Source organism: Cheilinus undulatus, linkage group 4 (assembly GCF_018320785.1).
Source record: "Cheilinus undulatus linkage group 4, ASM1832078v1, whole genome shotgun sequence".
NCBI lineage: Eukaryota > Metazoa > Chordata > Actinopteri > Labriformes > Labridae > Cheilinus > Cheilinus undulatus.
This window is the reverse complement of record NC_054868.1, coordinates 53,183,730-53,255,818: the sequence shown is the minus strand read 5'-3', so window position 1 is coordinate 53,255,818 and position 72,089 is coordinate 53,183,730. Positions and strand designations below refer to the sequence as shown.

Here is a 72,089-nt window from a genome sequence, read left to right as displayed (position 1 = left end):
AATTTTCTACAGGTTGTCAGTGACACTCTGCTCTGTATTTTTCTGCAGGTTATCAGTGACACTCTACTCTGTAATTTTCTGCAGGTTGTCGGTGACGCTCTGCTCTGTATTTTTCTGCAGGTTGTCATTGACGCTCTACTCTGTATTTTTCTGCAGGTTGTCATTGACGCTCTACTCTGTATTTTTCTGCAGGTTGTCAGTTACGCTTTCCTGTCCATTGGATCTCACTCTCTTCCCTATGGACACCCAGTTGTGTAAGATGCAGCTGGAGAGCTGTGAGTAAAAAACACATCCATGTTTTGATGGCATAAGGCATTGTGTCTAAAGTGTGTGGTGCACAGTGATGTGGGACGTGTAGGTCTACATTTTACTATTGGGACCGTAAATGGTGCCATGTTACGTGAATAAAGAAGCCTAAAACCCCTTATTCAGTCACCAGCATGCCTTTGCTTTCTTTGTTGAACAAAATTGAAACCTACTAAGGTGCAATGAAAGCGAGACTCCTACAGCAAGGACAGCTGAACTCCACCATGGGATCATTCAATCTCCAACCTAACCTAACCTAACCTAACCTAACTCCACCATGGGATCATTCAAACCCAAACCTAACCTAACCTAACCTAACCTAACCTAACCTAACCTAACCTAACCTAACTCCACCATGGGATCATTCAATCTCCAACCTAACCTAACCTAACCTAACTCCACCATGGGAATCGATCAAACCCAAACCTAACCTAACCTAACCTAACCTAACCTAAACTGACCTAACCTAAACTAAACTAACCTAACCTAACCTAACCTAACCTAACTCCACCATGGGAATCATTCAAAACCAAACCTAACCTAACCTAACCTAACCTAACCTAACCTAACCTAAACTAACCTAACCTAAACTAAACTAACCTAACCTAACCTAACTCCACCATGGGAATCAATCAAACCCAAACCTAACCTAACCTAACTTAACCTAAACTAACCTAACCTAACCTAAACTAACCTAACCTAAACTAACCTAACCTAACCTAACCTAACCTAACCTAAACTAACCTAACCTAAACTAACCTAACCTAAACTAAACTAACCTAACCTAACCTAACTCCACCATGCGATCATTCAAACCCAACCTAACCCTAACCCTACCTTTCATTACATGTGATCATTTAAAGGACTAGCAGGATTGTTAACAGACTGTAAACACTTGAAATACTATGAAACTGCTTTTATTTTACTAACAAAAGGTTGTAAGTCTCAACATGAACTCAACAGCATTATGAAAACTGATGCTTTTTTTAATGTAAAGACACAAGTCAGAAACATCTTTAACTACAGTCACTTGATGATGATGATGATGATGATGATGGATTGAGGGGCATTTAATTCATCACATTTATATAAATCGTTATATTCGGTCACATTTCTTCATCATTTACTGTATATTAATAATCAATGGTGAACATATGTTGTTTTCCAGTCGGATATACCACCAGTGACCTGGTGTTCATGTGGCAGTCAGACCCGGTTCAGATGGACGAGATCGCTCTGCCACAGTTTGACATCAAGCAAGAGGATATCAAATATGGAAACTGCACCAAGTACTACCAGGGGACGGGTCAGTGATAACCCTTTAAATATATATATATATATATATATATATATATATATATATATATATATATTTATACGAAGTGTTGTGAATAACACTGTTGTTAAAGAAAATGTATTTTGGTTTTTTTCAGGTTATTACACATGTGTGGAGGTGATCTTCACACTGCGTCGGCAAGTTGGCTTTTACATGATGGGTGTCTACGCTCCCACGCTGCTCATCGTTGTCCTGTCATGGTTATCATTCTGGATCAATCCAGATGCATCAGCTGCCCGAGTCCCCCTAGGTTAGAATCCCATAAATAACACCATCAATATTCAGTTTTTATCCATATCAATACAACAGTAATATCCAGTTTTATCCATATTAATACGGCAAAATTTTTTGTTTTTTTATCCATATTAATACAGCAGTAATATTCAGTTTTATCCATCTAAAAACAGCAGTAATATTCAGTTTTTATCCATATTAATATAGCAAAATTATTTGTTTTTTTATCCATATTAATACAGCAGTAATGTTCAGTTTATATTCTTATTAATACAGCAGTAAAATTCAGTTTTTATCCATATAAAAACAGCAGTAATATTCAGTTTATATCCATATCAACACATCAGTAATATTCAGTTAATATTCATAATAATCAATCAGAAATATTCAGTTTTTATCCATATTACTACAGCAGCAATACTGAGTTTTTATCTATGTTAATACAGCAGTAATATTCAGTTTTTAACCCATATTTATACATCAGTAAAATTCAGTTTTTATCCATATAGACACATCAGTAATATTCAGGTTTTATCCATATGAAAACATCAGTTAAATTCAGTTTTTATTCATATAAACACATCAGTTATATTCAGTTAATACCCATATTAACGCATCAGTAATATTCAGTTTTTATTCATCTTAATACAGCAGTAATATTCAGTTTATTTCCATTGTAATACAGCAGTAATACTCAGTTTTTATCCATATTAATACAGCAGTAATATTTAGTTTATATCCATATTTACATATCAGTAATATTCAGATTATCCATATTAATACAGCAGTAATATACAGTTTTTATCCATATGACTACAGCAGTAATATTCATATTTTATCCATATTAAAACAGCAGTAATATTCAGCTTTTATCGACATGACTACAGCAATAATATTCGGTTTTTATCCATATAAATACAGCAGTAATACTCAGTTTTTATCCATCTTAATACAGCAGTCATATTCAGTTTATTTCCATTTTAATACAGCAGTAATATTCAGTTTTTTTCCAATTTAAAACGGCAGTAATAATAAGTGACATGCAGTGTTCTCCACACCTCAAACACACATCACTTTCACATACTGTTCTTCACACCTCAAACACGCGTTACTGTGACATTTAGTGTTCCCCACACCTCAAACACACGTCACTGTGACATGCAGTGTTCCCCACACCTCAAACACCCGTCACTGTGACATGCAGTGTTCCCCACACCTTGGTTAATAGACTAAAGGTTTGGCTGCTCTTTGTTCCAGTTCACCAAAATCTGAAGTTAATGCATTGCTCAACTTTTAAGCTGATCTTACTGCCTCTGTTGCAAAAACATAAGGACTTTTATCATTATCTGGCAGAGAACTGAAGATGCCACTGATTGGAAACTTCCAGCAGCTGTGCAAGAATAGCCAACTTTCATCCAGAACCCCGGGTGTGACTGTGAGCCACGGGTTTATCCTCAGAAGTCTCATTTTAAGAAAAACCTTGCGTGTCCTTATAGATACAGACTTTGAAGTAGCAGTGACTTTGTGATTGATGATAAGGATGATGATGATGATCATGATGATGATGATGCACTTACTCAGGATGAATAATCCAACATGAGACTGACATGTTAACTCAGAGAGTCATTTCTGTGATGAGCTGTAGGTCTGAAACTCGCTGCAGTCAGCAGCCGCCGCCTCCTCTGTTTCCTGCACGAATGAAGAAAGTTTAATCTGATTGGCCTCTCTGTCACTCTGAGCATGCCCCTCCCCCATCCCCTCGTTGTCCCCCTGCCCCCCGCCACTGGAACCAGGACAGGAGGGTCACTGCACATCTTCATCTTTATCATCATCTTCATCTACAGTCACAGAGGACGCTGAGTTCCTACACTGACTGTGGGGATGTAGGGACATAATTCCACTACTAATAACTATGATTAATAATCAGAACACTTATTGTTATTGTTAATATCATAAATAATAATAGTAGAAATAATTATGATAATAATATTAATATTGACGTGTTTCTTCAGGTATCCTGTCCGTGCTGTCTCTGTCCAGTGAGAGCATGTCACTGGCGTCAGAGTTACCAAAGGTTTCATACGTGAAGGCCATCGACATCTGGCTCATCGCCTGTCTGCTCTTTGGGTTTTCATCTCTGGTGGAGTATGCTGTTGTTCAGGTCAGACAATAAAACAAACATTTGAGCTGATAGCTGTACCGTTGTATCATATCTGAATAAACCCCTTGGATGCTTGCTGTCCTCTAACCCTTTCAGGTGATCTTAAACAGCCCCAAACTGATTGAGGAGGAAAAGGCCAAGATGGCGACCAAGGAGAAAGCTCTGAAAGAGCAAGAAGGAAAGAAGCCTCAAAATAATAAAAGTAACAACACAGTGAACGGGACAGGAGGAACACCCATACATGTCAACACCCTGCAGGTAACCCTAACCCAAGAAAATGCCATAGTGTGTAACCCTAACCCTAGGGCCCACCCAGCCCTAGGCTCCATCCATCCATCCATCCGTCCATCCATCCATCCATCCATCCATCCATCCATCCATCTGTCCATCCATCCATCCATCCATCCATCTGTCCATCCATCCATCCATCCATCCATCCATCCATTACCCATCTGTCCATCCATCCATCCATCCATCCATCTGTCCATCCATCCATCCATCCATCCATCCATCCATCCATCCATCCATCCATTACCCATCTGTCCATCCATCCATCCATCCATCCATCTATTACCCATCTGTCCATCCATCCATCCATCCATCCATCTGTCCATCCATCCATCCATCCATCCATCCATCCATCCATCCATCCGTCCATTACCCATCTGTTCATCCATCCATCCATCCATTACCCATCTGTCCATCCATCCATCCATCCATCCATCCGTCCGTCCATCCGTCCATATGTCTGTCCGTCTGTCCATCAATCTATCCTTCCTCTATCCATCCATCCGTTCGTCCGTCCATCTGTCCATCTATCTGTCCATCCATCCATCCATCCGTCACCATCAATCCATTCGTCCATCCATCCATCCATCCATCCATCCATCCATCCATCCATCCATCCAGCCTCTTGGAGGTCCCAGTTTGGGAAAGCCAACTGAACCCCATCATCTGCAAAAAGCAGAGATGAAATTCTGGGGTCACCAAAACTGAAAGCATCCCTGCAGCAGTGGAGGTCAACATGCACCAGAAATGTATTTGACTTTGAATACAGACACAAATCACTGATTATATGGGGACTGGAAGAGCCAAATACCTCATATTCCTCTACTGCCTATCTTTACTTTACCTTTACCATTGATGTCCACGAGCAGGATCCCAGGTTATGACCATTAACTGTAGCAAGAACTGGACAAAGCCTGTGTGAATCAGCCGTCTGCTTACAATTGGAGGACTCAAACAGCTCTTAGAGCCAATCCGTGGCGGGCTCCATGTTGAAATCGATGTTTCCACCAAACTTTGGGTCAACCTAACGGCTCGCCCACTAACTCGATTTGTCAGCTAGCTAGCTAGCATTCTGGTTGACGGAGCAACCAAACAAGACATGCCAATCAGTCCACAGTAAGGTTTTTCCTAAATATAATCTAAGCAATTGTGGTACAAACCCCCCTTCCCCCGTACAGTGAGAGCACATGAAGACATTCACTAATGGCACCTAAAGTGGTCAGACAAGTAGAAAAGAACGCTATAAGCTTGCCTTCTTTCACCAGATTTCTATATTTCTACCCATCTATAGTATGGATCAGAGTGATATTTATATGTTTTATATTCGCTGATATTTCTCTCAGTCGTTGCTTGGATGGACCACAGAAACGTTTTTATATTGATGTGGACAGAAAGAGTATTGGGCCCAGCATGCTGCCCTGGGGGACCCCATGCTAGAGGGTGGGGTTAGTAGTGTGCACTGCAGGAGTGTGATGTGATGAATTTTTATTTCTTTAACATGAATTAAATATTTTGAATCTGCTCTTTGTTGTCCTTCTCAGGTGGTTGAAACTCGCTGTAAGAAGGTTTGCACTTCCAAGTCTGACCTTCGCTCCAACGACTTCAGCATTGTGGGATCTTTACCGCGAGACTTTGAACTTTCTAACTTTGACTGCTACGGTAAACCAGTGGAGGTTTCCGGAGCGTTGAAGTCCCAGAACAAAGCCAACAAGAAACCCCCCCCACCCAAACCTGTCATTCCTGCTGCTGCTAAACGCATCGACCTGTACGCTCGAGCGCTGTTCCCGTTCTCCTTCCTGTTCTTCAACGTGGTCTACTGGTCCGTCTACCTGTGAGGAAACACCTGATGGACTTACAGAGCTCATCAAAGAGGGAACAATACCCCCCAAATACCCAAATATTCAAACTTTACCCTGAAAGCAACCCAAATATATGAAACTTTAACCTGTAAATAACAGAAAAATTAAAACTTTACCCTAAATATATCAAAATATTCCAACTTTACCCTGAAAATATCAGAAATATTCAAACTTTATCCTGAAAATAACAAAAAATTCAAACTTTACCCTAAATATATCAATAATATTCAAACTTTACCCTGAAAATAACAAAATATTCAAACTTTATCCTGAACATAACAAAAATAGTCAAACTTTACCCTGAAATACCAAAAATATTCCAAATATACCCTGAAAATAACAGAGAAATTCCAACTTTACCCTGAAAATATCAAAAATATTCAAACTTCAGCCTGATTATATCAAAAATATTCAAACTTCACCCTGATAATATCAAAAATATTCAAACTTCAGCCTGAAAATGTCAAAAATATTCAAATGTAGCCTGATGAAACCAAATCATCAGCATCCGGTTCTTCTCTTTATGCCTGCATGTAATCCTAGTAGCAAACTTTGAGCTTCATGTAATCTTCGCTGCTGTTCCACCAAAAATCTGCGCTGTGCTTTAGAAATGCTCGCTTTGACTGCGGCTAACATTATGGCTAACTATGTCAACTCTAAACCCCCTCAGATACCTCTCATGAAGCCTTAAACTGTTTTTTTTTTTTTTTTTTTTTGGACAGATGAATAAAGATATATTCCTACATGACTCTGTTGATTCATGACTCTTTATTTGTTTTTATCTGTTCCCTAACCTCTAAACCCCTGACCCCAGACCTGACTCTTTAATTATCATCGAAGGTAAAGGATATTTCTGTAGAGCCGTGAGCTCTTGATCTATGTCAAGTTGTCTAGTTCTATATTTTGCAACATGTTCTAACATGATCTATTTAGAGCCACATGTTCTAGATCTATATAGAGCTACCTGTTCTAGATCTACAAAGAGCCATTTACTCTAGATTTGTACACAGCCAAATGTTCTAGATCTGTATAGAGCTACTTTTTCTAGATCTATATAGAGAGCACCATGTTCTAATTCTTTTTAGAGCCACTTGTTTTAGATCTACATGGAGGCACATGTTTAGATCTATTTAGACCCATACGTTCTAGACCTATATAGAAGAACATGTTTTAGCTCTATTTAGAGGCACTTGTTCTAGATCTATATAGGGCAACACACTCTAGAGTTATGTAGAGGCACATGTTCTAGAACTATATAGATCCACATGTTCTAGTTCTATTTAGAGCCGTATATTCTAGATCTATATATGTGACCAAGTTCCTGCAAGTCGGCATTCCGGTGGTTGAGAAAAATGGATACAAAGTCGTTTTCTGATCATTTTCCGTTTTTTTCTCATTTTATGCAAGTCCGACATTTAAACTACTCACTCAATGAACAAAGTAACACAAATGTGATATTTAAAACCATTAATTTTGTGTTTTAAAATGCCCTATGCATGTGGTTGCTGCAAGGATATTGAGGGGAGGGGAAAGCGAAACTGCAGGGTGATAACTGGCCACTCAGTCTGCCATTGTTCCCAGTTTCGCCCATTGAGATGGACAATAACAAACACCGCATGGCTCAAACGCCACCCCCCTCGGCATGTAACCAAAGCTGTTTCTAGTTATCACCTTTAACAACAAGCCTCAAGATGCACCCTGCAGCGAAGAAAAGTAGAGGAGATGATGAAGAAGCAGCAAGAATTATCAATAGACTTCGGACAACTTCAAGATCACTCGACAGGGCAAGTGTGATGATGGTGGATTTGCTTTTGGATATTTTGATGAGGTCACCAGTCCGATTCAGAAGCTTGGTTTGGGTGGACTTTATGTAATTATGGCCCTATTGTTCACGCCCATCACCCGGCCTGCCTGAAGGTAGGAGAAGTCATGAAACTTTGAGCCTGTTTTTCTCAGAACAAACAGGAACTAGAAGTCAACATTCATATGAGCATATCTTTGTAAAATATGCTCAGATTAAGGTGTATGATACAACAGTAGAAAGCTTGGAATCTGCGCTTTCCTAATGTGTAAAAAAAGTCGAAACTCAATAAGAACATGTTTTACCTCTATTGAGGGGAACATGTTCTATAACTATATAGAGCCACATGATCAGGATTTATATAGATACGCATGTTCTAGTTCTATTTAGAGCCATTAGTTCTAGATCCATATATAAGAACATGTTTTAGCTCTATTTAGAGCCACGTGTTCTAGAATTATGGAGAGCCACTTGTTCTAGAACAACATAGAACCACAGGATCAGGATTTATATAGAGCCACATGTTCTAATTCTATTTAGAGGCATTAATCTCGATCTATATATAGCCACATGTTCTAGATCCACACAAAGCCACATGTTCAAGATGTATATAAAGGCACATGTTCTTGATTTATATGAAGTAATATGTTCTAGATCTATACATAGCCAAATGTTCTAGATCTATATATAGCCAAATAATCTAGATCTATAAAAAGCCATATGTTCTAGATCTATATAAAGCAAAATGTTCTAGATCTATATAAAGCCAAATGTTCTAGATCTATATAAAGCCATATGTTCTAGATCTCTATCTAGCCATATCTTCTAGATCTCTATCTAGCCATATGTTCTAGATCTATATATAGCCAAATGTTCTAGATCTATATAAAGTCACATGTTCTAGATCTATATAAAGTAATATGTTCTAGATCTATATATAGCCACATGTTCTAGATCTTTATGAAGTAATATGTTCTAGATCTATAAATAGCCAAATATTTTAGATCTATATATAGCCACATGTTCTAGATATATATAAAGCCACATGCTCTAGATCTATACAAAGTAATATGTTCTAGATCTATATGAAGCTACATGTTCTAGATCTATATGAAGTAATATGTTCTAGATCTATATATAGCCACGTGTTGTAGATCTATATAAACCATATGTTATAGATCCATATATAGCCACATGTTCTAGATCTATATATAGCCACATGTTCTAGATCTATATGAAGTAATTTGTTCTAGATCCATATATAGCAAAATGTTCTAGATCTATATAAACCAAATGTTCTAGATCTATATAAAGCCAAATGTTGTAGATCTATATAAAGCCAAATGTTTTAGATCTATAAAAAGCCATATGTTCTAGATCTATATAAACCAAATGTTCTAGATCTATATGAAGTTATATGTTCTAGATCCATATATAGCCAAATAATCTAGATCTATATATAGCCAAATATTTTAGATCAATGTGAAGTAATATGTTCTAGATCCACACAAAGCCACATGTTCAAAATCTATATAAACCATATGTTCTAGATCTATATGAAGTGATATGTTCGAGATCTATATATAGCCAAATGTTCTAGATCTATATAAAGTCACATGTTCTAGATCTATATATTGCCAAATGTTCTAGATCTATATAAAGCCATACGTTCTAGATCTATATATAGCCAGATGTTTAGATCTATATAAAGCCATAGGTTCTAGATCTATATATAGCCACATGTTGTAGATCTATAAATAGCCAAATATTTTAGATCTATATATAGCCACATGTTCTAGATCTATATAAAGCCACATGCTTTAGATCTACACAAAGTTATATGTTCTAGATCTATATAAAGCCATATTTTCTAGATCTACATATAACGACACATGTTCTAGATCTATATAGAGCAACATGTTCAAGTTCTATTTAGATCCAGATGTTCTAGAATTATGTAGAGCCAGATGCCAGATATAATGCCAGATTTATATGAAGCAGTCTTTTCTAGATCTATGTAAAGCCAAATGTTCTAGGCCAATGTAGAGCCATGGGTTCTAGATCAATACAATATTACATGTTCTAGATCTATACATAGCCACCCGATCAAGATCTATTTAGAGCCCCATGTTCTAGATCGATATAGAAGAACATGTTCTAGCTCTATTTTGAGCCTCATGTTCTAGATCTATATAGAAGAACATGTTCTAGCTCTATTTAGAGCCTCATGTTCTAGATCTATATAGAAGAACATGTTCTAGCTCTATTTAGAGCCTCATGTTCTAGATCTATATAGAAGAACATGTTCTAGCTCTATTTTGAGCCTCATGTTCTAGATCTATAAAAAAGAACATGTTCTAGCTCTATTTTGAGCCTCATGTTCTAGATCTATATAGAAGAACATGTTCTAGCTCTATTTAGAGCCTCATGTTCTAGATCTATATAGAAGAACATGTTCTAGCTCTATTTTGAGCCTCATGTTCTAGATCTATATAGTGCAAGCTGTGTCGCTATTTAGAGCCACATTTTCTAGATATAGAGCCACATGTTGTAGATCTATATAGAGCCCCATGTTCTAGATCCACATACAGCCACTTGTTCTTGATATTCATATAACCACATGGTCTAGATCTATATAGAGCCACTTGTTCTAGATCTACATAGAGCTACTTGTTCTACATCTGCTTAAAGCCACGTGTTCTAGATCTATATACAGAGCCACATGTTCTAGATCTACATAAGGCTACTTGTTCTAGATCTGTGTAGAGCCCCATGCTCTCTCTTGAGTGTCTATGTAAAGGGATGTGACAGGATATCAGCATTGCTTTGACAGTAAACAGTTCTGCTGTTTATGTCACTTCTTCAAACATGAATTGTTTTCATATTAAAGAAACTGCAAAAGACGGGTTAAAAAAATCAATAAACATATTGTTTTCCTTAAACACATTTTCTTTTTTATATCATATTTTTTTTTTTTTTTTGTTTTGTTTTTTGATGATGTGGAGGTCCCTGACAATGACATAAGGTCCCTTAGCTAACATCAACCTCTCACCATGAATCAAACTTTTGAAGCATCTCTTCTCAGGTACTGAATTCAGAAAACTACAGGACATATTTAAATCCTCAAACAGCTGTTTGTTCTGCTGATGTTTTCCTCTGTAAATGTGCTTTGAGCTCTGATATAAAGAAGACTGGCCAACTTTAATAACAGTGGAATAAAAAAAATCCACATTAAACTAGAATGTGGCAATTACAAGAAACGGCAGTGTGATAGCTGACAAGCTGCAGAGTGACCTACTGAGATATTTATTTATGGCAGGTTTGGTCTTTTAATGCTTATTGTGACAGTTTCTTATATTTACTTTTGATTAGAGATGATCTTTTTCAAAATGTATTCTTACTCATTGTTTTAGCAGATCTTATCCCTCAAATGTATATATGGTTCACACGTGCCAGTGTCCCTCGGCACAAGCAAAAGTATTTTAATGAAATGTAAGATTTCAAAACTATAAATGGTGTTTTTTTTAGACAGCATCTTTTACAGTATCTTCCATATACTGTAAGTATGTGGCACTCCCACCTCTTTTTAGTTATGTAATTTGTGATGTCCATTATGCAAATATATGGATGCAGTATGTACTGAATGTCCATGTTTGTGTCCCAGGCCTCAAGCAGATGTGGATTATTTCCATTTAGACAGGAAAACTACTGACTGTGGTTTAACTGAACTAAGATGTTCATGAAGAGGACACCAAGCGCTGATGTCCGTCTGTCTTGGTGCTGCCATCTGCTGGACAAGCACATTAATTACATCTCTGTGCAGCTTATAATAATGTAGATCTTTTCATTCTATAACACATACACCACTTCTTTAGGGAAACTTGATTTCCCAGAGGACTTTAATGATGTGATGAGGTCGTGTGATGTTCGAGGTTCAGGATTGGATGATGATATGATTCAGATCATAAAACACAAGAACTACTACCAATATTGAAACATTTCAGTGCTGTGTTGTTGTTTTAATCTTGATGATTATAGTCTACAGCTCACTGACATCAGAACTCTACTACCTCTGAATATGGTCCACTTTCTTCTCATTATCTCAGTCCTTAAAGAGCTCTTATCAGCTAATTAACTCATATCACCTTCAAAAGCTTCCCAAGCCTTCATTCTCTCACTCTGGTTCAGTTCACACAACCACAGTCATGGAAAAGACTGGACTGGATGGTTGTCACTGACAGCCTATGCACAGAGGGTAAGCCACAGAAGGTCAAAGGTGAAAGGCCAGGCTATTCTCCGAGGCTGTATCAGAGATATTTTAGGAGGGTTAGCCACAGAGGGTCAAAGGTGAAAGGCCAGGCTATTCTCAGAGGTTGAATCAGAGATATTTTAGGAGGGTTAGCCACAGTGGGTCAAAGGTGAAAGGCCAGGCTATTCTCCGAGGCTGTATCAGAGATATTTTAGGAGGGTTAGCCACAGAGGGTCAAAGGTGAAAGGCCAGGCTATTCTCAGAGGTTGAATCAGAGATATTTTAGGAGGGTTAGCCACAGAGGGTCAAAGGTGAAAGGCCAGGCTATTCTCAGAGGTTGAATCAGAGATATTTTAGGAGGGTTAGCCACAGAGGGTCAAAGGTTAAAGGTCAGGCTGTTCTCAGAGGCTGGATTAGAGATACTAAGGAGGGTAAGCCACAGAAGGTCAAAGGTTAAAGGCCAAGCTGTTCTCAGAGGCTGGATCAGAGCAGATTCATAAAAGCTGACTGGAAGAAAAAATGTGGTAAGAAAAGAGACCAACCAACAGGGAAGAGCTCAGCCTTCAGATGACTGTCAGACGAAGCAGATTCAAGATCTAAGGGGGGCTTTAATAATAATAATAATAATAATAATAATAATAACAATGTTTATAATAATAATAATAATAATAATAATAATAATAGTAATAATAACAATAATAACAATGTTTATAATAATAATAATAATAATAATAATAATAATAGTAATAATAACAATAATAACAATGTTTATAATAATAATAATAATAATAATAGTAATAATAACAATAATAACAATGTTTATTATTATTATTATTATTATTATTATTATTATTATTATTGGATATGGTAATTTGTTATATTATTATTTATGATCATGATGATTATTTAGTTTGAATTATTTTAAGGGCTAGTCAAAGACACAAGGGTGACACCTTTAGGGTGAGCCATGTTATTAGCTTATACTGATTATTGATTACTGATCTAAAAAAAATCTCCTTTTTTCACTCCTCCACTCTACACCCCCCCCCCCCCCCTCGTCGATCTCCGCTCGGCTCTCGGCCCTCCTCGGCCTCGCTCGGGTCTCATCGGTATTCCTTGACAATCCTCGGTGCGCGCGCCCGTCCAGCGGCAGCAGCAGTGGCCGTGCACGCGCCTGTAAGGAGAGCGGAAGGATCTGCAGAGCCGGAGCAGTGAGCTGGACCGCCGCCATGAGCCCGCTCGGTGTGATGGCGGGATGATTCGGTAAACCGTGAAGCTGTCCGGACCCGTTCACCATGAAGCTGCTCTTTGTGCTGCTGACGCTCTGCTGCTGGCGCGAGGCGCTCTGCGGCTCCCCGAGCGTGCAGATAGGTAGGAGCACCTTCATCCCGTCCCCGTCAGCATCCGCCTCATCCTCACCGAGACTACCCTGCTACCGTTCATCCGTCCATCCGTTCATTCCTTCATCCCCTCATCCTTCCCTCGGTGTGTCACGGTGATTCTTCACCTCCTCCTCTCTGTCTCTGCGCTGCAGGCCTCCCCCTCCTCCCACTCCTCCTCCTCCTCCTCGGCTCTCTCCGAGGCCTCCTCCTCCTCTCCTCTCCTGCTGCAGTGCTCTAATTATGTCACATTTTCATCTTTTATATTTGTGCATGTGGTGATGCGTTTACCGACAGTGCAGTGTGTGGCGCGTGCACGCGCACACGCACACGCTGTGATAGAGATTTTTACAGGTAAACAGCTGGACAGGTGGACATACCCGGACTTTGAGAGCAGACATTAGGGTGTAGAAATCAAACGAACCCTGGCGTCAAGCAGGACACATTTATGTAAAGAGACGTTGAATATTTACTGATAGGGGTGGGCGATCAGTTCGATTTAAGAAGTCAATATTTATGTAAACAGGGCTGGGATATTTATCAGATTAAAGATCAATATTTATGTAAACAGGGCTGGGATATTTATCAGATTAAAGATCAATATTTATGTAAACAGAGCTGGGATATTTATCGGATTAAAGATCAATATTTATGTAAACAGAGCTGGGATATTTATCGGATTAAAGATCAATATTTATGTGAACAGAGCTGGGATATTTATCGGATTAAAGATCAATATTTATGTGAACAGAGCTGGGATATTTATCAGATTAAAGATCAATATTTATGTGAACAGAGCTGGGATATTTATCGGATTAAAGATCAATATTTATGTGAACAGAGCTGGGATATTTATCGGATTAAAGATCAATATTTATGTAAACAGAGCTGGGATATTTATCGGATTAAAGATCAATATTTATGTGAACAGAGCTGGGATATTTATCGGATTAAAGATCAATATTTATGTAAACAGAGCTGGGATATTTATCGGATTAAAGATCAATATTTATGTGAACAGAACTGGGATATTTATCAGATTAAAGATCAATATTTATGTGAACAGGGCTGGGATATTTATCAGATTAAAGATCAATATTTATCAGAGTAGGGCTGGGATATTTATCAGATTAAAGATCAATATTTATCAGAGTAGGGCTGGGCGATTACCAGATTTAACAGATGAACATTCTTCTATAAAGGGCTGGGCTGTTTATCCTTTTAAATGATCAGTATTTCTCAATTCAGTCTGGTTGGATGATTGATGGTGTTTATTAGAGAAATATTCATGAATATAATTGGACTGGAAGACGAGCAGAGTCTATTGGCTCTGTTTATGATGGTGTATTTTTATTGATACATTCATATTGATGGTGATTGAAAATGTCTGTGGGGCCAATGCTCATTTAATCACTTGTTTTTTTAAAATCAGTTTTTAGACCCACTGTCAGCAGTATGATTATTCATCATGGGAATCAATGGGACGTGAAAATAAGGAACTGTCATCTGATCTTTTGGAATAATTTAAGGAGCATTTCTACTATCAGTGTGAAAACAGTAATGAAGCCAGTTTGATTCATTGAAAACAAACACAGAAGTCCTAAAATCCCCGTCTTGGCCAGCTGGATGAGTTTAATTTATCAAAAACTGCAGACAGTCTCATCTCTGCTAAACTGCTCAAAAACAGTGTCGACATTTCGGTTTGTTGATGTTGTCTAAATGTTCGTTCTCTTGTTTTAAAGTGATCAAATCTCCGTATGTGAGTTCCTTGGATCAATAAGAACAGAAACTTTTGTTCTCAAATGTTCCACTTTTCCAAATGTTGCCCACAAATTTGTACAATTTAGACAGTGTGTAGGAGGCTGCCTGTAGTTTCTGCAGGAAAACAAACCCAAGGCTGACTGTTGCGTGTGGCCTGTAGTGCTGCATGCCCCCTCTCTCCCTGGCTCTCTGGTCTCCCTCCTATCTCTACCTGTGTGGCTGCAGCACACCTGAATGCTGTTAGCAGACCTGAGCGCTGTTAGCACACCTGAGTTCTGTTAGCACACCTGAGCGCTGTTAGCACACCTGGGCCCTGTTAGCACTCAGGGTGGAGGAGTGGAGTATTTAGAATGGCAGGGAGAGGAGCAGAGCAGAGCACAGACACTGAGCCACACACACTCCCAGAGGTGAGTTTGCTTGTTTAACCTTCTCTTATCGTTGATTATTATCTAATTTGTTTTCCAAGTGTTTCTTTTTTCCAGTTAGTTAATCCCACCCATGTCAAGATTGCTGGGTTTTGTTGTTTTAGTTTGGCTGAAGTTTGCCAAACTAAAACAGTTTAAGTGAGTTGATTTTGGGTTAGGTAGTTTTAGTTAGCGGTGGTGACTAGTCTGTTTGGCCTGCGCCTACATCCCTTTTTATTTCATTGATTTCATTTATTAACTGATTGCCTTTATTAAGTTGTTAGATGAAACTTGGAATATAATTTTGAACTTTAACTGTCCCTCTGTGTCCTTTTCTATAGGTTAGTGGTATCTGTTTTTGATTGAGCGTTATTTATCAGTTATTTTACCCAAGAGGCTGTAACACTGACAAAGTGGCTGTGGCTTGTTGATGGCGTGTTGATGAGGTCATGGCTTGCTGATGGCGTGTTGATGATTTGGTCGTGTCTTGTTGATGGCGTGTTGATGATTTGGTCGTGTCTTGTTGATGGCGTGTTGATGATTTGGTCGTGTCTTGTTGATAGCGTGTTGATGATTTGGTCATGTCTTGTTGATGATTTGGTCATGACTTGCTGATGATTTGGTCGTGTCTTGTTGATGACGTGTTGATGATTTGATCGTGGCTTGTTGATGGCGTGTTGTAATTTGATCGTGGCATGTTGATGACATGTTGATGATTTGGTTTTGGCTTGTTGATGGCGTGTAGATGGGTCAGTAGTAGACCTGCTGACCTGTTGTAGATGGGTCAGTAGTAGACCTGCTGACCTGTTGTAGATGGATCAGTAGTAGACCTGCTGACCTGTTGTAGATTTGTCAGTAGTAGACCTGCTGACCTGTTGTAGATTTGTCAGTAGTAGACCTGCTGACCTGTTGTAGATTTGTCAGTAGTAGACCTGCTGACCTGTTGTAGATTTGTCAGTAGTAGACCTGCTGACCTGTTGTAGATGGATCAGTAGGAGACCTGCTGACCTGTTGTAGATTTGTCAGTAGTAGACCTGCTGACCTGTTGTAGATGGGTCAGTAGTAGACCTGCTGACCTGTTGTAGATTTGTCAGTAGTAGACCTGCTGACCTGTTGTAGATGGATCAGTAGTAGACCTGCTGACCTGTTGTAGATGGATCAGTAGTAGACCTGCTGACCTGTTGTAGATGGGTCAGTAGTAGACCTGCTGACCTGTTGTAGATTTGTCAGTAGTAGACCTGCTGACCTGTTGTAGATGGGTCAGTAGTAGACCTGCTGACCTGTTGTAGATGGGTCAGTAGTAGACCTGCTGACCTGTTGTAGATGGGTCAGTAGTAGACCTGCTGACCTGTTGTAGATGGGTCAGTAGTAGACCTGCTGACCTGTTGTAGATTTGTCAGTAGTAGACCTGCTGACCTGTTGTAGATGGATCAGTAGGAGACCTGCTGACCTGTTGTAGATGGGTCAGTAGTAGACCTGCTGACCTGTTGTAGATGGGTCAGTAGTAGACCTGCTGACCTGTTGTAGATGGGTCAGTAGTAGACCTGCTGACCTGTTGTAGATTTGTCAGTAGTAGACCTGCTGACCTGTTGTAGATGGATCAGTAGGAGACCTGCTGACCTGTTGTAGATGGGTCAGTAGTAGACCTGCTGACCTGTTGTAGATGGGTCAGTAGTAGACCTGCTGACCTGTTGTAGATTTGTCAGTAGTAGACCTGCTGACCTGTTGTAGATGGGTCAGTAGTAGACCTGCTGACCTGTTGTAGATTTGTCAGTAGTAGACCTGCTGACCTGTTGTAGATGGATCAGTAGTAGACCTGCTGACCTGTTGTAGATGGGTCAGTAGTAGACCTGCTGACCTGTTGTAGATGGGTCAGTAGTAGACCTGCTGACCTGTTGTAGATGGGTCAGTAGTAGACCTGCTGACCTGTTGTAGATGGGTCAGTAGTAGACCTGCTGACCTGTTGTAGATGGGTCAGTAGTAGACCTGCTGACCTGTTGTAGATGGATCAGTAGTAGACCTGCTGACCTGTTGTAGATGGGTCAGTAGTAGACCTGCTGACCTGTTGTAGATGGGTCAGTAGTAGACCTGCTGACCTGTTGTAGATGGGTCAGTAGTAGACCTGCTGACCTGTTGTAGATTTGTCAGTAGTAGACCTGCTGACCTGTTGTAGATGGGTCAGTAGTAGACCTGCTGACCTGTTGTAGATGGGTCAGTAGTAGACCTGCTGACCTGTTGTAGATGGGTCAGTAGTAGACCTGCTGACCTGTTGTAGATGGGTCAGTAGTAGACCTGCTGACCTGTTGTAGATGGGTCAGTAGTAGACCTGCTGACCTGTTGTAGATGGGTCAGTAGTAGACCTGCTGACCTGTTGTAGATGGGTCAGTAGTAGACCTGCTGACCTGTTCAGATCTACTGAAGTCCAAGTTTTTTCCCTGGTTTTTAGGTAATGTGGGTTCCCACTGAGTCATACATTATTTGTGAGTGGGAGACCTTAGAGCTGTGCAAAGGGCAGAGTGGACCAATGAGAGTGATGAACACATCAGGGGAAGAGTGAAGTCAGCTCACTTTACCTGGCTGGGTTGCCATAGTAACACAACACCTGACCTAGTTCCTTGTTGGTGAGGAGATTTTATTCAAACTAAATAAAATCTCTAGAGATCCTATCGGATACCTAAGTCCCTGTTTATATAGAAATTATACCATGGTCTTGGTGAATCCTCGATTCTAATGGCTCTGATAATTCCATTGGTTTCCATTAACTTCTGATATTTGGACACCATTCGAACTTCACAAGTAGTTCCCCATCAAAACATCATTACACTGTTCCAAATTAATGCGCAGCAGCCTTTAGATAGTAGGAGTAACCATAGCAACCTGAGACGGTCATATTTTCTGAGCAGGGAGTACAGCGCCACCAGCCTACAGACCGGCATCAACCCTCACTTATCTGACATAAATATGACACACTCCAGGTTTAAGACCAGTAACATAAGACGGTCTGATCTTTTATATCCAATGTACATCTTGTTTTCAGACTCACCTTAACTCTGAGAGATGAGTGTCATAAAAACTCACTTCTGTCCTGTTCTAACTGCTATAAACTATTGTCAGAAGATTCAAATAACATGAACAAAAGAACAGAAGACATTTCATAGTAGAGCCAAAGGAAATGCTTCTGATAAACCAGCATAATATCTGATAAATACTGACATGTTATTAGTTATTAGTTTTATTATTTTCATTAGCAAGTGACTATGGTATAAGTGGGTTAATGCCCTTCGAGGTGTCCAATTATCAGGGATTAATGGACTTTGTGGGGGAACTGTCCTCCGCTGGTTTCAGGCCTCTACATCGTCCATTAATCCCTGATAATTGACACCTCATCGGGCTTTAGACCTTACATATAAAGTTCTTCCTCTGCAGTGCAAGTTTTATGAGTTTTATTGAAAAGTTTTACTTAAAGGTGTTCGGAGGAGGTATTATCTGAAAGGATCACTGCTCATCAAAGGTTTTGGGATATATTGGATAATATTAAAGGTTCAGTAAAAATAATGTTTTTTTTAAGGAGGGGCATAAACTGAATAGATTGGTGTTAATAAATGTCTTCAGATGTGGGGTATAATCTAAAAGGAACAGTATTATTTAAAGGTTTGTGGAGGAGGGGTATAATCTGAAAGGATCAGTGTTGATTAGGTTTTTTTTGGAGGAGGGGTTTAATCTGAAAAGATCAGTGCTGTTTGGGGGTTTTTAAAGGAGGGGTATAATCTGACAGGATCGGTGCTGATTAGGGTTTTTTTGAGGAGGGGAATAATCTGAAATCCATACTGCTAATTAGAGGATTTTGGAGGAGGGGTTTAATATGAAAGAATCGGTGCTGATTAGGGGTTTTTGGAGGAGGGGTATAATCTGAAATCATCGCTATTAATTAGAGGATTTTGGAGGAAGGGTATAATCTGAAATAATCGCTGCTAATTAGAGGATTTTGGAGGAAGGGTATAATCTGAAATAATCGCTGCTAATTAGAGGATTTTGGAGGAAGGGTATAATCTGAAATAATCGCTGCTAATTAGAGGATTTTGGAGGAGGGGGTTTAATCTGAAAGGATTGGTGCTGATTAGGGGTTGTTGGAGGAGGGGTATAATCTGAAATCCATGCTGCTAATTAGAGGGTTTTGGAGGAGGGGTTTAATCTGACTGACTCTGCCCCCCACCCCCCACCCCAGCCCCTCCATGAATCCTCCCTACATAGACAGTCACAGAAATACGACACGGAAATCTGACCTCATTCTGCCAACCTCAGCATGGCAGGACGCTCGGACGAACAATTTATTAAATTGATATTGATCGATATTCCCAGTGTGATGGTTTGATCCAGAGTAAATAAAAATCTGATCCACCAGAGCTGACCGCCTGACAGAGTTTCTTTTCCTAAAGTCTCTTTGAGAATCCTGACATTATGAATATGAATATCTGTTCTGTTCTGTGGGTTTTTTATTGTAATAATACGGATGTGTACACCAGTGCATGTCTGTGGTGATTTAATAAAGATGCTTTTAATACCACATGAATCTGTTTTTTTCCCACTGTTCACATGAACACTCATGTTTTTCTTGTTAGATGTTTGAAATTACAGTTCTCACTGATGTAACTTGATCTTATGTGTGAATTTAATATAATACAGAACATAGAAACACTAAACATAAAACTATATCAGAATTTTACTAAAGTGAGTCAGACCTGCTGACTGATCTGAAATCTAATTCAGCTGCTTCTTCTCTGACTAACCTCCACCCCCCATCTCTCTACCCCCCCATAGGTGGGCTGTTCCCTCGGGGGGCCGATCAAGAGTACAGCGCATTCCGAGTTGGGATGGTTCAGTTTGGGATGACCGATTTCAGGCTCACTCCTCACATCGATAATCTGGAGGTTGCCAACAGCTTCGCAGTCACGAACTGCTGTAAGTGTCACTTCCTCTATGGCTCAATGGATTTAATTTTGTGTTCTAACATGATGAAGTGTAATAGTACATTTGGCACAGGTTATATATCTGACAAATAATGAAACATGTTTCTTTAGACCCTTACCTCAGGTTAAAACTCAAGGATATGACATCTGGTGTACTCATGGTTTTACCCAGTTAGACTTCAGCTTTACCCAGTTTTACCCCCAGTTAGTCTCCAAGTTAAGCCCAGTTAGACCCCCCATCATACCCAGTTATATCACCTTTAAACCCAGTTAGACCCCCAGTTAAAACCAGTTAGACTGCCATTGTACCCAGTGTTTCCCAGTTAGACCCCATTATACCCAGTTTTTATCCCCTTAAACCCCTGTAAGGCCTTTGGCTGCAGATGTTGGAGAAGGTTCACAGCTGGTGTTTACTCATCCGTTCTTTGTGGATGTGGGGGGAGTCTGTGCAGACAAGCAGCTGATTGTTTTAATGTTAGCATTGAGGGTTAAAATCAGAGGACAGTTAACGTTGAGCTCCTTGATGATCAGAGATCAACTTTACTGCTGTTAAAGAATCTTTACCTGACTAAAGAGGCGGGGCTTCTCCAGGGTTAACCCTAACCCTCATGGTGACGATAAACAAGACTTCAGGAAATATTAAGAAGCTGAAATAAAGTTTCTGGTTTTTATATGAACCCCTCACCATGGTCCAAAAATCTCTAATAATTATTCATATACAGGATGTTTTACTCTGAAGGGTCACTGTGGCATTAGCCATGTAGGATCAGAGTAGAAACACTGAGACTCTGTGTTTACTCGTCTTCAGCAGAGCATGAAGTAATGTGGCCTTAGGCATGGTGCTCTTTAACTTCACTGTACTGAACGGATGCATGGCGTTCTCAGCTGTTTACTGTTCTGCACCTGATGCACAAGACAGTCAAGTTTCATGAAAATTCGCTGTCAGGGTCTCACTCAGACATCAGGGTCTCACTCAGACATCAGGGTCTAAATCAGACATCAGATTCAGTTTCAGGGTATCACTCAGACATCAGGGTCTTAATCAGACATCAGATTCAGTTTCAGGGTCTCACTCAGACATCAGGGTCTCACTCAGACATCAGGGTCAAATCAGAAATCAGATTCAGTTTCAGGGTCTCAATCAGACATCAGGGTCTCACTCAGACATCAGGGTCTTAATCAGACATCAGATTCAGTTTCAGGGTCTCACTCAGACATCAGGGTCCTAATCAGCCATCAGATTCAGTTTTAGGGTCTCACTCAGACATCAGGGTCTCAATCAGACATCAGGGTCTCACTCAGACATCAGAGTTTCAATCAGACACCAGGGTCTCATTCAGACATCAGAGTTTCAATCAGACATCAGGGTCTCACTCAGACATCAGGGTCTTAATCAGACATCAGATTCAGTTTCAGGGTCTCACTCAGACATCAGGGTCCTAATCAGCCATCAGATTCAGTTTCAGGGTCTCACTCAGACATCAGGGTTTTAATCAGACATCAGATTTAGTTTCAGGGTCTCAATCAGACATCAAAGTCTCAATCAGACATCAGGGTATCACTCAGACATCAGGGTCTCAATCAGACATCAGGGTCTCACTCAGACATCAGGGTCAAATCAGAAATCAGATTCAGTTTCAGGGTCTCACTCAGACATCAGGGTCTCACTCAGACATCAGGGTCTTAATCAGACATCAGATTCAGTTTCAGGGTCTCACTCAGACATCAGGGTCTTAATCAGCCATCAGATTCAGTTTCAGGGTCTCACTCAGACATCAGGGTCTCAATCAGACATCAGGGTCTCAATCAGACATCAGGGTCTCACTCAGACATCAGGGTCAAATCAGAAATCAGATTCAGTTTCAGGGTCTCAATCAGACATCAGGGTCTCACTCAGACATCAGGGTCAAATCAGAAATCAGATTCAGTTTCAGGGTCTCACTCAGACATCAGGGTCTCACTCAGACATCAGGGTTTTAATCAGACATCAGATTTAGTTTCAGGGTCTCAATCAGACATCAAAGTCTCAATCAGACATCAGGGTCTCAGTCAGACATCAGCGTCTAAATCAGACTTTAGGGTCTAAATCAGACATCAGGGTCAAAATCAGACATCAGATCCACTGTCAGGGTCATTTTAAACACATAAATAATGTGATGCTTAACATGGAGATGAAAGAATTAAGCTTTTATTAGCAGAGTGAGGAACAGGGTCATTGAAGTAGGACAGCTAAATATAGCCACAAAGACATCAACGAGTCTATCCTTAAAATAATAATTTAAAACAAACTACATTCTTACAGAAACAAGCAATATCAGACAAAATCATCCAGTCAGTATAATAGTTCAATCACTTTATTAATCTATTCATCTACCACTGACTGTGTTATCCAGCCTACCAATGTCAAAGTCCTGATCCATTTAATAATCACAGACCAACCTGTTTATCCAAGCCAAGACTCTGGAATCTCTATTAAATATCTAATGTTGATGACTACGTCATTAATGATCTCTAATGTCGATGACTATGTCATTAATGATCTCTAATGTTGATGACTATGTCATTAATGATCTCTAATGTCGATGACTACATCGTTAATGATCTCTAATGTCGATGACTGTCATTAATGATCTCTAATGTTGATGACTATGTCGTTAATGATCTCTAATGTTGATGACTATGTCATTAATGATCTCTAATGTCGATGACTAGGTCATTAATGATCTCTAATGTTGATGACTATGTCATTAATGATCTCTAATGTCGATGACTACATCGTTAATGATCTCTAATGTTGATGACTGTCATTAATGATCTCTAATGTTGATGACTATGTCGTTAATGATCTCTAATGTTGATGACTATGTCATTAATGATCTCTAATGTTGATGACTATGTCATTAATGATCTCTAATGTCGATGACTACATCGTTAATGATCTCTAATGTCGATGACTATGTCATTAATGATCTCTAATGTCGATGACTACGTCGTTAATGATCTCTAATGTTGATGACTGTCATTAATGATCTCTAATGTCGATGACTACATCGTTAATGATCTCTAATGTTGATGACTGTCATTAATGATCTCTAATGTTGATGACTATGTCGTTAATGATCTCTAATGTTGATGACTATGTCATTAATGATCTCTAATGTCGATGACTACTTCGTTAATGATCTCTAATGTCGATGACTACATCGTTAATGATCTCTAATGTTGATGACTATGTCATTAATGATCTCTAATGTCGATGACTACATCATTAATGATCTCTAATGTTGATGACTATGTCATTAATGATCTCTTATGTCGATGACTACATCGTTAATGATCTCTAATGTCGATGACTACGTCGTTAATGATCTCTAATGTCGATGACTATGTCATTAATGATCTCTTATGTCGATGACTACGTCGTTAATGATCTTTTGTCGATGACTACGTCGTTAATGATCTCTTATGTCGATGACTACATCGTTAATGATCTCTAATGTTGATGACTATGTTGTTAATGATCTCTAATGTCGATGACTATGTCATTAATGATCTCTAATGTCGATGACTATGTCATTAATGATCTCTAATGTCGATGACTACGTCGTTAATGATCTCTAATGATGATGACTGTCGTTAATGTTCTCTTATGTCGATGACTATGTCGTTAATGATCTCTAATGATGATGACTGTCGTTAATGATCTCTAATGTCGATGACTATATCATTAATGATCTCTAATGTCGATGACTATGTCATTAATGATCTCTAATGTCGATGACTATGTCATTAATGATCTCTAATGTCGATGACTATGTCATTAATGATCTCTAATGTCGATGACTATGTCGTTAATGATCTCTAATGTCGATGACTATGTCATTAATGATCTCTAATGTCGATGACTACGTCGTTAATGATCTCTAATGATGATGACTATGTCGTTAATGATCTCTAATGTTGATGACTATGTCATTAATGATCTCTAATGTCGATGACTATGTCGTTAATGATCTCTAATGTTGATGACTATGTCATTAATGATCTCTAATGTCGATGACTACGTCGTTCATGATCTCTAATGTCGATGACTACATCGTTAATGATCTCTAATGTCATCGGCAGTTCCAGTAGACTGTGGTATGTGCAGTCTGTCAACTGTTTTTTTTAATGTTAACAGGAGGTAAACAATCTGTCCCTTTCCTTCCTCTTCACTGAGCCAGGATTGTTTTTTGTATCTCTTTAACTTGCTGCTTCCTGTTTCTTGTTTAATTTATTTTAAATCAGCAATAGAGTGAATTCCTCTCTCCTGTCTCTCAGTTTGTTCACAGTTCTCCCGAGGAGTCTATGCCATCTTTGGTTTCTATGATAAGAAGTCGGTGAACACCATCACATCCTTTTGTGAGACACTCCACGTGTCCTTCATCACGCCATCTTTCCCAGCTGAAGGAATGAACCAGTTCGTCCTGCAGATGAGGCCGGACATCAAAGGCCCCCTGGTGTCTTTAGTGGAGTACTACAAATGGGAGAAGTTTGCTTATCTGTATGACAGCGATAGAGGTGAGAGCAGACGGAGGGCTAATCGAGGGTCAAAAAAGACAGAATGAACCTTTAATGATGAGATTTAAGGAGTACACTCTCAGCTTTTAGTATGTACTGTGTAGGCTAGCGCATGTAGTATTTGGTAGTCTTTAGTCTGGGTATTTTTATTTCCTCTTTGGCACAACCAGTTTGATTTTACATTTTTTATTTCTGAGTAGATGTTGAAGGTTCTCATGGTTCTCATGGTTCTCTGTTCCAGGCTTGTCCACTCTTCAGGTGATTCTGGATACTGCAGCAGAGAAAAAATGGGTCGTCACAGCAATCAATGTGGGGAACCTGAAAGACGAGAGGAAAGACGAGGCATACCGCTCCCTATTCCAGGTACTTCTGCTGGATTCATACTGTTTGTAACATTTTCGAGGTATGAGGCTAATATTAGTACATAAAGGAGACCCTGGTTCAGATGTTCTTCTCCTGCAGAACATGGTCTAGGTATGAATGTAGTACTAATACATAAATGAGACCCTTACTATAGAGAATATGGAAACATATATAAATATAATCTTAATGCATAGATATATTCCAGGTTCCCATGTTTTTGAAGTTTAGAACCATAATCTATGATATTATTTTAAATTAGAATGGCACAGGAACTCTTTCTCCTTTCCAGGAACCCTATCTCTTTGTAAGGAACCTTTGGTCTCGTTGAAGATTTGTTTTCTGGTAACTTTGGAAAAATTGGATGTTCTGATGTTTAGTGTTTTTTTTTTTTTGTGTCAGGACTTAGAAATCCGTAAGGAACGCCGCATCATCCTGGACTGTGAGCAGGACAAAGTCAAAGACATCATGGAGCAGGTTTGGATCTTTACTCTGAATTTATCCTTTTATTGTTTACATGAACAGATGGATTCAAACTCAGTGGAACGTTTGTATGAAACTGAATATACGCACAGGTTTTTAACTGAAGAGAAAGCCGCACAGAATTTCATTGTACTTGTGTATAATGAAAATAAAAGCTCATTCATTCATTCATTCATTCATCCACATCAATAAGTCCTGTGCCCCCCCCACCACACGAAGGTCTTTTTCCAGTAGCCTATGTCAATCCCTGGACCCCCAGCACCTGACTCCAAAGTCAGTGCTTTTCTGGTTTGTGCTTTCAAAGTAAAAGCCCGGTCTAGTATTTCTGTAGAGAAACTCGGTTCACTTGTACAGAATGCTTTTATTTTGAATAGTTCCCGACAAACTTCCTCAATACGCTAAATCAATAAGCATGTAGGGGGGTTTATTCAGGTAAAACTCGTGAGAAAGGACAGGGCTTTGAGAGCAGGAAAATGCGGCTGACACGCAGCAAACTTGCGCCCTGTGTGAAAGCTACAATGGCAGGAGCCGGAGCTGACACGCGCGACACACGCAAGCAGCAAAACACATTCCCAGTCTGAAACGGGTGCTACAGTGGAAAGTCTGCTTCGGTCTGACTAGACCACATATCAAATGATTTTGGAATCAAGGGCTGTGGAGTCCTCTGGTCCAAAAAGGAAAAGGAACATCCAGAGTGTTGTCAAAGGCCATGAGCTAACATCTGTGATAGTGTGGGGGTGTATTAGTGTTTATGGCATGGGTCAGTAGCACTAATGTTATGGTGTTGGGGTGTATTAGTGCCTGTGGCATGGGTCACTGTTTGCTTCCATCCAGATGTCTCTTTTTAAGACATTACCTAGAAACATTCTGACTGACTTTCAACAGCCTGGCTTCACAATAAAAAATCAGATTGAGACCAGGACTGACCTGCATGCAGCCCAGACCTTTCTCTTATGAAAAACACATTATGAAGCACAAACAATATCAGAAACCCAGTACTGCTGAGAGATTTATGATGAACATGAAAGAATAACAGAAAGATTTCCTCTCCCTAGTCTCTGTGTTACTGACTTCAATCATTGTGTTTCTCTCTCCAGGTGATCACGATTGGTCGACATGTGAAGGGATATCATTACATCATTGCTAACTTGGTGAGTTCCTGTCAGAGTGTATACACTGGCAGGTCTGAGAGTCAACCATGTTTATACCTTGTTATTGAAGGATCTATATAGTAATTGATCTAGTTGATGATAGTTAATAATCATGTTGATGATAGTTATTGATCTTGTTAATGATAGTAATAGATCTTGTTGATGATAGTTAATAATCATGTTGATGATAGTTATTGATCTTGTTAATGATAGTAATAGATCTTGTTGATGATAGTTAATAATCATGTTGATGATAGTTATTGATCTTGTTAATGATAGTAATAGATCTTGTCAATGACAGTTATTGATCTTGTTGATGACAGTTGTTGATCATGTTGATGATAGTTATTGATTTTGTTGATGATAGTTATTGATCTTCTTAATGATAGTTGTTGATCTTGTTGACAGTTGTTGATTTTGTTGATGATAGTTATTGATCTTGATAATGATAGTTATTGATTTTGTTGATGGAAGTTGTTGATCTTGTTGATGGTAGTTGTTGATCTTGTTGATGATAGTTATTGATTTTGTCAATGACAGTTATTGATCTTGTTGATGGTAGTTGTTGATCTTGTTGATGATAGTTATTGATTTTGTTGATGATAGTTATTGATCTTGTTGACGATAGTTATTGATTTTGTTGATGATAGTTATTGATCTTGTTGATGATAGTTATTGATTTTGTTAATGATAGTTATTGATTTTGTTGATGAAAGTTATTGATCTTGTTGATGATAGTAATTGATTTTGTTGATGATAGTTATTGATCTTGTTGACGATAGTTATTGATCTTGTCGATGATAGTTATTGATTTTGTTGATGATAGTTATTGATCTTGTTGATGGTAGTTGTTGATCTTGTTGATGATAGTTATTGATTTTGTTGATGATAGTTATTGATCTTGTCGATGATAGTTATTGATTTTGTTGATGATAGTTATTGATCTTGTTGATGGTAGTTGTTGATCTTGTTGATGATAGTTATTGATCTTGTTGATGGTAGTTGTTGATCTTGTTGATGATAGTTATTGATCTTGCTGATGATAGTTATTAATAGTTATTGATAGTTAGGGTTATTGTTGATTTTTTTTCCCCTTTTGTTTAACTATGTTAAAAATATGTTCTCATTCCATCTTTGTTTTTGATTTTGTTTCAGGGTTTTCTGGATGGGGACCTCTCCAAAATCCAGTACGGAGGGGCAAATGTTTCTGGCTTTCAAATTGTAGATTTTGATGATCCTGTGGTTGCCAAGTTTGACCAGAGATGGGAAGCTCTGGAGGAAAAAGAATATCCTGGAGCCGATTCACGGATCAGAGTGAGATTTGATTTCTTTCAGTAATAACCATTTATCCATCAATTTTCCACATCACCTATTTTGTCTTATTCAACCTTTATTTAGCCAGGTTAGTCCCATTTTTCAAGAGAGACCAAGAATTTCAGCAATATGCAGTTTCAACAGCACATGTGCTCAAACTCTCAATAATACACAATAAATATAAACAACAATAATAAATAATCATCAGTTGAAACAGTGGCATTCAGAGAATTTGAATTCAAGAGTTTTCACTAAAGATTTAAAAACATTCAGAGTCACAAAGTTTTGCAGTTTAAATTCAGCCTGCAGATTATTCCACGCAAAAGGAGCAGAGAACCTAAAAGCCTTCTTTCCCAGCTCAGTTCAGACTTTGGGAACAAAAAACTGCACAAAATCAAACTAACGCAACTTGCACAATCCATCCTTCAAGATCAGAAGAGAGGAAAGGTCCTCAGGAATGTTTCCGAGAATGGCTTTATAAATGAAGACACACCAATGTCCAAGGCAATGTGTACTCAAAGAAGTCCAGTTAACTTTAGATTATAAAGTACAATGATGAGTCAGAAATCCACAGTTAGTGATAAACTACACTACACTGTCCAGCAAATGAAGACTGTGAGCAGAAGCATTTATGTACAAAACATCACCATAGTCAAGAACAGGTAAGAAAGTAGACTCAACCAGTGTCTTTTTGACATAAAAAGAGAAACAGGACTTGTTTCTTGAAAAGAAGCCAAGTAAAACCTTCAGCTTTTTAGCAACATACTGAATGTGCTCTTTAAAAGACAAATTTTCATCTAGTAAGAACCCTAGATATTTAAATGAGGATATCAGCTCAATTTCTTGACCGTCTTTAGTAACAATTTTCTCAGACAGAAATCTTTTAGCTGCTCTTGAAGATGCAAAGAACACGAGTTTGGTTTTATCTGCATTCAGAACAAGCTGCAGCTGGCTAATCTGATCTTGGACTAAATCAAAAGCATGCTGAGGATGTACAAAAGCTTATGCAGGAGTGGGTGCACAGCAATAGATAACAGTATCATCAGCATAAAAGGGAAATTAAGAGATGTGACACGCTCTGATTGAACAGCCTGGGTTCTGCTGCTGATATAGTTTGTAGCAGCAGAACCCAGGCTGTTCAATCAGAGGGTGTCACATCTGAGTTTTTACAGATCATAAGGGGGTTCCACAAGGTTTCGTTTTGGGGCCGCTCTTATTCACTTTATGTATTAATTGTCCTAGACAGAATGGTTTGGGTCCCTCAGTCGTTCAATCAGTCAGTCAGTTGTTCAGTGAATCGACCAATTAACCAATCGATCAGTCAGCTCTGATTGTTTCTCCTCAGTACACCTCAGCGCTGACCTATGATGCTGTCAACGTGATGACCGAAGCATTCCGCTTCCTGCACAAACAGAGGATAGACATGAGTCGCCGTGGAAACAGTGGGGACTGCCTGGCAAATCCAGCGGTGCCTTGGGCTCAGGGGGTGGAGATTGAACGGGCTCTCAAACAGGTAAGACCTGGTCTGGACCCTGAGGCAGGCTGAGCTGGTTCTATTGAAGCTGATTGGTCGTTCTTTGTTTTATATATATTTATATACCTCCATCCATCTTGTGCTTTTCTGGGGCTGGTTGTTGCGGTAGTAGCAGGTTGAGCAAGTCAACCTAGACGTCCTTCTCCCTTTTCAACTCCTCCTCGGGGATCCCGAGGTGTCCCCAGACTAGACAGAATATGTATTCTCTCCAGCACATTTTGAGTCTTCCTGAGGTCTCCTTCCGGCTGGACATGCCCAGAAAGCCTCCAAAGGGAGGCGTCCAGGAGGCATCCTTATCAGACTCCCGAACCACCTCATCTAGCTCCTTTTGATGCGAAGGAGCAGCAGCACTACTCCTACCTCCCTCTGGATGTCTGAACTCCTTAGCCTATCTCTAAGGCTGAGCCTAGCCACCCTCCAGAGAAAACTCATTTCAGCCGCTTGTATCCACAATCCTATTCTTACTGTCATTATCCAGAGCTCATGACCATGGGGGTGAGGGCTGGGAGAAGACTGACTGGTAAATCGAAAGCTTTGCCTTCCAGGTCAGCTCCCTCTTCACTACAACGGTCCGGCACAGAGCCTGCAAAACTGCTGACGCTGCACCGATCCGCCTGTCAATGTCACGCTCCCTTCTACCCTCACTCGTGAATGAGACCCCAAGATACTTGAACTCCTTCACCTGAAGCAGTGACTCACTCCCCACCTGGAGGGGGCAATCCACCATTTTCCAGCAGAGAACCATTACCTTGGACTTGGGCTCTGTCCACACGGAGACGAAAACAATATATTGCTGTTTTGTTTTGAAGAAGTTTTCCGTAAAGACAGAGCCGTTTCAGGAACCACTGAAATGACTGAAAACGCTGTAGTGCATATGCCAAACCTGTACGTGGCGCTGTAACGCTGCCACGGAAATGCACCAAAGGAGAAGAAGAAGATCACAGAAAACTGACACAAACTTTCATCTGGTTGTTCTCCACATTGGATTTAAGAACATATAGTTTATGTGTTTCGCGGTAGTGGTAAAGGAGCATCAGATTTTGCTGTAAAAGCCATAACCAGCCCAGAAGCTTCTGCAGCTTGAACACAACCCTATAGTCCACCATTAATATTTTGGTCGGACGCGCGCAGGCACCTTAAGGGAGATACGCTATGTGTGACGTAATCGTTCAAGAAAGATGCGGATAGCCGTCTACATGGAGACGAAACGGTAGCCGTTTACAGATTTATGCACTCTGGGACCCATTCTCAAAAAGTATTTACAGTCACTCGAAACACCATTTCTGTGTGGATGAAACGCCGATCCGACATTAAACTTTTGCATGTACACCTGAATTCGTTTCCGTGTGGACGGGGCCTTGGAGGTGCTGACTCTCATCCCAACTACTTCAAACTCAGCTGCAAACCGTCCCAGTGCCTGCTGGAGGTCTCCAGCTGAGGAAGCCAGCAGAACCACATCATCTGCAAAAAGCAGAGATGGAATTCTGCGTTTTCTGAACCAAAGACCTTCCTCCCCAAGGCTGTGCCTTGAGATCCTGTCACTGAAAACCACAAACGGTATTGGAGATAATGGGCAGCCTTGGCAGAGGCCAACACGCACTGGGAACATGTCCATAGTGGCCCCGGTACCCTCCCCCCCAGAGGTTCGACTAGAATTATTAAATATCCTATCCATCTCACACTCAGATATCAGACGCCATGTTTATGCAAACTCTGTGTTTGTTTAGGTGCGTGTCGACGGTCTGACAGGTAACATCCAGTTTGACCAGTATGGAAAGAGAATCAACTACTCAGTGACCATCATGGAGCTGAAGAACAACGGGCCAGTCAAGGTAGGGGACCTTTAGCCTGGACACATGCTAACATGCTAACACATAAAACCCTCTGTCTGGACACATGCTAACACATAAAACCCTCAGTCTGGACACATGCTAACATGCTAACACATAAAACCCTCATTCTGGACACATGCTAACATGCTAACACATAAAACCCTCAGTCTGGACACATGCTAACACATAAAACCCTCCATCTGGACATATGCTAACATGCTAACAAATAAAACCGTCAGTCTGGACACATGCTAACATGCTAACACATAGAAGCCTCAGTCTGGACACATGCTGACATGCTAACACATATAACCACTGTATCACGCTTGACAATGCTAACATGCTAACACATTAGGATGCTGATTACAAACAGTGGTTCAGTGATTGCCACATAGAGCCTTTATTTTCACTAATTTAACTTTAACATTTTTGCTCATTGATAATAAACTGATTCTTCTCTAAATGACCTTTGTTTGATTTAAATGGCTTTTGTTGCTAACAGTACTTTAGGGTTGTAGCAGGTAAATACATGATCTAGCATGCTGGCACTTCATCTCAACCTCAGTCTGACCTGACTGATTTTAAAGTGCTTAAAAAAAACGAAAAATTAAACGGTGAACTGAGCACCGCACACCGCTCTTTTCCCATTGCCCATGGCTGGGCGTGGCCAAAAGTCACAGTGGAAAAGCCCTATAGGTCACTGGTATGGTGTTGGTTGGTCTAAAGTGTCCGTAGTTCCACTCTCAGATCTTAGATGGGCTAGGATGAGGTCAGTAATGTTTATTTTCTTCTTTCATTTGGTCAGAATATGAAGAATTATGCTATTATCATGCGTTTTATCATGACGCTGTGTTATCCTGTCGATGATGTTTGAGCTCCCTCTCTCTCTCCCTGTTAGATCGGATACTGGAACGAGGTGGACAAGATGGTGGTGACAAAGTCAGACCTTTACCCAAATGACACCATGGGGATGGAAAACAAGACAGTCATTGTTACCACCATACTGGTAAATGAACCACAGTAGTACACCTATACTGGTAAATGAACCACAGTAGTACACCTATACTGGTAAATGAACCACAGTAGTACACCTATACTGGTAAATGAACCACAGTAGTATACCTATACTGGTAAATGAACCACAGTAGTACACATATACTGGTAAATGAACCACAGTAGTACACCTATACTGGTAAATGAACTCACAGTAGTACACCTATACTGGTAAATGAACTCACAGTAGTACACCTATACTGGTAAATGAACTCACAGTAGTACACCTATACTGGTAAATGAACTCACAGTAGTATACCTATACTGGTAAATGAACCACAGTAGTACACCTATACTGGTAAATGAACTCACAGTAGTACACCTATACTGGTAAATGAACTCACAGTAGTATACCTATACTGGTAAATGAACCACAGTAGTACACCTATACTGGTAAATGAACTCACAGTAGTACACCTATACTGGTAAATGAACTCACAGTAGTATACCTATACTGGTAAATGAACCACAGTAGTACACCTATACTGGTAAATGAACTCACAGTAGTACACCTATACTGGTAAATGAACTCACAGTAGTATACCTATACTGGTAAATGAACCACAGTAGTATACCTATACTGGTAAATGAACCACAGTAGTATACCTATACTGGTAAATGAACCACAGTAGTATACCTATACTGGTAAATGAACCACAGTAGTACACCTATACTGGTAAATGAACCACAGTAGTATACCTATACTGGTAAATGAACCCCAGTAGTATACCTATACTGGTAAATGAACCACAGTCTGAGCGATGTCAGGTACTGAGGACCAGCTGGTTCTCCTCACTCCCTGCTGGGCAAACCTTCAGCAAACCCTTGTTTGAAATAATCACAAGACCTTTTAGATGTTTTACTTTAAATATGGTCTAAATTTTAGTCATAAAATGTCTTTAGGAAAGCAGCCTGTATTTTACATATCTGATTTTCAGTGGAATGACTTTGGTTGATAACTGTAATCACTGAATCATCATTAATGTCCTTCTCTATGAAGCCTACAGATCCGTGTTATTAGGGTTAGCTGAGGGTGATATTCTCGTACAATAATCCACCACAGAGCTCTGCGAATTAATACTGACATTAAAATAGAGACAACAAGCCTCTGCCTTAGCGAAGCCAGAATTCAGATATCATTCTGTATAAAGTGTATAAATATTTTTATAATCTATCTTTGTTGAAGGATTTTATTTTAAGTAGATCAGTGCTGGGAGAATAAAAAATCTGTAATGAACCATGCAGAGGGGAAACTTTTAGGCCAGTCAAATTGCACCTGTGGTCTAAATACTTCAGGAGAAAATAGACTAGTGTTTCCTCGGTCTGAGCTCCTCCAGGAGACTCCTGTCTCCTCCAGGACCAGAGAGGACTCCAGGAGTTGTAAAGTTTTGTACTCAGAACCAGCCACTGACAGTGGGTGAGGCATAGAAGTAAAGCACCACCTTTGGTGCCCCCTAGTGGCTAGATTTATGAAGGACTGCTTCACTACTACAGTGATGTGGTGATGAAGATAAAACCAGGAACAGGTCTGCACACTGTTCAGCTCTGAGTCTCTGTTTTAAATCTCTGTGTTTGTGTGTGCAGGAAGCCCCCTACGTGATGCTGAAGAAGAACGCTGAGCTGTTCCAGGACAACGATCGATACGAAGGTATGTATTATTATACTGTAAGTAATATCTATAATGATCAATAGAATTGATCATTTTAATAATTCTGATCACCTGTGGGTAGTTTAAACGATTAAATTATAATAATCACTAGAATTGATCATTTTAATGATGTTTTACACTGTAAAGATGATGTGAACATCATAGGGGGAGTTTTTGTTTCCGTTTCGGTTCCTGCCCAGAAAATTCGCCATCTCTGAGGAATGTTTTCGTTGCAGGGTACTGCGTTGACCTGGCTGCAGAAATTGCAAAGCACTGTATGATTCGCTACCAGCTGAGGATTGTGGGAGATGGAAAATATGGAGCCAGAGATGCAGAAACAAAAATCTGGAATGGGATGGTCGGTGAGCTGGTGTACGGGGTAAGAGTCGCCTCAAACCTAGACCTGAAAACCAGAAACCACATGCCAGTGTGGGCTCCTTCATGAATAATCAGACAGCAGTGTGTCGCTCTGCTTGTCTCAGTTTATCCCCTTTCTTCCATCCATGCCAGAAAGCAGACATTGCTGTGGCACCTCTGACCATCACCCTGGTACGAGAGGAGGTCATCGATTTCTCCAAGCCCTTCATGTCTCTGGGAATCTCCATCATGATCAAGAAGCCTCAGAAATCTAAGCCGGGCGTCTTCTCCTTCCTCGACCCGCTGGCCTATGAGATCTGGATGTGCATTGTCTTCGCGTACATCGGCGTCAGTGTGGTTCTCTTTCTGGTAAGTCTGACTGGTTAGACCTTTGCGGGTGTATATGAGCTCCAGATTAATAAAGGATGGTTTTAAAGTGAAGACATGTTCGGTCTTTTATAACCTAGACCTCTAGGGATCTTTTACAGTTCTACTGAATGTACATGTTATTAATCGGGTTTTTCTCCTGGAGTTAGGATGGAACTTTATAGTGGTTTTACACTTTTGTTTTATTTTTTGTGATAAATCGGGTCTTTCTACTGGAGTTAGGATAAAACTTTATAGTGGTTTTACACTTTTATTCATTTATTATTTTGTAAAAAAATCAGGTCAGTCTCGTGGAGTTAGGATGGAACTTTATAGTGGTTTTACACTTTTATTTATTTATTTTTTGTAATAAATCAGGTCTGTCTCATAGAGTTAGGACAGGACTTTATAGTGGTTTTACAGTTTTATTTTTATTTTTTTGTTATAAATCAGGTCTGTCTCCTGGAGTTATGATGGAACTTTTTAGTGGTTTTACACTTTTATTTTATTTTTTTGTTAGAAATTGGGTCAATCTCGTAGAGTTATGATGAAACTTTTTAGTGATTTTACACTTTTATTTTATTTTTTGTCAGAAATTAGGTCTTTCTCCTGCAGTTAGGATGGAACTTCATAGTGGTTTTACAGTTTTATTTATCTATTTTTTGTAATAAATCTGGTCTATCTTGTGGAGTCAGGATGGAACCCTATGGTGGTTTTTCCAGTTTTATTTTGCTTTTTGTAATAAATCAGGTGTATCTCGTGGAGTCAGTTAGAGTAAGCCATGTGTGTAAGGATTCCAACCTTTCCTGATAACCCTAGGAGTGTTTTGATCGCTGATGGTGGGTCTTTTAGGTGTCCAGGTTTAGTCCCTATGAGTGGACGTTGGAGGAGCCAGAGGATGGAGCTTTGCCTTTGACGACTGAATCCACCAACGAGTTCGGGATCTTTAACTCCCTCTGGTTCTCTCTGGGGGCCTTCATGAGGCAGGGCTGTGACATCTCACCCAGGTTGGTATGAACCTCACCAAAAACATGGATGTTGAGTTTTTGAATTCCTGTTTCATCAGCAGGGTGTTCTAACTAGAGAAATGATTTGGATAAACACCCCTGGGCGTCTCTGTCTCTATAGGTCTCTGTCGGGCCGGATTGTGGGTGGCGTGTGGTGGTTCTTTACTCTCATCATCATCTCGTCGTACACCGCTAACCTGGCTGCCTTCCTGACAGTGGAGAGGATGGTTTCTCCCATCGAGAGCGCTGAAGATCTGGCCAAACAGACGGAGATCGCTTATGGGACTTTGGACTCCGGATCCACCAAGGAGTTCTTCAGGGTAAGGTCAACTTCCTGTTAAACAGAAATGGTTTCAGGTTTGAAGCATCGTGACAAAGATGAGGTTTAAAGATTCAAATGTAGAGGAAAATCTGACTGCACAGACTTACCTTAGCAGCGTGAACTTCCCAACAAAAACATGGCTGTCTGATTGGTCATGATCTCTGCACAGCATGGTCACATGACATCACCACCATCATGCTCGCCCATGTTTAGTGTAATGATATCAGCCAGTCCATGTTTGGGGTCTCCTGGTGGATTCTGGTTTTAGTTGGCCCTCCTCTTCACCACAACCATATATGAAAACAAGACTTGATTGTCATTAAACCAAAGTGGACCAGAGCAAAACACCAAAATCCCCATGGCACTCCTGGAGTTAGACTGAAAATATCCACAAGATCTTAAGGCTGGAGAACTAACTAAGGTATGGTCAGATGGTTCTGTTCCATCCCACATCTCTGCTGGGTAAGCTTAGGGTAACTCTTAGGGTAACTGTAACCCTAAACCATTACCCTATTGAACCAGCTGGATGCGGGTCTGGATCCACCTGGATCCACCACCTGTTTTAATGCCTGTCTCTCTGTGGTCTTTATACCCCTCCCCTCTGTGTTCTTCATGCCCCGTCTCTCTGCTAGCGCTCCAAAATCGCCTTATTTGACAAGATGTGGCAGTACATGAAATCAGCAGAGCCTTCAGTCTTTGTGAAGAAAACATCCGAGGGTGTCCAGCGAGTCAGGAAGTCCAAAGGGAAGTACGCCTACCTGCTGGAGTCCACCATGAACGAGTACATCGAGCAGAGGAAACCCTGTGACACCATGAAAGTTGGCGGGAACCTGGACTCCAAAGGCTATGGCATTGCCACGCCAAAAGGATCCCCATTAAGGTGGGTGGATCAGTATAACAATGCTAGCAACCAGGTCTGCCTTGTACCATTCACACTACTAACCTGCTGCCTAGCAAACTGAGGCTTCCCAGAGTTTCAAAATAAAAGCTCAGCATACTGAGGCCCCCTAGGGTTTCAAAATAAGAGGTCAGCATACTGAGACTCCCCAGAGTTTCAAAATAAGAGCTCAGCATACTGAGGCTCCCAGAGTTTCAAAATAAGAGCTCAGCATACTGAGGCTCCGAGAGTTTCAAAATAAGAGCTCAGCATACTGAGGCTCCCCGGGGTTTCAAAAGAAGAGCTCAGCATACTGAGACTCCACAGAGTTTCAAAATAAGAGCTCAGCACACTGAGGCTCCCCAGAGTTTCAAAAATAAGAGCTCAGCATACTGAGGCTCCCTAAGGTTTCAAAATAAGAGCCCAGGATACTGAGGCCCCCTAAGGTTTTAAAATACGTGCTCAGCATACTGAGGCCCCTCAAAGTTTCAAAATAAGAGCTTAGCTACAGTATTAGCAGAGGTGTTTTGACGTGGGTAACTAAATAAAAAACACACCCGTGAAAGAATAACCACCATGTGCTAGTACCTGTTTGCTGTTATTACCTGTAATTATCTATGCTTACCTGTCATTACACCTGTGTGTTGCTGCTCTTCCAGTGTTTTTTCACATTTACCACCTAAGTTTGCTGCCTGCCTCAGAAGTCAGAGTCAACTAATGAAACTTGATAGCAAATGTCACCACACCTCAAAGAGTCCCAGCTTATACCAGTATGGGGGGGCTGTAAACTGGTCCCAGTATAAACCATTATGGGAGGCTGTAAACTGGTCCCAGTATAAACCAGTATGGGGGGGCTGTAAACTGGTCCCAGGCGGCCGTGGCAGTATGCGAGTGTGATGAATGCCACATGGCGGCTTTATCGTTGTTATAATAATCCACCTACCCTGATGACATCATCTCTGTGGTTTGTATGTTTCCATGGTTACCACCTCTCTACATGAGTGGTGGTTGCCATGATGACTGGGGGGGCATGATTCAGGTGTTTAAGACATTATCACTGATAATTATGATTGCCCTTGTTCATTTATGTCAATGTTGATTATGTAAAGCCATTCTCGGTTCTACAGTCAGTAATTTAATCATTTTACCAGCAAATATGTGACAATTTCAGTGTTATCTCTACATGTTAAATATTTTTAAACTCTGAGTTTTACATCTATGAATGAATAATTTAATTTGTAAATATTTTAAATAATTTGTTTATGTTATGATTGAATTTCAATGGAAAATAATTGATTAAAACTTTGTTAGTTCAACATTTAGTAACTACTTTTATTTTTAAATATTTTATTTTTAAATTATTTTATGATATCATTGAATTAGTCATATCTAACCTTTATTAGTTTGATTTCATTAGATTTTGTTAGAGTTTATTTACATCTCGATGATTCTTAAAGACCTGAATCACACTGGTTAATGACATTAATGTGTGTGAGTGTTTGTGGATGCTGGTGTGTGTTCGTGCGTGCTGATATGTGTGTTTGTGCATTGATGTGTTTTGATGTGCATGCTCGTTCATCAGCTGGTTTCTGACTTTGTCTTTACAGTTCACTGCAGATGTCGACTGTCCCTCCCTCTCTCTTTCTCTCTGACTGCTGCAGAGGATTTTTACAATCACTTTGTTCTATTGTACATTGTATTTAAAGCCTCATTAAGTGATTTAAGAAGAGGTTTGAAATGTGTCTGGATGAAATATTAATGAGGTTACACAGCTGTGCTCCAAAGGCTCATTAGGGTAACATTTAGGTTAGATTGGGTTGCAGGTGGGTTAGATTGTGTTACAGTTAGGTTAGATTGGGTTACAGGTAAGTGAGATTAGATTTGGTTACAGTTAGGTTAGATTGGGTTACAGGTAGGTGAGGTTAGACTGGGTTACAGGTAGGTGAGACTGGGTTACAGTTATGTTAGTTTAGATTTGGTAACCTAACTATGTTAGGTTAGGCTCGATTTGGTTACAGTTACAATAGGTTAGATTTGGTTAAAGATATAGATTGGGTTACAGCCATGTTAGGTTAGATTGGGTTTTAGTTAGGTTAGGTGACATTGGGTTACAGTTATATTAAATTTAGTTACAGTTATATTAGATTAAACTGGGTTACAGTTAGGATAAGTTAGGCTATATTGGATTACAGTTATGTTAGATTGGGTTACAGGTAGGTTAGATTGTGTTACAGTTAGATTACATCGGGTTACAGTTAGGATAATTTAGGCTAGATTGGATCATAATTATATTAGATTGGGTTACAGTTAGACTAGTTTGGGTTACAGTTATTTCAGGTCAGATTTGGTTACAGGTAGGTTAGGTTAGATTGTGTCAAAGGTAGAGTAGATTGGGTTATAGTTAGGATCAATTAGGTTAGATTGGGTTACAGTTAGGATGATTTAGGCTAGACTGAATTACAGTTATATTAGATTGGGTTACAGTTAGATTATATTGGGTTACACTTAGGATCAGTTAGACTAGTTTGGGTTTATGTTAGGTTAGATTGGGTTACAGTTAGGATGATTTAGGCTAGATTGAATTAAAATTATAGTAGATTGGGTTACAGTTAGACTAGATTGGGTTACATGTAGGTTAGGATGGGTAATATAATGAATTATAATTCATCAGAGAAATTAGATTCAGCATTCGTCATGGATCACTTAATGAGGCTTTAATTTACTATTTTTTTGTTGTGAAGATGTAAATGAAGAATGATTCTTGTGGACATGGTAGAACCAGAGACACGATTCAAAATTCAGATTTGATTTCAACTTTAACTCTTCAAACTTTGAGTAAATCTTCAGACAATGTCTCTGCTCCTAGCATGTTTTTACTGTTTCTTTGTTGTTCACACTGATCAATCAAAGTAATTGATTATTGATAAATATGTCTCTAATGATATATTTCCACAGATGGGCTCAGGTCCAAAACGAATATAAATTAAATGCTCAAATTACTCATACTAAATTTAGATTAATAATGGTATTTAAGTGAAATCATACCTAATCCAGTAAGATTAAAGAGCGATGAGTCCTGTTCTACTGATTGGCCAAAACTGTTGATAAAAATATTTACATCTCAAAAAGCTAACTCCAGCTTTCAACACAGTGCCATTTTCATTTGGACAAAAGTGTTAATTTATGGACACAAGGACAAATTCATCATGTCATGACACAATGAAGAAGCTCTGCCTGCTGAATCAGTTTAAACTTTTTTTTAACGCAAAAACAGAAAAAAATTATCCCTGGAAACAAATCAAATCAAATCAAAAACCAAAATGTACCCAAAGCTGAATTGAGCGATAGAGATACACTGATCAATAACTAAATCACCTTTCAATAACTAAATGATGTTTAATACACTGATCAATAACACTGATCAAAAACTAAACCAAGTTTCAAAGAATGATCAATAACAAAACTATGTTTAAAACACTGATCAATAACTAACCCATGTTTAAAACACTGATCAATAACACTGATCTAAACTAAACCATGTTTAAATCACTGATCAATAACCAAACTATGCATAAAACACTGATCAATTACACTAATCAATAACTAACCCATCTTTAAATCAATGATCAATAACTAAACAATGTTTAAATCAGTGATCAATAACACTGATCAATAACTAACCCATTTTTAAAACACTGATCAATAACACTGATCAATAACTAAACCAGGTTTAAAACTCTGATCTATAACTAAACAATGCTTAAATCACTGATCAATAACACAATCAGTACCTTAATGATTATATCACTGATCAATACCTTGATGATTTAATCACCGATCAATACCTTAATGATTATATCACTGATCAATACCTTGATGATTTAATCACTGATCAATATCTTAATGATTATGTCACTGATCAATACCTTGATGATTCAATCACCGATCAATACCTTAATGATTATATCACTGATCAATACCTTGATGATTTAATCACTGATCAGTTCTTTGATAACTCTAACCCAATCAGATGCGATCAATAAAGATTTTTTTTCATGATCTTGAAAATTTAAGTGATTTGATTTTATCACATTAAAAATAAAAAAAAATAAAAAACCTTTTAAGATAGATCTTCAAAATAAAAGTCCTCAGATGTTGACTATCAAAATAAAAGTCTAAAACAGAGATATTAATTTTATTCTTAACAGCTAAAGAAAAAAACGTTCACTACTGATTTTTTAATCTACTATTTATTCAAAAACTTCCTTGATTTTTGTTTTTTATTTTCATACCTATTTACAAAAAAGTTGGGACGTCGTGTAACATTAATAAAAACACAATACAATTATTTGTTAACCTGTATTTATCTGAAAACCATCACAGATGTGACAGTGACGACACTAAAACACCTTCACATTATCACAGATGTGACAGTGACCCATGCCATAAACACTAAAACGCCCCCACACCATCACAGATGTGACAGTGACCCATGCCATAAACACTAAAACGCCCCCACACCATCACAGATGTGACAGTGACCCATGCCATAGACACTAAAACACCTTCACATTATCACAGATGGGACAGTGACCCATGCCATAGACACTAAAACACCTTCACATTATCACAGATGGGACAGTGACCCATGCCATAGACACTAATACACCCTCACACCATCACAGATGTGACAGTGACCCATGCCATAAACACTCATACACCCCCACACCATCACAGATGTGACAGTGACCCATGCCATAGACACTAATACACCCCCACACCATCACAGATGTGACAGTGACCCATGCCATAGACACTAATACACCCTCACACCATCACAGATGTGACAGTGACCCATGCCATAGACACTAAAACACCTTCACATTATCACAGATGTGACAGTGACCCATGCCATAAACCCTAAAACACCTTCACATTATCACAGATGTGACATTGACCCATGCCATAGACACTAATACACCCTCACACCATCACAGATGTGACAGTGACCCATGCCATAGACACTAATACACCACTCAGTATTAATGCTGTCATCACAGATGTGACAGTGACCCATGCCATAAACACTAAAATGCCCCCACACCATCACAGATGTGACAGTGACCCATGCCATAAACACTAAAATGCCCCCACACCATCACAGATGTGACAGTGACCCATGCCATAAACACTAATACACCCCCACACCATCACAAATCACCTATACCTAACTTACCTTCTTAACTGTGGAATGTTTCTGGTGTTTCTAGATCATTCTTCACGGATACCCAACCCAACTTTTTGTAATGTTCTGCAGGCTTGGAATTCAGATTGCATTCATTTATTTAAAACATTTTATAATTGTGGTCATTGAATATCTTATCCTTGAATTTATCAGTCAAATTTAGTTTGAAAGGATTTACACGTCACTGTGTTCTGTTTTCTTTTCCATTTCACATGATGTCCCAACTTTTTTGGAAGAGGGTATGGTATTCAGCAGGCAGAGCTCAGCCACTCATATATTCTTGCTAGTGTTAGCTTGCTGCTAAGAGCATCCTCCAGCTGTGTCTATGCTGTTTATGCTACGCTAACATGTTACAGTGCACACCAGCAGGGGGCGTGACTGAAACGCGGTGAACCTGGCCGTGTTAAAGTGACCCAGCAGGGGGCGTGACTGTGTGCTAACAGACGCTGTGTTCATGTAGAAATGCGGTGAACCTGGCCGTGTTAAAACTGAACGAGCAGGGGCTGCTGGACAAACTGAAAAACAAGTGGTGGTATGACAAAGGCGAGTGCGGCAGCGGAGGAGGGGAGAGCAAGGTTAATACACACAAACACAGACACGCACACGGGCGGGGGCTCTGAAGAAGCAGCACAGCATAGCCCCACCTGTGGTGGAAAAAAGTTAGTGACTAATCTTAACGCAATAACTCAGGGATGATTTGGGGGTTTTAAGAGTGTCTATCAGGTAATATAGTAATAATAAACTAATTTAAATAATAATAATAATAATAATAATAATTAAATGATTATTATTATTGTTGTTATTACTGCTGTCTCAGCTCTTGGACAGCGCCCCCCACAGGCAGCGCTGTGTTACGCTGCGTGCTGCTTCTTCTCACTGTGTTGCGCTCTGTTTGGTTGAGGTCTGGGTACAGGTCAGGGTCATGGCAGGCTCAGGGTCATGTGACCTCATACCAGATGGCAGCAACAGGAAAACAACAGGAAACAGGTGAAGAGTTGATGATAAAAGGTGTTTATCAGCAGCTCTGACCTGTTTCATCCAATCAGAAAGGTTCTCATGGCAGCGCCTCTCCCCCTCTGTCTCAGTGGCCAATCAGAGGGGCCTATGATGGCAGGCTAATCATGTTAGCATGTAGCCTGAACATTTATCTAAAATGATGATGAAGTTTCAGACCGTGTAAATGGAAGTAAAGGGATCTATTTAATCTTATTAACATCCATCAGACGGCCCTTTCACGGCCGCAGGACAGAGCTTGAGAACCGCTGCCCCACTAATAACATAAGATAACATTGATAATGATGTTATTTATGTTATTCCCATTGAAGAGTGCCAGTAAACCTTGCCGTATTGAAACTGAATGAGCAAGGGACCCTAGACAAGATGAAAAACAAGTGGTGGTACGATAAAGGAGAGTGTGGCTTCAAGGACTCCACCAATAAGGTTAGTCGTCTGTGTCTGTGGGCCAATCAAATCGCTCTGTCTGTTACTGTGGTTGTATGATCAGTACTGTTATATATTTATTTATTTATAGAGCACACCTTCACTTTAACCCCCAAAAAATAATAATTATTATTATTATCATTATTTCAATTTTTTTCTATTGTTATTAAATATTTATTAATAACACAGAGGAAACATTCACTTTACCATAAACTGTTTGTATTGGAATTTTACTTTTTTTTTGCAAAGAAATGGTAGACTTGCACATTAGCATAACACTATGTAATTTTTCCCTTATTTTTATGAATATTTTTTCATTGTTATTATTATTTCTATTATTGTTATTGTTTTATTATCAGTTTTATTTTTCTTATTTATTAGCGCTTCATAATATGTAGTAATAAAAAGGAGCATGTCAGTACCATACTATCACATTATAATCTATTTTTAATTATTGGGCAGTAATTATATGGATCATTTGATCAGAGGACACCTGCACTGAAATGCTCCAGCTCTGCCTAAGCTCAGACGATTATGTCTGATCTCAAGATTCAGATGTAGGCAGCAGTTCCACCTTAAATGGAACACCTTTGGGTTTTATCTTCAGCTGTAGATGAAGGCTGTAGGCCTTAGTTTTCTCTGATCAGATTGGTCCGATGAGGAGAAACACCATATCTGTGGACATGAGGCAAGGTTTAGAAGTTCATGTTCTGTCTCCGTGGTAACCACGATCAGCGTAAGATTAAAGTAGATTAAATGTGGGGTTTAGAGTCGAATTATGCTGTTACTAAAGAATGAACAGAGACTTTACCGTCACATTAACACTGTGTTTGTTCGTCATGAATTCATTTTTATTTTAGCTGTAGAAAATATCGGAGACTACATTTTAAAGCCTCAGAATTAATCTCACATTGTTGTTTGTTTTGTTAGTAGATTTTTGATTCTAAACACTTTGAATGTTTGAGAAACCAATTTAAAGATGGAGCACTTTATCACGACACTTTGCCCTGTTTGTTTGATTATTGATTTATTTTTATTATCAGCGTTGTTAACATTACTGTCAACTTACAAACCAAAGGTCACTCTCACATCTGTCCTGTTTGTCTGTGAAAATGTTTGTGGAAACTTTGATGCTTAAAGGATGCCATTTCTAATGAAACTGAAGTATTCTAACAGCATTTAGTAAAAATAAACCTGATTACATCCAAAAAACAGAGAGAGGATTGGAACAGCAGTCAGCCTCAAACTCCTGTTTTTAAAATCTGGATGTTTAAACTTAGATGTCCTTCTAAACATGGTTGGGGTTAGATAAGCATTATTTTGGTACACATGGTTTAACACCACAGGGCTAAATGACCTCAACAGGCAGAAAATTTAACACCAAATAATTTAGCAAACTTATTAAGTAGTGAACTTAGAAAGACACAGATTTTACTTTATATTGAACAAATCAACACAGAACAATTCACAAAAATAAAATAACTGGGTAAGATCTTCTGCTGATGGCCGTGACGCTGCCCCGCTGATGTTAAATGTGATGTTTAGAACCAGCGTGATATCAGGCATCAGTGATATCTCTCCATGAGAGCCTGAACCTGTGTGGACAGCACCATGGCTGATAAATGTTGCTTACATTTAAGTCAAATGATCGATGGTAGAATCTGTGAGAATCTGAAGATGCTGATATTTTATGTGGACACTACATAGTGTTAGTACATAGGGTTATATGGACACTACATTGTGTTGTACATAAGGTTATATGAACACTACATAGTGTTACTACATAGTGTTTCTACATGGGGTTATATGGATACTACAAAGTGTTACTACATAGGGTTACATGGACACTACATAGTGTAAGTACATTGGGTTGTATGAACACGACATAGTGTTAGTACATAGGGTTATATGGACACAACATAGTGTTCTACATAGGATTATATGAACACTACATAGTGTTACTACATAGTGTTACTACATAGGGTTACATGGTCACTACATAGTGTAAGTACAAAGGGTTATATGAACACTACATAGTGTTAGTACATAGGGTTATATAAACACTACATAGTGTTACTACATAGTGTTACTACATGGGGTTATATGGACCCTACATATTGTTACTACGTAGTGTTACTACATAGGGTTATATGGACACTACACAGGGTTACTACATAGGGTTATATGAACCCTACATAGTGATACTATATAGGGTTGTGTAGAAATGACATATGGTTACAACATAGTGTTATATGGACACTTCATAGTGTTACTACATAGTGTTACTACATAGTGTGACTGCATGGTGTTACTACAGAGGGTTATATGGACACTACATAGTGTTACTACATGGAGTTATATGGACACTACATAGTGATACTACCTAGTGTTACAATATAGGGTTATATCGACACTACATAGTGTTACTACATAGGGTTATATGAAGACTGCATAATATCACTACATAGTGTTACTACATAAGGTTATATAGACACTACATAGTTTTACTACATAGGGTTACTACACAGGGTTATATGGACACTACATAGTGTTAATACATAGGGTTATATGGACATGGGATAATGTTACTACATAGTGTTACTACATAGGGTTATATGGACACTATGTAGGGTTACTTCATAGTGTTACTACATAGAGTTAATACATAGGGTTTTATGGACACTACATAGTGTTACTACACAGGGTTATATGGACACTACATTGTGTTTCTGCATATTGTTACTAAACAGGGTTACTACATAGGGTTATATGGACACTACATAGGGTTACTTCATGGGGCTACTACATAGGGTTATATGGACACTACATAGTGTTACTACATAGGGTTACCACATAGAGTTATATGGACATTACATAGTGTTACTACATAGGGTTACCACATAGGGTTCTATGGATACTACATAGGGCTACTTCATGGGGCTACTACATAGGGTTATATGGACACTATATAGTGTTACTACATAGGGTTACCACATAGGGTGATATGGACACTACATAGGGTTATATGGACACTACATAGGGTTATATGGACATAACATAGGGTTACTACATAGGGTGATATGGACACTACATAATGGTACTACATAGGGTCATACGGACACTACATTGTGCTTTTTAAAGAACTTTTTTTTTTTCACTTTAAATTGTTGAGCTTTGATATAAGCAGCATAGCCAGTAAGTCCCTGAGCAAGTCAGGTACTTAGTTTGTTATCTTATTAGTTAGTAGGTTGTTAGTGAATTCATGAGTTTACTGGGTTCCTAACAGTATTTGTTAATCCCTCTCTGTACAACAGGAGAAGACGAGTGCTCTGTCTCTGAGTAACGTCGCCGGGGTTTTCTACATCCTGGTTGGAGGTCTGGGTCTGGCCATGATGGTGGCACTGGTGGAGTTCTGCTACAAGAGCCGAGCTGAGGCCAAAAAGATGAAGGTAATTTCCTTTGATTCCAGTAAAGTCTGAATCTAGAGAAATCTTGTTTAAATAGCTAACAGGTCACAGTCAACAACTGTGAGCTATGGATGTTTTTCTTTTAGTTTTATTAAATCTCAGTGAAATAAAGCTAGCAGATAGTGTGTTAGGGTTAAGTTTAACTAATCATTCAGAACATTAGTACCTTAACTCATAGGCTGTTTAATCTTAAGGGCAGCATTTGAAAAAATGCAACAAACAGTCACCCATCTGTCAGAGCCGCCATGTCTGAGCGATACTGACTAACCCTGACCTCAGCCTTTAAACAAAGATGGTCACATATTCCCAGGATTCCCCCTCTAACAGACAGAACTGGAGTCTCTACGAGCGTTTCCTCTGTAAGGGCAGGGGGAGCAACGGCAGTTGGATGGGTTCACTAGGTGGAGGGGTCCTAAGCCCAACAGCAATCTATGGACAAGATCTTTTATAGACAAGATTCTTTATAGACAAGATCCTTAATAGATAAGATTCTTTATAGACAAGATCCTTTATAGACAAGATCCTTAATAGACAAGATCCTTAATAGATAAGATCCTTAATAGATAAGATCCTTTATAGACAAGATCCTTTATAGATAAGATCTCTTATATACAAGGTCATTTACAGACAAGATCCTTTATATACATGTTCATTTACAGACAAGATCCTTTAATTACATGATCCTTTATAGACAAGATCTTTTACAGACAAGACCCTTTATATACAAGATCCTTTACAGAAAAGATCCATTTTAGACAAGATCCTTGTTAGACAAGATCCTCTATAGACATGATCATTCATAGACAACTGTTCAACGCCTTGATAGTATTCACCTTAAAATTACGACCTGTGACCTTATTTCTGTTGTCAAGGTGGAAGCCAAAATCTCTTTAGTATCAACCGTAAAATCACGACCTTTGACCTTTTTTCTGTTGTAAAGTTGGCAGAAAAAATCTCCACAGTATTCACCATTAAATCATGACCTTTCACCTTTTTTCTGTTGTAAAGTTGGCAGCCAACACCTCGATAGTATTCAGCATAAAATCATGACCTTTGACCTTATTTCTGTTGTCAAGGTGGCAACCAACACCTACAGAGTATTCACAGTGAAATTATGACCTTTGACCTTATTTCTGTTGTAAAGGTGGCAGCCAACACCTTGGTAGTATTAATCTTAAAATCATGACCTTTGACCTTATTTCTGTTGTAAAGGTAGCAGCTAACACCTTGATATTATTCACCGCGAAGTCATGACCTTTGACCTTATTTCTGTTGTAAAGGTGGCAGCTAACACCTTGATATTATTCACAGTGAAATCATGACCTTTGACCTTATTTCTGTTGTAACGGTGGCAGCCAACACCTTGATATAATTCACCGTGAAGTCATGACCTTTGACCTTATTTCTGTTGTCAAGGTGGCAACCAACACCTACAAAGTATTCACAGTGAAATCATGACCTTTGACCTTATTTCTGTTGTAAAGGTGGCAGCCAACACCTTGACCTCCCCGCAGCACACAGGAAACTACACTCACACTCTGTCGTCTCCTCAACACGCCCCCAACTTCAACCTGCTGTCCCCCAGCCACCAGCCCAACTACGCCACCTATAAAGAGGGCTACAACGTTTATGGCATTGAGAGCGTCAAGATCTAAGACGGGTAGGAGAGAGATGATTGACGGCTGAACCTTTCTCACCTCAAAGTCATAAACCGTCTCATTTTCACCAAAAGAGCCCGCAAAACCAAAGATCAGCCATCAAACATTAAAAGTCATGAAACAGTTTGTGGCTGTTATCGTCCTCATTGAACCATCCGCTTAAACTCCGCTCACTGCCTGCACCTCCCATATCTGCTATAGATGACTCCTCTGTCCTTGTCTCCTTCACTCCTCTGTCCTTGTCTTCTTCACTCCTCTGTTCTTGCCTCTTTCTTTCCTCTGTCCTTGTCTCGTTAACTCCTCTGACCTCCTCTCCTTTACTCCTCTGTCCTTGTGTCCTTCACTTCTCTGACCTCCTCTCCTTCACTCCTCTGTTCTTGCCTCTTTCTTTCCTCTATCCTTATCTCAGTCACTTCTCTGTCCTCATCTCCTTTAGTTCTCTGTCCTCCTCTCCTTTACTCCTCTGTCCTTGTGTCCTTTACTACTCTGACCTCCTCTCCTTCACTCCTCTGTTCTTGCCTCTTTCTTTCCTCTATCCTTATCTCAGTCACTTCTCTGTCCTCATCTCCTTTACTTCTCTGACCTCCTCTTCTTTACTCCTCTGTCCTTGTCTTCTTCACTCCTCTGTCCTCATCTCCTTCACTCCTCTGTTCTTGCCTCTTTCTTTCCTCTGTCCTTGTCTCCTTTCTCCACTCAACTGTCCTCGTCTCCTTCAATCCTCTGTTCTTGCGCCTTTCTTTCCCCTGTCCTTGTCTCCTCCGCTCAACTGTCCTTATCTCCTTAACTCCTCTGTCCTTGTCTCATTTACTCCTCTGTCCTTGTCTCCTTCACTCCTCTGTTCTTGCCTCTTTCTTTCCTCTGTCCTTGTCTCCTTTCTCCACTCAACTGTCCTCATCTCCTTAACTCCTCTGTCCTCGTCTCCTTCACTCCTCTGTCCTTGTCTCTTTCACTCCTCTGTCCTCATCTCCTTCACTCCTCTGTTCTTGCCTCTTTCTTTCCTCTGTCCTTGTCTCCTCCACTCAACTGTCCTCATCTCCTTAACTCCTCTGTCTTTATCTCTTTATCTCCTCTGTCCTCATCTCCTCTACTTCTTTACTCCTCATCTCCATCACTCCTCTGTCCTCATCACCTTCACTTTTTTCCTTAACTCCTCTTTCTTTGTCTCTTTCACTCCTCTGGCCTTGCCTGCTTCTCTCCTCTGTCCTTTTTTCCTAAACTCCTCTCTATGTCTCTTTAACTCCTCTGTCCTCGTCTCCTTACTCCTCTCGTCTCCCTTTTTCCTCTCCTATGTCTCCTTTCATACCTGCTCCTTCTTTCTCTATGTATATTCTCTCCTCCTATTCAGTTTGGTTTTTTTTTTGGACCTTCCTGACCCTAAGGTCTTTTAACTTTTTTTAGCCAATCATCCTCTTTAATTGCCTGATTCAATGGCCAATCATGCTTCATCTCTTTGACTGTATGCTTTAATTATAAGATCCCATGATTTTATTATAATGCCCCATGATTTTATTATGAGAACTCATGATTTTATTATGAGACCCCATCATTTTATTAGGCCCAAGATTTTATTATGAGACCACCTGAATTTTTTATGAGACCCCATCATTTTAATATAAGGCCCCATCATTTTATCAGGCCCATGATTTTATTATGAGACCCCAGGATTTTACTATTAAGCCCCATTATTTTATAATTAGGCCTCATATGTCTATAATAGGTCAACTTGATTTCATTATAATGCCCAAATATTCTTTTTACAGCCCCATAAATTGATCATGAGTCCCTTTAATATCATGTTCAGATGGACTGGTTTTGGACTGGGAGCACCATCAAACCCTGCTCCTATAGAATCTCATGGTTCCACTGTCATTGTGTTTATCACAGCTCTCTCATCTTCTTCCTATTTGGATTTTTGTCAGTTTGACGTGATGCAGTAAGAAAAATATGATGATGGTTTCTGGTAACTTTGTGTAGCGGAAGGATACATCCATTTCCGTGTTTCTCACTGGCGAATCCATCTTGCAAAGCTCCCATCTGAACCGTTTTGGGCCCGGTTAGAAAGTGACAGGACCAATCAGCGTTGAGGGGGCGGAGTCATGACATGAGCAAGCAGCAACAAGAGGCCGGTGCAATTATGGCGGAAGAGATTAGCGTGGATGCTGAAATTTCTTTGTTATAGGAAGAACAAAGAATGGCAGTGAGTTGTCTTCTTTTCAAAAACCACAAAAGTCGTGCACTGACATGTCTATAGTCGCCATGGTTACCATTATGCTGCTCTCTATGAGTTTACTCCTCAGTAGAGGCTACGTCAAGTGTTTAATTGATCTGATTGGTCCTTAAAGATGTGATAGAATGTTCATCTAATCACACTCTGAGTTTTTTTTTTTTTTTTAAAGGCTCTGCTCTTTCCCAAATGCTGTGTATGAGAGGTTTACCAGATGGATATGTGAAACGAATCCATCTGGTGTGCCAGGTTGGGTTTTCGGTCCCTGATGGTTTAACCTCAAGGTTTCTGGTCCCTGATGGTCTAACCTGAGGGTTTCTGGTCCCTGATGGTCTAACCTCAAGGTTTCTGGTCCCTGATGGTCTAACCTAAAGGTTTCTGGTCCCTGAAGGTTTAACATGAAGGTTTCCAGTCTCTGGTGATTTAACCTGAAGGTTTCTGGTCCCTGATGGTTTAACCTGAAGGTTTCTGGTCCCTGATAGTTTCACTGGTGCACAGGTTAAATCCACATCTAAGTGGTTAGTACCAGTGTTTGAATGGCCAGCATCTTTGTCGTAGGCAAATACTAACATTACGAGATCATAAAATAAGGAACAGTGACGTTTTTGGAGCAGCAGCTGGAAGAATCTGTGAGTTTGGTTTATGTTTGGATGAAAATCTTTTTCTGAAATACTTCATGAGGAAGTTTTTCCTGGGACAATGATCATCTTTGAGGAGACACAGGCATACCACAAAGAAACGTAATGTGAAGGTGTGTACCCTAACCCTAACCCTAGACCTTTATTCAGACTTTAAAGTCCTTAGACAGACTTTGCCCTGGTATTTTTTGTCTTTTTACATGTAATGAGTCAAATTCAGATCAACATCATTACCACTGACTGAACAAAGAAGAAGGCAACCCAAACCAGCGATCACATTCACATATTCTCACTGACTGCCCCTTTTTTTTATATAATCTTCTCAGTTTGGTTTGTGTCGCAACATACAGACATCACTTAGTGCATGGCTTTAAACGTCCTCCATTCTGTCGCTGCGTGATGTCCGAGATCATGCTGCTCCATCCACTGGCTTCAGGAAATGTTTGTTCTACATTAGTAATACCTTATGATGAGGTTTATTTCTGTTCCTCTGCATGTGTGAAAGTCTGAAAAATTGCTTTTTATTGGTATTTATAGAGAAACTGAAGCTTGGTGTGTCAGGTCTTTGGTGGTCTAATTGTACAACTAGAAGAATAACTACCGCTCATTTAAATCAGAATTATCCTCATTTAAATCAGAATTATCCTCATTTAAATCAGAATTATCCTTATCGATATTATTGTCAACACTGGTGGGGTTTCCATCCGAATGCATCACAACATTTAAACACTTTGAGAAGTGAACGGCTGAAAAAACTGTAATTTCATTTTTCCATTCACTAAAGGTGAATAACTATCATCCTCAGGTAAAAAAAAAAAAAAAAAAAAAAAAATGGATTAATGGACTGAACTGTCCACTCCAACAAAAGGAAAGTGTTCTCAGGAATTCAGGTTATTGAAATTTCTAACTGCACAATGTCAGAAGATTTACCCGAAATGTAATTTTAAACAGCTCTGGGTGTAGACGGAGAGTTCAGAGACCTTTTTAACAGGACCAGCTCAGTAGACTTATAGGAACAGGTCGAGGTGTAGACGGAGAGTTCAGAGACCTTTTTAACAGGGTGAATAACTGTGAGACTGAAAATAAAAACAATGACGGGTTTTCAAAGGATAAATATGAAAAAAATGTTGACGTCAGGAAGAAATTATGTCTCGCTAGGCATGCATAATAATGAAACTGTCAGCTAATGATGATGTAAATAGTGGAATTAAACTTGAATTAAGTGAAAATAACTGATTCAGATGCATTAATACACTAACTGGCTCCATATTCCAAATTGTGTCTCCAATCTCTCTCCGCCTCCTTAAAGAGGGGGTATTATGCCTTTTTTCAAGGCTTTACACACCTCTTTGATACCCACGTAGTGGCTTCACATGGTTTACAGCTCAAAAAACTCCTCGTCCTGAAAAACCCTTGTTTTAACCTCCGTCTGAAACGCTTTGTTTTTGCTGCTGTCTCTTTAACACCCTCCCTCCATGGACCTGCTTTCCTCTGATTGGCCAATTTTCCAGAGGCAGGCCAGCGGCAGGACTTAATGTTTTGTGCCCGCCCCCTCCAATGTGGCTATGTTGCTATGCTAGTACTTGTAAACTATGAATGAACCGGTCCGACTGAGTAAAATATGGCAAATTTTGATATACGTCCGTACGTGTTAGACCCGAAGTCTGACCCTGATAGTTTGGAGAGGGAGGGGGAAGAAAACCAGCAGCAGCAGCAAAGGGTAGAGCGGGACATATCTGTTTGGTAAGTGTTACTGTGTTACTAAATGGCTAAATGGCTAGAAGGCCTTGTAGAGGCGGTCTGTTCCACTTTGCCAGCAGCACTGACAAACCAGTCAGTGGATCCTATTGCGATGACCTCATCAGTTCGCTCCATCGAAATCCCGTCTCGGGAAGATCTCGGAGAGATTCCCAACGAACCGTTTTCATCAGTTTACACTCTAATTCCAAGATTACTGCCACATATGTTTATCTTGCGGTTTGAAAATTTGCATTCGTGGAGTATGGACACCCGACATTGTGACTTTATGTTTTAAAAATCAGGAAAGTATAATACCCCCTCTATAACTATTGTACGTCTGGATCAGAGCTGCCTCACATTTTGCCATCAGGTCTATTTTTTTTTATAGATCACAGACTTTGCGTGGAAAGTGGTTCATGCCTCCTTCAGGCCCTGTTTTGTGTGTACGCTAGGGCTGTCACTTTCTATTCGAAATTCAAACATTCATTCGAACCTGAGGATGAAAGTTCATATTCGAACTGAAATGAGACGTTCGAAGTCAAAATACACCCTCTATCAGTGCATCATGCAGTCTAAAGTAGTTTGCCATTCTACCCAGCAGAGGGCGCCGTCAGAGAAACTTGTCCGTTGCATTCCCTCTTGACCTCGGTTAAGACTCTATTTGCTGTTTGCTATGCTATTTTACAATGGAAGGCGTTAGCAAGCGGAGCAACGAGCGGACAATTGTGGAAATATTTTGGATTTTACTGTGCAGATGGTAAAGTAACAAACTAAGATAGAGCCGTATGTCGCCTCTGTACCAAGCAGCTCTCATACATTGACTACAAATCTACGGGCACACCTACAGGCTAGTAGATACCCGCAGCTCTCTGAGCTGGCTCGTACATATTTGTGTGTACCAGGAACCTCCGTGCGCTCGATCCAGATCAAGTTGACAGGCTTGTCTTCTAAGCAAATAATCTAAAAAAATAACTACGGCCATACGGGATGCCACCAAGTTGAACGTTTAATGTCTAAATAGCAGACACATCGGTTTTGTTCCCAAACTTTAGAAATCGACCCTGTCCTCTTCAATTTGACATTTTGAACACTGGAAAAGGTTTACATTTAAACTGTTACAAGGCGGACACTGACGTTGTGTTGTACTACTGTTGAGTGCAGCTTAATCAAAGATTAAAATGAATGAAGAGGATGTTTTGTTTGAAGTTGTTTTTTTATAAAAGGTGACAGCCCTAGTGTACGCATTTGTAAATGAGACCCCTCTGTTGAATTTTCAGCACTTCTAGGTTGTTTTATAATTATAAAGTTAAAGAAGAATGTGCCTTAAATCTGAAATTGGATGGAAACTTGACCAGTGTTTGTGGATGGGAGATCATGGTTTTGTAGAGGACAGGTCCTCTGGGATTTAGTGACTGCAGAAACTTTCGACTATTTCAGCCATATTTCTTGTTGATAAGGGTTGGCTTTTATTTAGATGCAGTGGTTTCAGGTGAATATTTTACCTGTACAGGTGTCAAACCCCATTCACCTCCTGTTGATTGAAATTTTCTTTTTCTTCTTCCAGATGAAATTCACAGATGCAATGCGCTCCAAAGCTCGTCTGTCCATCACAGGATCGACCAGTGAGAATGGTCGTGTCCCAGTGGCTTACCTACGTCCAGGATTACCCATGAGCCTCAGCATGACAGATCTCTCCTGACCACGCCCGAGCCAGTGCCTTACAGCCAATGGACACACCTTCATCCCCCTGTCATGGCGGTGACCACTCACCACTGATGGTGTGTCTCTAATTTGGAGTTTAGCCAATCATATCTGTCTGAGGACTCCTGAGAAACTTCTGACTCAACAGACGCCGCCGTTTTCACCGCTTCACCGCCAGGTTAAAACTGTCGGTGAGGAGCGTGGCTGGTCATTTACATTTGATTCATAAAAACAATCAAGCACAGTGGACAGTTTTCTACAAGCTCACGCCATGTTTTCGTAGATTTTTTGTCTTGGAGGCTCCTCTTGTACAGAATGAGGACGACTTTACGCAATAACTCAGCACTCGTCAGGGATGCGATCAGGAGCTGAGAGCAGAAAACCTGTCATAAAATAACTGATGTCCTAAAATCACAGAGGATCAGATGATAGATGTAGTCACTGCATAAAACGATAAAGATCTTATTGTAAGTATTTTTTTCCTTATTTCAGCCTGAAAATCCCTGATTAGTAGAGACTGCAGGAGCTGCATGGAGAGGCAGATACTCACATACACCACACTGTACACGCCCACACACATGCTCCCATGATACCTGCAGGGATGGGCAGACAAATTTATAACCAAACTTTCTTTTCCATGCTTTTCCATGAACTGTTCAGATTTAGGATGCCAAGATGGGAACCAACCAATGATCAGAGTCAGGACACAATGGTCAAAGCTTGGTCTAACACACATGCTGCTTCTTCAAACTGATTTGACTTAAGTCACTTCAGATCACACTGAGTCATGTATGACATTTGGATAACAACATTATGAGATCACTGTGATCTGATGTTCGACCATGGCCAGGGTGTTCATATGGTACGAGGTTCATCAGGATGGTCTTAGATGATAGTCTGTTAAGTTTCATTGGACAAGTCGAATAGACTCCTGGTTAAGTCATGTCTGTATGTATTTTGGATTTTCTCCTCATTCATATCTTCTATGGTAAAAAGGACGATAAAGGCCCTACACAGCTACAATCTAGAAGAAAGCCCTGAAGTTTGGGATTGAAGGTTTAGGGTCAGGGTGAGGAATTCACCATTATAGAATCACGGTAACAGAGTCACTGTTACAGAATCATTGTGAAAGAGTAAGCATTACAAAGTCTCTGTAACAGTGTCCCTCTAACAGAAATTCTGTAACAGAGACTCTGTTATAGAGTCTCTGTTAGAGAGCCACAGTTACAAAGTCACTGCTACAGAATCACAGTTACAGAGTCACTGTTACAGAATCACAGTTACAGAGTCATCGTAAAAGGCTAAGCATTACAAAACCACTGGTACAGAGTCACTGTTACATAGTCTGGTAACAAAGTCCTTGTTACAGAGTCACTATTACAGAGTCATTGTGACATAGTCACTGTTACAGAGTCAATGTTGCGGTCACTGTAACATATTCTCAGTTATAAAGTCACCATGACAGAGTCACGGTTAAAGTCACTGTGATATAGTCAAGATTACATAGTCACTGTTAAAATTTCAATTTTACAGAGTCACTGCAACAGAGTCACTGTTACAGAGTCACTATCACAGAATCACTGTTAGAGAGTCACTGTTACATAATCACTGTTACAGAGTCACTGTTTACAGTTCACTGTTACATAGCCACTGCTACATATTCTGGTCACAAAGTCACTGTTATAGAGTCACTCTTACAGAGTCACTGTTACGGAGTCACTGTTACAGAATCATTGTTACAGAGTCACTGTTACAGTCAATGTTACAGAGTCACTGTAAGAGAATCATTGTTAGAGTCACTGTTACATAGTGTGGTGACAAAGTCCCTGTTACAGAGCCACTGTAAGAGAATCATTGTTACAGAGTCACTGTTACAAAGTCCCTGTTACAGAGTCACTGTTTCAAATTCACTCTTAAAGACTCACTGCAACTGAGTCATTGTTACTGTCACTGTTACAGATCACTGTTAGAGTCACCATTATAGAGTCACCATAGTCATATTTAGGGAGCCATGGTTACAGTGACTGTAACATAAACACTATTGCAGAGTCACTGCAACAGAGTCACCTTTACAGAGTCAACATTACAGAGTTATTGTTACAGAGTCACTGTTAAAAAGTCACTATTACAGAGTAACATAGTAACATAGTTACTGTAACAGACTCACTGCTACAGAGTCCCTGTTATATGGTCACATTACAGAGTCAGTCATTTTTACATAGTCAATCTAACAGGGTCACTGTTACAGAATCATTGTTACAGAGACATTTTTACAGAGAAAGTCACCATTACAGAGTCACTGTTACAGAGTTACCGTTACATAGTCAACGTAACAGAGTCAGTGCTACATAGTCACTGTTACAATGTCTTTGTTAAAGAGTCACTGTTACAGACTCACTGTTACAGAGTCCCTGTTATATAGTCACATTACAGAGTCAGTCATTTTTACATAGTCAATCTAACAGGGTCACTGTTACAGAATCATTGTTCAGCATCACAGTTATAGCTGCTCGGTCACAGAGTCACTGTTACAGCTTCATCATTACAGCCCCACCATGATTGAGTCTCTGTTACAGTCTCCTTTACAGTCACTGTTACAGCTTCATTATTACAGAGTGACAGTTACAGCCCTAACATTACAACGTCCCTGTTACAGAGTCACTGTTATAGCTTCATTGTAAAAGAGTTACCATTACTGAGTCAGACTTATGGAGTCACCTTTTTGGCTTAAGTCTTGGAGTTACTTTTACAGAGTCACTGTTACAGCACCACCTTTACAAAGTTATTTTACAGATATATCATCACAGTTACAGCATTACAGCACAGGTAGATTTTCAGAGCCAGTGCGGGTTTGCTAATGAAATTATATCAGAAACAGTAATTGGACCCTCAAACATGTGAACAGATGCTGTATTCATCATTTACCATAGTATCATTAATCAAAATTGTGTGTCAGATCAAAGAAAAACAAAAATATCACATTTCATCAAAAGTTCTGGTCTAAAACTTAGCAGAAAAAGATAAACTGACCCTGATGGATTTGAAGTCATTAAACAGTGTCTGATCCATCTTTCTGATTGGTTCTCATACTCTGATTGATCAGTCTGATCAGCCCACTACTTAGCTACATCCTGCCCTTTTAAATTTTTGTTTGAATATTTAAATCGTAAACTTATGTCTTTGATTGGCTGGTAAGTGTTTGCTGCCCATCCCTGCCCATACACACTGATCCTAACAGGAAATCAGATATTTATTGATCAGAGCAGCAGTGGTACATCTCATGTATTAAAAATCATCATAACAGACTTTACAAAGTAAATCACATGACCTGTGATATCAGAGATATTTGGTATGAATTTAGACTGTAATACTTAGAGATGATTTACTTCAGTAGTAATTGTTTACATTAATACCTTATCAATAAACTTTTGTACCCCATCATTTGCACGCACCCATGCACAGATTATCGCCAAACGAGTTCTGAAGCAAACATGACCACGTGCCAAACAAACTGACCCAATCAGAGTTAACCATGCTCAGCCAATGGCAGCTGCAGATAGTCAAACATGAGCCAATAAGAGCTCTCGCTGTGTGAAGTAAAGGCTTTCCTTTGAAAAAGTATAATGCACTGCTGATGGAGACGAGGATGATGAAGATGAAAGATGAAGAGATCAGTGAGGACGATGAAGACGACGAACAGGGGGATGATGAAAATGATGAACAAGTGGATGATGAGGATGATGAAGATGATGAACAGGTGGATGATGAGGATGATGAAGATGATGACAAGAAGACAATGAGGACGATGAAGACGAGGACAATGCCAGGACTCAGAGGACGTTTGCATGTCACTTTAGTTCCTTCCTTTCTGATGAACTGTTCAGCCTCAGCTCTGCTCCGGCTGTGTTTTAGTGTTCAATAATAATAATTATAGTAATAAGAATAATATGAAGATGATTAATTACAGTATTAATGTGGTTCTCGTTATGTATAGTGTATGCTTTAACAACTCCTGTCTGCTTCTTTTCGTTTTTTTTCTGAAAACCATAATTGCAGGTAAAATTGATCAGAATTCAAAAAACTTTCTGCTTCATTTCCTGTAATGGACTTTCTGACCACATGTGGGGCGTTGATGGTGTTGATTAAATGTTTAACCAGTTACCACGGGAACACGTCACCACTGAGAGAAATGTGAAAATGATCACACTTCACCTCCGACTTTATTGATCAAACTTCATTTTCTAATAAAGTCATCAATTTTGACCAAAATCTGTATTATTTTTGCTGATCAATAAATGATTACTGTCTTCATATGTGAACTAAGACGTCACCACAGCAGTATTGTTCGTATTCAGCTTTTACCTGCGTCTGTAGCTGTGGAGCTAACACTGGATTTTAAATCCTAGGGCCTGCCAACAGACCAGCAGATTTTCAGACACCATTTCCAAAATCAGAGCACCTCATGTTTACATCACCTAGATCTGATTCTCAGGTTTTTGTCTATGTGAACTAACCTTGCAGAGCAGATGGATACGCCCGTTTCCTTGTTTTTCACTGGCGAATCCATCTTGCAAAGGTCCCATCTGAACCGTTTGGGCCCGGTTAGAAAGAGACAGGACCAATCAGCGACAAGGGGCAGTGCTTTCAGGGGCAGCAGAGTCGTGACGTAAACAAGCAGCAGCAAGAGCTGGTGCAGTCATGGAGGAAGAGATTAGCGTGGATGCTGCTAAAGCACCAGTTTTATCAGAACTTGATGACATTTCTTCGTTAAAAGAAGAACAAAGAACAGCAGTGAGTTTTTTTCTTTTCAAAAACAACAAAAGTCAAGTACTTACATGTCTATAGTCGCCATGTTTCGTTATTCCTCAGTAGCTGCGCACACGCAGTTTACGGCTGTAAGGCCGGGAAGCGGATCTATGAGGCAGAACGCGTTTCCCATTGACAATGAACGGATGTGTCGGGGGCTGCTTTGCTGTATAGCAAGATGAGACGTTTTTTTTTAAGTGCCACTCATGTACGTATGTATGAGAGTGAAAAATTCTTCCTCCAGAAAGCATTTGGGAATGTGTTTCAGGCCATTCCAAATGTGTTGAATCCCTCTTTGTGAAGTGGATTTTAGGTTGTCAGTTAGGGTTGTCTCAGGTAGGGTAGGGTGCTATTATGAAAGCAGATGTGCGAAGGGGTACCGATCCTTTTAAGGGTCTGTAACTTTTGAACTGTAAGTGCTAGATGAATGGAACCTTGACCTATCCCCCATTATCTGGAGTTGGCTTTCAGTAAGTGGCGTCCTTGTTTCTTCATCACGTCGGCAAGTGGGCGTAACACCTGTAAACCGTCCATATCTAAGGAACAGAAGGTTGAAGAGACACGGGACCAAAACTGCTGTTTTCAATGTCCCCAAATTAGGTGCGTTACCACCCACTCCTGATTCTCTAGGATTCGCGGTTCACAAGTTGTTGACAAAAATACTTTCCCATTTTATATGAATAGAGTGGCTGGATGTGGCAAAAAAAAACACCAGTCTTTGGGCCAAAAAGCAGTGTGCAGAACATGTTTAGGAGCGTGTTTCAGGCCATTTGGATCCCACTGATGCCCGCTTTGAAGGTTTTTGAATCATTGTCCTCAGGGTCGGCTTTTGGAAGTTTAAACCCGGAATGTGGCAGTTGGACTGAAGTTGGAATTTGGATGTATTTCGGTCATTTGGAATGAGCGGGTCCCTAAAGCCAGCTTCTGAAGCCAAGAATTGGTACCGCCAAGGTCCCTGCCTTCGGCTGCCACCCAGCTCACAACGCACCCGACCTCTACGGCTCCTCCCACGGGTGGTGGGCCCATGGGATGGGACCCCGGGGAAGACCTAGGACACGCTGGAGAGACGATGTCTCTTGGCTGACCTGGGAACACTGTGGGATCCCTCTGGAAGAGCTGGACAAAGTGGCTGGGGAGAGGGAAGTCTGGGCTTCTCTGCTTAGGCTGCTGCACCCACGACCTGACCTCGGATAAGCAGAAGAAGATGGATGGATGGATGGAAGGAATGGAAATTTTAGGACTCAATCATCAGTAGAGTCTCTTCTGGCATCATGGGGAGTTTGGGCCTGGAAACATTAGATTCCCCCGGCAGGTGAGATCAAAACCCAGTGTGAGTCCCATTAGAAGTTTTTGTATTGCAAGTGTTGGCGAACTTGTGTGGAGCAGGAGTTTAGAAGATTTTGGTGTTTTTTGGAGCAGTGTAGTTTGAGTAGAGGAGCTTTCAGCAGCAGAATAGTGGGGACTTTTAGAGTATTCAGGAGCAGTGTTATCTAAGGGTTGAACCCATTAAGGATTTGGTGCAATTTTTGGTGAAAGACCTGCGTGTGGTTAGAACAGAGGGCGCTCCAAGGCCGATGGGAGAGGAACAAAGGTCACCGACCATACGTCTAAGGTTCTTTCTATTCCGGCTACAGTTCTTAAAGATAAGTGAAGAAGTAAAATTGAAATATGCCAATGTGTAAAGCATCCAATATGGTGTGTGTAAGTGTAATCTATTAAAAAGAGGGGGAGAAAGGGTTAAAATTATACATGTGTTCAAGAGTGCATTCAATGTAATTAAAATTAAAGGAACAAATGTTATGTGTGTAAAACATAACTATAAAAATAAGAGAAGGTGCCTGATAGTCACAGAGACTGTCTTAGATCCTTTTAATGTAATTGTCAGCAACATTTTATATAATCAACATAGCACTATAATGGGGGTATGTGGCATCTGCATTTCCTACTAATCACCACCAGATGGCAGAATGTACCCATGATTTGAAATGGGCCAGGCTCCTCAGGAGAATCAGCTCCTGGGGGCTCCAAACCTCAACTCAGCTCTTGGAGAAGCAAAAGAAAGTTAAACAAAAACTCAGTTTTTACTCTGTAAGTCACAATAATCCTGCTATGTAACATTTTATCTTGCATTCCTTAGGTTTTAACCTTCCAATATTGGAGTGATTTAATTTCTTTTAACCTTAGACAATGTTTTTATTCTTTATTTGGATTACTGTAAATAGCGTAGCGGGGCTTTAAATGCATCATTAGCTCACAGAAACCCACATATTCCACCACGCTGAAAGGCTGATTATCAAGAGCTATAAATTCAATGATTTTCCTGTTCAGCTCCTCTCCTTTGGGGGGTCACTGCTGTGTTTTTGGCTTTGTCGAATGACTTAAGTAGAGACTGTTGACAAGTTTTCTCTGGCACTGAGTTTTGTCATTCTTTATCTTAAGAAAGTCTTTGTAGTCATCAGGGTGAAGTTTTTTAGATGTACAATTAAACTGGTGGTGTTAAAGGCGTGTTGTCGAACTCCTCCAGCATCACATGTACTTTACAAGCCATGCAAACAGCTACTTTGCTGTCTTGTTTCCACATCTCATAATTCTTCCTCACAGTCGACATGTTGAGTTTGTTGTTGGCGCACGTCCGGTATCATCGCGTATGCATAATGATGACGTCACATTATCAGCTGTACAGATTGGCATAAATTTTATCATGGGCTGATACTGATAATCAACTTTTTAAGCTATTATCGGCTGATACTGATATACTGCCGATAATATCGTGCATCCCTAACACACACTGATAATTCCTGATGATTTTTATATCAGTTTGTTCAAATATTGATGTGTGTGCACATGCGCGGTGTGTTGTGATTCTGTGAAAGCACCATGATTACCTTGCATTGCACCAATAAACACTTTAACCCCACAGTGTTTTTAAGTGTTTCAACCAGCTTTAAGTGGTTCAGCTAGTCTGGAAGCTATCGTAACTGTCAGTAAGGACTTTCTAACCCTCCAACAACACGGAAGTATAACGTACAAGCCAACTTAGCAAACTTTCAGCCAGTATCTCTCAACATGTCACTACTCACCTTCCCAACTAGCTGTGAAAGATCCCTCCATCTGGAGAAAGTGATTGCAGCTCTGGAGGTCAGAATCTCCACTCCTCATCAGATTAACACTGATGAGAAGTTTATTGACTCCATGGTCACTCTGGGTCGAGCTGTAGCTGCAGCAACCTCCCCCTGGGGTGAGCTCGACTCGACCCTACCATGCTCCACTTCCGCAGTGGCCACCACTGCTCCTGCTGCTGGGGATAGGCGTCCTGTCTCTGCCAGTGACCCATTCAGCACGGTGCCGCCCCTGACCTTGCCAAACGACACAGGGGTAAGACTTGGAGCAAAACCCAAAGTTCCAGTCTGCTCTACACCAACCTGGTCCCTGGTAAGCAGAAGAAAGCCCGGTGGCCCATGCCAGCCTCGCCTTGCTACAGTGGAGGTTCTCCAGCTTGACATGGCACAGTTTCCACCCTTAGCTGGGGACTGTAAACGCCAGGTACCATTACCTGCTGGCGCCACATCTCCTACAACATTATCGAGGCTATGCCAGGTTGCCACCCAGCCTGCTTGGTCTCTGACTCCGGAGAGGAACTCGAGGCCGAAACATTCAGCAAGGATCCAGCCCCTGCGGTTTTGGTCCCCCACCAACTTCACTCCTTGTCCACCACGCACCCTGGATCGTGAAGCGGCTTCTTGTTCCCGGACCCACTCGCATGGCAGCCCCGGCTACTGCTCAACCAGCCTGCTTGATTGCCGGCTCCTCCATGGTCCGCGATGTGTCCATCCCCAGAGCTGAAACCCTCTCTTATTCCGGTGCCCAGGTATCCTGCATGAACTCACTGCTCCCTCACATCTTCCAAAACAATCCCTCTGCAGCCACAGTCGAAACTCAGGCTGGTTTAAAGGATCTTAAGCTGCAGCAGTCAGAGAAATTAAAAGACGACTTTAAAACTCTGATAGAAACGGTGCAATATATCCGGCCTGCTGCCTTCTCCTTGACTCGGCAATATTAAAGGGATACTTCAACATTTTGGCAAATTCACCCATTGACATAATCCCTATAGTCTTAGTAATAGGTTTGTTTCCTTAAGTTGTCGGTGCAAGCTGTTTTTAGATCTGGGGGGCTGATATGTCGGCTGCACACGCTCGAGCTGAGGATTTGGTTAAAAAGCCTTTAATGTTTCAGGACATATCTAATAAAACAATAAAATCACAAGGAAAACCGACCGGTTTCGACCACACAGGGTCTTAATCAGGGCATGAACAACACACTGACACAGGTGAGGTTCATTTAAAAGAATCATGTGATCTGAGGTCTGAATCCACATCAGCTTGAAGGTACAATGCTAAAGAAACTCTCAGAATGAAGGTATAACCACTTATAACCTGTGGGAAAAAAAGGTAAAGACCACACAGCGAGAGCACACGGTATATCTCTCCTTTTTACTATAAATAAAGGTTGATTGATTGAGCAATAGTTCTTTATAAAATACATTTTCACTTATTCATTACTGTTTCAGTGATCTCTGAATGTTGTGGTTTTCTAACTATCTTTGCTGTTTACAGCAACTGTATCATATTTAACACACACCTTTATGAGATCTCTATCTAATCAGAATGATCAATAAATTACTTAAAAACATTTTTAATAAAATCAGATAAATGATAAAATGTCCTCGAGTGGACTGTCCAAAAACACCTAATGAATAAAAACTGATACAAAATAATATCTATGAAATGTTATGGAAGTCTTTTTATTTTATTTTATTTCAGTAGACAGTTTAATAAACATCTCAGTTCCAAAAATAGGGATTTTTATATTTGAGCTATCAGCTTTTAAGTCATTAACCATATAAAAACTAATCATTTTGAATAAATAGGTTACTATTGCATACACATTAGCTGGTATTTTAAAGATAGGCAGAATGAAATAAACAGAGGATAATGCATTTTTTGTAAAATAAACAAAACCATCATCTGGTGAATTCAACAAACATCTGATAGAGTCAACAATAGGAATATAAAGTAATGGCTTAAACACACTGTGTAACATAGATAATTATCTTAATTGACTGTAGATGAAGAAAATGATGAAAATGAAAGGTGAAACCAAAATTAAAATATGTATATATACAGAGCTTAACAAATGTATTAGACCACCTCTCATATTTGTCTCAGAGACCATCCAGCATCATGAAGTGCTGTAATGTGGACTCTTTTATTTTCAGTCAGCTCTCCACGTTTTACCATTTTGAACAGGAATGAGGAATTTCAAACTGAATTCACCCAAATTTGAGTCAGCTCACTGGGCTTCTCTGAAAAGTCAGAAATGAATCGAGCATAACACTCAACCACTAAAACTCATTTTTCTGTTCAGGAATGCAAGTAAATAACTATAATTTGACATATTAATCAAGAAATAATAATGTGCTTTATTATTTTTTCAGTTTTTTTGTAAATCAGTAAATTTGAAAATTCATGGAAAATAATAATTATATTTTAGCATTAAAAATATCATTTGTGTTAAAGAGCTTCTATATATTGGTGTATTAACCATTGCAGAAACATCAAAAATGATTTGGGTAATTACCAATGCTGTTAATTTAGGGCAGCTGTGCCATAAACCTGACTTTGGTTAGGGTTAGGGTGGTCTAATACATTTGTTAAGCGTTGTATGTGTAGTAATTATTGGATTGACAGCCCCAGGTCTAGATTGTGGCTCTTACAAAGGTTCTTTTTCTCCAACAGTTTGGCTCTAGCAGGGTTGAGTAGCACTGCTCTACATAATGATACCTGCTATGTGTCAAATGTACTGATGTTGGTGTTGTTTGCTGATGACGCCTTTATTTTGTGGTCTAATGAGAATTTACTAGAACTTTATTAAGAGATCACTTCAGAAACGACAAAGTTAAAAATACGGTTTTATTAGAAAAAAGCTTTAAGCTCAAATAACACAAACATTTTGAAACTACAGAAGAACAAACCAGTAAAATGCAGACTGACTGACATTAATGTTGATGAAGTACATGACAATAAATCTGTTGGTGTGACACTTGATATCAAAAATGGTTGAGAATCACATAAAACATGTAGAAACATTTATAAACAGAGAGAGACGGGGAGAGATAGAGAGATAACTGCAGATTTTTACTTCTTCAGCCTAAGGCATCAAATCCAGCTTTCTGCTGATGTTTCATCTGCTTTCCTCTTTTACTGTTGGTAATTATAACATTCTTTTATATCTGTTTTCAGCCTGATTTTTGTCTCTCAGTAACAATTTCACATGAATTCATATCAGCCTACAGCGGCTGAAGGTAAATGTCCCCACTTCTCCACAGGAAGTCTTCTCCTGATTCAACAGCATTTAAAGAACATGACAGAAAAGTGAATGGAATACTGGTATAGTATGGTTGTAACATGTGACATAGATGACTGTAAATCTACAGTGGCTCTGTTTATTCAGTGCAGGAGGCTCTAACCTGAGGACTTCATACAGCATCTTCCTGCTCCTCTCTGTCTTCTCTCTGTGCTGCAGTGACAGCTGAGATGTTCTCGTACGCAGGATCAGAGTTTAACTGAGAGCAGACGACAAGATTTGATCGGAAATATATATTCAATAATAAAAATGTAAAATAAATCTAAACATAAATCAAAACAGATAAAATCTAAATAGAGTCTACAATAAAACAATCTGTAGTTTCAGCTACTACTGTTGAAGTGTTATGGTTTAAAAACTATAAAAACCACAGCACACCTGCAGGGGTTTCTGTGCAGCTTATGGCTGTGCTGACAGAGATGGACAGAACTTTTACACTTTAGGTCAGTCCATCTCAGATGAGCTCAGGCCCAGAGAAGTGGGCGGAGCTTTGGATGTTGTTGATATGTGTCTTTGTCTTTCTATGGTAGAGTCTTAACTTACATTTGCAGACACAGTGAGGAACTATGTTAATTGTCAATGGTTTTCTGAGGTGCTCCTGAGCCCATGTTGTAATATCATCACAGAATGATGATGGTTTATAAAGCAGCGCTGTCTGAGGGAGAAAGACTTTCCCCGTCTGTGCTGAGATTTCTCCAGATTCTCTGAATCTTTTGATGATATTATGGACTGTAGTAGTGAGATCTATAACTACCCTGTAGTTACATGTTGAGCAATGTTGTTTTTAAACTGTTAGTCTCTGCTTTTTGCAGATGATGTGGTTCTGCTGGCTCCTTCAGCTGGGGACCTCCAGCAGGCATTGGGCCAGTTTGCAGCTGAGTGTGAAGTGGTCTGGATGAGAGTCAGCACCGCCTGGTTCTCTGCCAGAAAATGGTGGATGGCTCCCTCCGGGATGGGAGTGGGTCTCTGCCTCAGGGGAAGGAGTTCAAGTATCTTGGGGTCTTGTTCACGATTGAGAGTAAAAGGGAGTGTGAGATTGACAGGTGGATTGGTGCAGCATCAGCAGTACTGCAGGCGTTGTGGTGAAGAGGGAGCTGAGCTGGAAGGCAAAGCTTTTGATTTACTGGTTGATCTTCCTCCCAACCCTCACCTATGGTCAAAAACTCTGAGTAATGACTGAAAGAATGAGATTCCAGATACAAGCAGCTGAAATGAGTTTACTAGGGTGATAGGGTGAGGAATCTGGCATGGATGGATGTTGGATGGATGTTTGGATGGATGGATGGACTATTTTCCCATGCAGTGGACAAATGGCAAAGGGGGGAACCTCACACCATTGATTGTAAATGACTGAACCTTCCAGGAGTTCTCCTTTTATACCCAATCATGGTACTACCACCTGTTACCAGTTAACCTACTCACTGCTGGAATGTTCCAGGTGTTTTGTTAGCATTCCTGTCTTTTCTTCAACATGTTGCCGGCATCAAATCAAAACACATATGTCCATATCAGAAACACAAAAAAACCCAATAACATTAAAAAGTCTGAAGATTAAACCTTTTGTCTTTGTGCTTAAAAGAATTTCCTTGCCGCTGTTTGTTTTTCCACGTCAGATAACATCCCACCTTTTTTGGTTTGGTGTTTGTATAACGGATGCTCTAATTATGTTTTAGATTCAGTAGTCTTCCTCATCTGTGGATTGATTTAAAGCCTTGGACCTGTGGTCCAGGATCCACGTAGGGGGTCTCCAGAGATTTCCAGGCTCTGTCTGCTCTGAGGCTGTTAAAATAAGATTTACACATAATAACTAAAATCATAATAAAACACTAATGAATAGTTCATACTAAGGTCTGTGGGTAAGAACATTGTGTTTAGGGCTGTTTTGTTTGGTTTAAGAAATAAAATCATTAAAATTGAAGTTTTTATTTTTACTACAATGTATCCTGTTATTTGGTGTTTATCCTTGGAGACTCAAAGCAACCACTGATCTAAAGAATCGCTCATTTCTACTCAGATATTAGATTTTCCAGCCTTGTCTTTTTACATTTATTTGTATGAGATTTGTTTTAAACAAGATCATGGTCCTGAGTCCACTGCCCTCATTCTTTATTGGGATATATTTAAAGTGGAGTGGTCTTCTCTCAGTCCACCAGCTGTATGATGGGATGTCAGTGTCTGCACAACACAGTCTGAGGGAAATGTGAATTTAATCCCCTTATCCTGGCACACAGAGCCACATCAGTTACATCATGCTTTGTTTTTAGTCCTGTTTCATTAATATCCTGTTTTATTTTGTAGAGACCTTTCCTTGGAGCTGCTCTACAAATTAAGCTCAACATAGCCATGCTTCCTACAGTATTAGAGATATCAGGTACCATACGCTGAATATGAACCTTCTCTGTTAATGAAGGCTTTCAGATTGAATTGTGGGCTTTCTCACATAAAAGCAGACATTAAATGTGATGCTTCTTCTGCAAAGGAAAAACAATCACAGCCTGCCTGATTCTGTCTGATTAAAGTGATGAAAAGGTAATTAATTAGAAAATAAGGCTGTCAAATGATTTATGAATTATCAGGACAGGAGGTGGGGGGCAATGAATAATAAAAAAAAAAAATGGATGAAAGTTTAAACTTAACAGCTCTATATACATTGAGTACGATGCCTACACTTTACAAATAAAGTGTTTTTTTTCTACAGTTTAACAGCTTAACCTGGCATGGAGGAAATGTAAATATAAATTATTCTGCAGACAGCCACTTGTATGAAAACTTTGGCCCATCTTTGAGAAAAACTGAGTGTGGACACAAACCCAACATGTACTAACTTAAACAGTTGATATATAAACTAATAGTGACTGACCAAAATCAATATTTCCAGTATTTTTAATGAACTGTGGTTGTGTTTCTGCATTGGTCATCTGTACCTGTTACAGTCAGAGTTGTACCAGGTAAACTGGTTCCCCATCCAGAGCTTCCTGCTGTAAATGTGAAACGATAGACGGCTGAATCGCTCTCTCTCAGCTCAGAGATTCTCAGGGTGGTGTCTCCACTCTCATTATCAGTGACCTGAACACGATTTACATACTGGGAATCTTCTCTGAGGTCTTTAGGCCATAGGTCATATTGCCTAGACTGACGTCGCTCAGATCTGAACCAGAATTTTGAGCTGATGCTTTCATAACTTCTGTAAGAACAAGAGATGTCCACTGATGAGCCTCTGGAGGCGCAGATGGTTCTGTGAGTGTATTTCACTTTGTTACAGTAAGAATCATAGTAACCTGAAAGATACAAAAAGACCATTTTAGATCAGAGTTGGTTAAAATAAAAAAAAGTTGTAGCAATATTAAAAATACAGAACAATACTTCATCTGTCAGATGCTGTTATGTTTGTGGCAGATGGTGAAGTAAACTCACAGTACAGAGGAGAGGGGAAATCCTCATAGCCTTTCAAAGCACAGGAGTAGCTGTCTGCATCAACATAACTGTCTGAATAAGAAGATTCTTCTGCAGAGATTTTGTGTCCATTCTTGTACCAGACATAGGAGACATGATGAGGTAAAGGACAAGGGCTGAGACATTTCAGTTCTAGCTTGGACCGTGAAGAAGTTCCCTGCACCTGAAGATCTGGATATGGAGGAGAAATAAGGTTATTTACACAGAACAGTCAAACATACAGACAAACATAACTGATAGTTTTGTTAGTGTTGTTAAATAATTAACATAGAAATCACATTACCTGTAACAGACAAAATGACTCCAGGGTATCCTGTAAATCTGCCACCATCTTGGTTTGTTATGAATCTGAACTTGTACGTAGCTGAGTCTCTCTTCTCTACGTTAGTGATTCTCAGAGTGCAGCGTTTCCCTTCACAACTGTACGTCACACGTCCTGTGTACTGTGAGTCTGTTCTCACATCAACAGGTTCCTTATTCTGTGTTTTAGTAAACCAGAATGATTCAGTAACTCTATCATAGCCAGAACTTGGATATGTGTAGGTGCAGCTTAGTTCCACTGTTGATCCTTCCAAGGCACAGACTTCAGTTTGTGAATAAGTCACTCCCCAGCCATTCTGACTCTGGACCACTAAAACACAGAGAACAGATGGAACTACAGTTAGAAACATGAAAAGATCTGGAGTTTCATTCATAGTGGAGATGCTAACAGTACTGGTACTCTTAAAAATGTTTGAAAATGTATTAAGAATAAAAAACTGAAAGAGCTGCTCAGCCGGGCAAACTGAGCAATCAGGGGAGAAGGGCCTTAGTAAGAGGAGACCAAGAACCTGATGGTCACTCTGGCTGTTTCTCAAAGTCCAGGATCCTTCCTCTGTCAGAACTATCCTCCCTAGTCAGGTCCCTTGGAGACCAGACCAGAGTCCTCCCCAGCAACTCTTGAACCCACATTTGGAACAGGCTAGGGCAGTGATACTCAACCCGCGGCTCGCAAGCCGCATGTGGCTCTTTAATGACCAGTTACGGCTCTTTAAAGGATTACTTAAAAAAAAAAAACAAACAAAAAAAAACCTTTAACTAAAAACCTTTTTGAAGGTAAACACTGTCATCAGTAAAGATTCATGGTAAGTCACATCAATAAATCTGCTTCCCACATGAAGAAGACAGGCTTTAACTTCCAGATTTAAATGATTATTATTTTAAATCCATCATTACTGTCGGATGCTCGACGGAGGAGTGTGTGTAAGAGAAGAGCGCAGAGGAAGTCCGCAGGTGGAGCGTCTTCAGTAAGCTAATTTATTGAGGCAGAGGTCGCGTTAACCGAATATTCTCACATATTCTATTCACTGACGGATGTTTTTGAAGGATGACGGAGAATTTTGAAGGCTCTCCGTCATTTGGACGGACTGGAGTGATGAGGACGAGCCTGCATCTCAGCGCACACACACAGACAGATGCATAGACCTTTTCCATTTAGCACACATGGACTATCAAGGAGGTTATTTAATCTGTTAAATATCTTGTACCCAGTGGTCTCTCACTAACCTCAACATCGTAGATGAATGAAAGTGCGGTCTCCGTGCTGACAGTACAGAGAGGCTGCTGCAGACTGCAGGTGTTACAGTACACAGGTCGACAGAATTACAGTGATGTTGCAAAGGGTCTGAATACTTATGTCAATGTGA

The 72,089-nt window shown here is 39.8% G+C and overlaps 3 protein-coding genes across 8 annotated transcripts in view; 2 read left to right on the top strand and 1 right to left on the bottom strand.

Annotated features, from left to right (window-relative positions):
• LOC121508681 (glycine receptor subunit beta-like) overlaps positions 1–6,863 on the top strand; it is a 17,055-nt gene extending 10,192 nt beyond the window's left edge. For both annotated transcript variants that reach the window (XM_041785685.1, XM_041785684.1), the window contains exons 6-11: positions 193–275; positions 1,475–1,612; positions 1,740–1,892; positions 3,889–4,037; positions 4,134–4,295; positions 5,867–6,863. In XM_041785685.1, the coding sequence (XP_041641619.1) occupies positions 193–275; positions 1,475–1,612; positions 1,740–1,892; positions 3,889–4,037; positions 4,134–4,295; positions 5,867–6,160 (979 nt within the window). In that variant the 3' untranslated portion in view covers positions 6,161–6,863. The remainder of the gene's footprint in view (positions 1–192; positions 276–1,474; positions 1,613–1,739; positions 1,893–3,888; positions 4,038–4,133; positions 4,296–5,866) is intronic.
• A 6,588-nt stretch (positions 6,864–13,451) lies between these two features.
• LOC121507736 (glutamate receptor 2-like) lies at positions 13,452–56,187 on the top strand. 5 transcript variants are annotated; one of them, XM_041784065.1, is made up of 20 exons: positions 13,452–13,605; positions 20,597–20,737; positions 25,066–25,305; positions 25,547–25,668; positions 26,068–26,142; positions 27,246–27,299; positions 28,455–28,613; positions 29,959–30,126; positions 31,875–31,979; positions 32,878–32,985; positions 34,617–34,680; positions 34,917–35,059; positions 35,191–35,406; positions 36,256–36,410; positions 36,532–36,730; positions 37,365–37,612; positions 43,315–43,429; positions 47,609–47,743; positions 49,246–49,421; positions 55,586–55,721. In XM_041784065.1, exons 1-19 carry the CDS (start codon positions 13,530–13,532, stop codon positions 49,414–49,416), a joined length of 2,694 nt encoding a protein of 897 aa, XP_041639999.1. In that variant the 5' UTR covers positions 13,452–13,529; the 3' UTR covers positions 49,417–49,421; positions 55,586–55,721. The 5 variants fall into 5 exon arrangements, with proteins under 5 accessions (XP_041639999.1, XP_041640000.1, XP_041640003.1 ...); XM_041784067.1 differs by lacking the exon at positions 13,452–13,605 and adding an exon at positions 15,698–15,781; XM_041784066.1 differs by lacking the exon at positions 49,246–49,421 and having other exon boundaries at positions 55,586–56,187.
• A 10,380-nt stretch (positions 56,188–66,567) lies between these two features.
• LOC121508843 overlaps positions 66,568–72,089 on the bottom strand; it is a 6,326-nt gene continuing 804 nt past the window's right edge. Inside the window, exons 3-6 of the mRNA XM_041785952.1 lie at positions 70,688–71,035; positions 70,366–70,575; positions 69,876–70,229; positions 66,568–67,150 (exon numbers count right to left, since the gene is read on the bottom strand). Coding sequence (XP_041641886.1) covers positions 67,140–67,150; positions 69,876–70,229; positions 70,366–70,575; positions 70,688–71,035 — 923 coding nt within the window. The 3' untranslated portion in view covers positions 66,568–67,139. The remainder of the gene's footprint in view (positions 67,151–69,875; positions 70,230–70,365; positions 70,576–70,687; positions 71,036–72,089) is intronic.

What these genes read in the sequence shown, in the direction of transcription:
- LOC121507736 (XM_041784065.1), top strand. Translation starts at nt 13,530, where the DNA reads ATGAAGCTGCTCTTTGTGCTGCTGACGCTCTGCTGCTGGCGCGAGGCG. An exon ending in TCGGTGAGCTGGTGTACGGG is followed by an intron (nt 35,060 to 35,190) that starts GTAAGAGTCGCC and finishes CATCCATGCCAG; the next exon opens with AAAGCAGACATTGCTGTGGC. An exon ending in GGCTGTGACATCTCACCCAG is followed by an intron (nt 36,411 to 36,531) that starts GTTGGTATGAAC and finishes CTGTCTCTATAG; the next exon opens with GTCTCTGTCGGGCCGGATTG.